The sequence below is a fragment of the Scomber japonicus genome, chromosome 1 (genome assembly GCF_027409825.1).
Source record: "Scomber japonicus isolate fScoJap1 chromosome 1, fScoJap1.pri, whole genome shotgun sequence".
Lineage (NCBI taxonomy): Eukaryota > Metazoa > Chordata > Actinopteri > Scombriformes > Scombridae > Scomber > Scomber japonicus.
This window is the reverse complement of record NC_070578.1, coordinates 1,360,033-1,432,121: the sequence shown is the minus strand read 5'-3', so window position 1 is coordinate 1,432,121 and position 72,089 is coordinate 1,360,033.

Below are 72,089 nucleotides of genomic sequence, written 5' to 3'. Positions count from 1 at the left end.
TTAATGAATTGATGGGTACATTTTCCAATGAGACTGAAGCAAAAGTCAGAGGAGCAACATGAGAGATCAGACTGGTAGGTAGTGAACTCTGAGACATAGACATACTTTATTCATCCCCATTGGATAGGTAAAGGGGAAATGTATAGTAAAAATAGAATCATAGTATAATATGTGGTTGGGTGTTTATCCATCAGCTTTTCAACTGAATTAAACCACATATGGTGCCCATTTCTTGCTGCCCCCTCCTTTTTTATTCTGATCACTGAACAGGTCTGACACTACACAGTAAGTACCTAAATGCATTCTGAAGAGGGTATAGACAGAAATCTAAAGAGTATGGAGATTTGCTCTGCCAGAGGAAATATTACTGTGCTGCAGCAACTGTACTAATCATAACATTGTACATTACTCAGTAGGTTCAGCTCATTTTCTCATTCCATCTCTGAAAACTGTTTACAACCCGCTCATGGAACGCAATCACAACAGTAGAGAAACAAAGGAGCAGAGCTGATCCTCTGTTAAATGTTGATGACAATAAAAGTGCAGCCAGCTGTGGTCAGCGACTCAGCTGACAGGATTGTTCTTGATTGTTTACACATCTGCTGAGCTTTAACTCATGTGTCTTGAGACTCACGATCAGGTTTAATACCAGTAACGAACTAATGACAAACATCCTTCAAATGGAAGATGGAAATAATGGTGTCTTTAAGGTTGAATTCATTTATCATTTACCACCCACTCTTCAACCAATGAGACACTATGGAGAAGTTTCACTTGTTAAGCATCTTTTTGGTGCATTGTAGCTTATTTGTGATGTTGGGTCTTTTTAAAAAGAGCCTCTAATCTATTCTTTCTCATGTATTCAGGGGAGACCTGTCATCACATCTGTTTTATTTCCATTATCTGTGTTTTATGCTGTTGTTATTTTATTTATTTATTCAACCAGTAAAGTCTCTTTAAGGTTAAAAATCTTTTTACAGCCTTTATGTATCTGCAAAGCAAAAATCAAAATCTATAACATCTGTATCTGATGATCCATATGCTACAAGTTACATAACTTTTCATAGCAGTCTGGCAGGCCAACAATGGAAAAAACTTTTGTCCAAATGTTTTAATTTAGACGAACCACATCTTAAAAGTACATTTAAAACATCATTTTGAAGCAGTGATGAAGCATCACACTTCAATAAAGTTGTGAAACTCACAGGATAAATTTTAAAAAAGAAAAAAAACACTTATTACCTATTAAGAATCATTCACAAACAACTCAGGATCCCACAGTTCCCATGATGCAACCAGTAGAATCTTTCTGTTAACGCCCTTTCTTCTTTCAAAATTCACACCCCTCACTCCTAAGCCTCTCCTGAATCCAAATGTCCACCCTCCACACCATGACTGTTCATTGTCATCACATCAAATCTGTGAGAGTGCTGAGCAAAGGGATGAAATGTGAGATAAGACTTCAGACCTAAAGAGCTTCCGTGGAGATTAATTGAAATTGTAACTATAATTCTGCTTTACACAGTTTAAGTGAGATTTCCCTATTTATGAACTGCTAAACACTTCTATATTCACATTAAACACTTAATTGTGGACCTTCACTTTCTGAACAGGGGAAAACCTTCCTTTGTCCACCTAGTTTAGCAGAGTACAACAGGTAAATACACATAATTATGTCTATGAATGTCCTGTGTACATCATACATCACTATCAATTAACAAAACTAGTGATTATTGTTTTGTTTTTTTTCTTTTAGGCTACATTGCCACTTCCATATTGCTGTGTATTATGGTAAATTTTCTGAGTGAAGTCTGGTGAAGTCTGCACTCCAAGCAGAAGTCTGCAGAAAGTCTGCTTGAGGCCCCTTGTGGCCTTGGTGAATTATGAATTTGGACAGTTCTCTACAAGTGCAGTGAAGTCCAGACATTTGGCTTCAGCATCTCTGTCATAAACTGGTCTTCAAGTCCAAGTCTAACCCTGAAGATGTCATGCTCATGTCATCAGGATTTTTTTTCTCAGACAAAAAAAAAAAAGAGTCAAAAAACGTAACTCTGTGCATTCAATTGGTGGATTTCTCTTTTAATAATTGGTCTGAAATTCCTGGGAGTCACACTGTCAAACCAGCTGACATGTACCAACCATGCCTCACAGCTGGTTCAAAAAAGCTCAACAAAGACTTTTATTCCTGCGGAAACTGAAACAGGCAAAACACTACTTTTCAACTTCTACAGAAGCACCATCGAGTCCATCCTGACAGACAGCGCCACAGTATGGTATGCCACAGCTGCAGAACATCACAACCTTCGTTGTGTTGAAGCTCCCTGGACTGGACACCATCTACATCAACAAACTCAAAAAGAAAGCCACCAGTATCCTCAAGGACATCACCATCAGCCATTCTATGTTTGAACTGCTACCATCCATTAGATGTGTAGATTTATTATCAACATACATGACAGCTTGCTATTGTCAACTAATTGCATTTCGCTCTGGATAATGTGGAAAACACAATGATACACACTCACAGATCAAAGAGAAATCAGTAGGAACTATAAGCAACTACTTCACATTCAACAGCCGAGGCTTCAGAATCAAACACATGGGAATCTTTGTGTGTACATGTGTGAGTGCTGAAGACTTGACATCATCTTGCTGTGTGGAGGAGAGAAGAATAACTCATGTGCCTTATTATCCAGGCGTGGGTGATGAGGTGTGCAGGCGAGGTCAAAGAGTCTGACTGAGGAGGAGGAGGATGGGGGGGGGGGTGAAGGGAGGGTAACCCTGTCTTTGGGAGGATTAATGTGAGAGAAGGGTCACTGCTGTGGGGTCACTGGGCTGGAAAGTGTTTGGAGACAGAAAGTGTAGAGTGAGTGAAACACTGTGTCGCCTAACCGGACACTGACACAGGTTATGGTGAAGTTTCTTAAAGTATAGCTCAGCCATTCTGTCATAGTCCATCATAATACTTACATCCTCTAGGTATATTAAAAGAGTCATTGATTGCTGTAATCATTTATGTTCATACTGGCTGGGAAGTAATTGCACCCTGGTGTGATTACACTGTAAAACATCTACAGACCTTGTCTATGCTGACTGTGCAATGAAAGCAGCACATCAGCTTTAGTTTTGCAATATAGTAGAAGTGTTCATCCTCAATACTGCTGAGTGGTAATTTATGCTTTGGCAGCACTCACATACATAATCACTGTATATTTGCAGGTATTGTAAGTCAGAGGAAAACAGACTTATACACATCATTCTGCCAGGTCTCCAGGTGTTTGCTTGGAGTCATTCTTTTCTACACAGCTGGCAAGGATTGAATGTTAGACACAAATTATGCTCATGCAAGAACATGTCAGTGTTTTTATCCTGAATCTATTATTTGCTTCTGATTTTTTTCAGTGAGGGTTGCTCATACAAGTGTTTCATGTCAGATTCAGCCAACTGCAAAAACTGTATTAAGAACTGGAACTGGAACTGGATACCACATTACAATACATCCTATTTATTCCTGAATTTAAGTTGCTCAATGACACGTGCCAGAAAAAATACTTTATTCTTCTGACTAGGGCTGGTATTGGTACATAATGCCTTTAAGGTAAATAAATTGATACAAAGTAGTTTGGAAATGTCTACCATCAGATGATCCCTGCAATCCATCCTTTTTACACCCAGAGCTAGAAAATATGATTATTGTATGGACTTGCTCACAGTCAAGCGTTCTTCATAAATATCAATAATGTGAAGACTTTCAAAATGCATTTGTGTGAAAATCAAAACATTTAGATGTGGAGGAGTTGTGGAATCTATTCACATTATGGGCAACAAATGAAGTACTCAATTGGTATCAGTATCACTTTAAGGGTACTTGGATTGGTACTGATATTGTCATTTTTAAACCATACCCAGTCCTACTTCTAACCATAAAAATTCCCTAGATATTGTGCCCATATTTTTGTCCATAGAGCCTGTTCATTAGAGTCCAGCTGAGCTAGGTTTGTGCCGCTTAGAAAAATGCATTTATTGTTTTACAGCTGCCGCTTTTCTAATGAATGTTTATGAGAAAAATGCATTGGCGCCACTACACTATGTGTCATGTGATGACCCCAGACATTCTAATTACCCAGAAAGTCTTCAATCATTCATCATTTGTATTGTTCTTAATAATCTGGATTTATTTATGATTACTGAGACTTGGCTGGCACCGGGGGACACTGTTCCCCTGATTTAAGCCACAACCCCTGATTCTGAATATTCGCACACTAATAGGTCTAGTTCATGAGTTAGGTCTTAAGTGTGATCCTGTTACTTTTGGTAATGCTTCTTAATCACTGGCCTAGCCTCATTACAATACATCTTAATTTATAGGCCTCCTAAATCTGTTATTTTTCATTAGTTTTCTGAGCTTTTATCTATTGCTATAACTAAATATAACAGGGTGCTTATTGGTGATATTAATATCTATGTATGTCATCCTCTCCATTCCATTGTCTTTTTTTTTTTTTTTTTTTTTAGATCTTATAGACTGTTAACTTTATTCAATCTGTTAAAGGGCACATACTCTAAAGGTCGGACATTAGATTTGGTTCTCTCAGTTAGTATCTTTCTTGCATGTCTTAATTTGATGGATATGCTTTTAACTGACCACAAAGCTGTTGTTTTAAATGTTTCACTACAGCTTTAGTCCTAGTTTTCACCCTGTTACACATTCTCAACACTGGTTCTGTGCCTAAATCCTGTAACTTAATTATTTATATCAATTAATTGAACCATCAGTGCCTATCCATCCTATGTACCTGTTTTAATCTGGGAAACAATAATCAAATCACCTCTCCTGGTTGAACGATGACCCTTGAGCACTAAAAAGACAATAGAAAATCTGAATATCATTGGAAGCTGAAGAAGTCTAAAATAGCACATAAAACACCCTTAAAACCATAAGATGATAGACTTGGCAACAATGTAGTGAATGGACACAGGGAGTGATAGTTGTCTCCTACATGCAATGCCGGTTGTCCTTTGGTGAATGTGTTGCTGCATCGTGTTGTTTCGCAATAAAAGCCCTTCGACTGCAGTACATAAAGGAGCGAGAGCCTGATCATCACTGCTTACAGCTTTAATCTTATTTGCCCTATTACTATAATTTATTTACCCCCTTCCCTTGTGAGCACAATTGTTATGACTGTTTAAATGGTTGCATAACTGTGGAAAATTTCAATAAAACAGTAAAGAACAATTATAATAAGAAAGATAAGTGAAAGTGAAGCAGTATGGGGCAGGTCTGTGTCTCTGTGGATAGAGCTGAAAACAAACACTCCTCGTCCCTTTCATTTGATCCTGCTTTAACTGCATACTATACACTGTAAAAAGACAAAAACACACACATCTGCGGGGAATTGATAATATTCAACGTTAGCTTTGAGGTCTTTAATGAGATTAGGTGGCATTAATCATTGAGCTGATACCTCACTCATCACTCTAATTTAGGAAGCCGTCATTTTAAAAGGATGAACCTTCTGCTCAAACAGATATATTTTGACTGTGAGGCTTTGACTTTAAGCTTGTCATGCTGGAACAGTGAGGACTTGGCAGCTGCCATAAACTCTTTCAGGGCCTTAATCCATATTACAGTTGGTTGGTGTTCTCCTTCCCACCCCACATCTCCTGCCTCCATGATCAGACTGCATGACACAAACACAGAGAGGAGGATTCAATCACATTCTGATTACAATGCATCCTGAGAGCATTTAAAGCTAAATGAACATGTTTCCCCCTATCCAGCTAACATATCCAGACACAGACCACATGTTATAGCCAGATATGTATATACTGTATATATATGTATATTGGTAGGATAAAGAAGGAAACTGAAGCTTATAGATAAAGGCACAAAGTCCAAACAGAAAAATAAAAGAGAATCCGCAGGTAAACAGGAACAGTTAGTGCTATTACCATTTTGAGGTGTTAATCATGTGTGGATAATCTATTAGTAATGGTAAATGGACTATACTTATATGGCACTTTTCTAGTCTTTTTGACCACTCAAAGCACTTCACCCATTCACACACATTCATACACTGATGACAGGAGCTACCATCAGGAGGAAACTAACATTCACACACATTCATACACTGTTGGCGCAGCAACAGGAGCAATTTGGGGTTAAGTATCTTGCCCAAGAACACATTGACATGTGGATTGGAGGAGCCGGGAATCAAACCACCGATCTTCTGATGAGTGGATGACCGCGCTACCTCCTGAGCCACAGCCATCCTGTCAATATGCAACACAACAGACATCTGCCATCATGTATAACGCCAAATAAAATTATTTAAAAATGTATCTTTTTCTGTCACTTTCTGTGCTCTTATTCAAAGCTTGTTTTCTTTGTTGCTTGTGTTATTTTTCTAAATGTGCTAAAACATCTTCTATGTTGCATCATATATATATTGTTCTGTCCCACTGTCAACCCATAGTTGTGTTTTCTGTGTTCCATGTGACACAAACAATAAAAACACACAAACACAGACAGCCTCGTTTTCTGTGATGAGGACGAATCAATTAGTCAAGAGTGTTCAGACGTGTATGTGACCTCAGACCTGTCCTCCTCTTCCTCCTCCTCCTCTCAGAGAGCAGTGGAAGGATGAGAGACAGAGTTCACTGGGAGTTCACTGGCACTCGCCTCCATCTCTCTCATCTCTCTTTCATCATGTCTTCACAGTGAGGCAGTTGCAGTAAATGCAGTCTGTTTGAACATGCCTGCTTGTATAATGAGAGCTTTTATGCTTGCTGTTCAGTATAAATATGCAATCACATAAATATACGAGTGGTCGATTAGTACATCCAAATACATCCATTCTGTCTGTCAGTCAGCTGTTGCTCTGCCAGATGTAACAGTCTCTCCTAATTCTTGACAATAGAAGAAAAAAAGGACATTTTGATGACTTTATTTACTCTTCCACGAAATGTAATATATTCAAAAGGTGTAAACATGACTGCAGGCGGACAAGGTGTTTAGAATATATGAGAGGAATGTACGAGCTGCAGTCATCAATGCATAGCACGACTTATAGTAAGCTCTCTCCTGACATCTAGTGGTAATGTTGGAATGTAACATTTGCAAAGAGCATCAATTTCACATGTAGAGCAATGCTGGAGAGACCAATTATATATTAGAATGAACGGTAAAACACAAACACCTTGATATCTTTTCAATCATTAAGAAGCAGCATAAATGTTATGTTCCATAAATTCTACTTTTATAAAGTTTATACATTTTTTACATTATCTAAAAGAAAATAATTCTACTTGATGTTTTTAACTGAGGTTGTAAGTGATGGTGACTTACTGAGGTGCATTATATTGAAAGGTGTTCCCGTTATTTTGCTCCCCTCATGTATGTTAATGGAGTGGACAAAATATTAGGAACACCATTCAATATAATGCACCCTAATACACCACAATCACCCACTATGACCTCAGTAATACACATAAAGCAGAATTGTCACCTTTCTGACAACGTTAACAAAAACTGAAAATGTATAAGCTTCAGTGAGTGTATATATATTAGATGTTGCTATAATAATGGCTTAAATCACCACCAAAATAATAATTCTACAAACAAATGAGAGACATTTTAAATGACATTCAAATGAAAAGAACATAGATCACATAGTTTCCTCCTCTGGCTCTTTGTTACTTTTAAGATTGATTTAAAAAATATTGCTCTTGGCATACAATGCAGAGATAAGTGGAGCTCAAAGACAATTTGAAGCTGGTGTAACCTCAGGAAATCAAGCCAGCTGTAGCACGAGACTCCTATAGAATCAGTTCCACTGCCCCTTCCGTCTAACTCTCCCCTCACCTGTACTGATGTCTGCTGTTGTGTTTTACAGCGTTGTACATGACAAACAATGACTTCATATCAAACAGGAATAATGCCACTCTCTCTAGCCTCCTGCCCAGATGACAGGCAGATTTAAAAAGTCCTGGGTTCCAGCGACCATTGCCCTTTTAAATAATGGATGATTTTTAGTCTTTTTAAGCCATTTTAAGGTGGATTGCTCACACTGTGGTTTCTTTAACTCTTGTTTTTACTAGTTATTGTTATTCTCTATTGTACTTTTGTGGATTGTTTATTTTTAAATTGTAACTGTAATTGCTATTGTCATTTCTATTGTTTTGCTGCTGGCTGCACCACAAATTGCCCCTCGGGGACAATAAAGACATCTTGTACTTGAACTCCTGTGAACTGAGGTCCAAATCATAAATTGAGCTACAAGCATGTGAAATGATTATACTGAGGGGAACATTTCTTACTCTTTCTGGACAGACAGTTTCAAATGTATTTATTAGGATTGAGATATTGAGATGCACCATCTCCTTTTTAAAGTGGTTCCAAAATAACAACACCTACATAACAACAGAGGAGTGACAATGACAAACAGACCAACAAACTACACAAACAAAAAAGTACAGTCATTGAAAATATTACAACCACAGAATGGTCACAGTGGTCAGTAACAGATGAACAGTGGCTCGTTTCACCAACTAGAACCGTAGATGTAAGCAGTAGATCTGAATGATTCATATGAAAGTAAGAGGTCAGTGTCTACTTAAACAATGGAAATGGTGATATGGATCTGATGTTAAGAGGTCAATTATTCCAGTCTGATGGTGCTTTGAACCTGAATGCTGTTTTGCCAATCGATTTCTTAATGTGAGGAACAGAGCAGTGAAGCTGAGTCGAGTATCTAACCTGATAATATGAAGTGAATACTACAAAATAGTGTTTAAAGTAAACAAAAAAAGTTCCACTAATAATCAAGATAATTGCAAAATCAGAATAAAAATGCCTCATGTAACCAAAACAGTTGGAGTGAAAGAATGTTTAATCATAGTGTCACGTTAGCAGCTGTGAATGTAGCAGTGCAGTGTGTGTACAGTGCTTATCAGTGAATAAAAACTACAACTCTACAAGACCAAAGACAAGCTCCTGTGTCCTGCTCACCACCTGCTGATTAAAATTAAGTTATCCCCGAAGTTAACAGAGATGAGTTAGCCTAGCTCCTCCCTGAGGTACTACCTTACCGTGGTGGAGGGGTTTGCGTGTCCCAATGACCCCAGGAGCTCAGTTGTCGGGGGCTTTATGCGCCTGGTAGGGTCTCCCATGGCAAACAGGTCCAGGGGGAGGGGCCAGACAAAAGGTAGCTCAGAAAACCCCAATGACGAGCAACATAATTGGTATTTTGTGTCCCTTGCCCAGACACGGGTCACCGCCCCCCCCCCCCCCCCGAGCCAGGCCTGGGGGTGGGGCTCGGAGGCGATAGCCTGGTGGCCGGGCCTTCACCCATGGGGCCCGGCCGGGCCAAACACTCCCTCTGGGGATTCCCTCGTTCTGCTGGGGGACTTCAACGCCTATGTTGGTAGCGACAGTGAGACCTGGAAGGGTGTGATTGGGAGGAACGCCCCCCCCCCGATCTGAACCCGAGTGTGGTTCTGTTATTGGACTTCTGTGCTCATCACAGGTTGTCCATAACGAACACCATGTTCAAGCATAAGGGTGTCCATATGTGGCACCAGGACACCCTAGGCCGCAGTTCGATGATTGACTTTGTAGTCGTGTCGTCGGACTTGCGGCCGCATGTCTTGGACACTCGGGTGAAGAGAGGGGCGGAGCTGTCAATTGATCACCACCTGGTGGTGAGTTGGCTCCGATGGTGGGGGAGGATGCCAGTCAGACCTGGCAGGCCTGGCAGGAGGGGGAAGCAGTGCGCCGTAAACACTGTGTACGGTGGGGACGGTGCACTGCTGACCTCGACTCTGGTCATTGTGGATCGGTGGAAGGAATACTTTGAAGACCTCCTCAATCCCACCGACACGCCTTCCGGTAAGGAAGCAGGGCCGGGGGACTCGGGTGTGGCCTCTCCTATCTCTGGGGTGGAGGTCGCTGAGGTGGTTAAAAAGCTCCTCGGTGGGTGGGCCCCGGGGGTGGATGAGATCCGCCCCGAGTTCCTCAAGGCCCTGGTTGTTGTGGGGCTGTCATGGTTGACACGACTCTGCAGCATCGCGTGGACATCGGGGGCAGTGCCTATTGGATTGGCAGACTGGGGTGGTGGTCCCTCTTTTTAAGAAGGGGGACCGGAGGGTGTGTTCCAATTACAGGGGAATCACACTCCTCAGCCTCCCTGGTAAGGTCTATTCGGGGGTGCTGGAGAGGAGGGTCCGTCGGATAGTCGAACCTCGGATTCAGGAGGAGCAGTGTGGTTTTCGTCCGGGCCGTGGAACAGTGGACCAGCTCTATACCCTCTGCAGGATCCTTGAGGGTGCATGGGAGTTTGCCCAACCAGTCCACATGTGTTTTGTGGACTTGGAGAAGGCATTCGACCGTGTCCCTCGGGGAATCCTGTGGGGGGTTCTCCGGGAGTACAGGGTATCGGACCCCCTGATAAGGGCCGTCCGTTCCCTGTATGACCGGTGTCAGAGTTTGGTCCGCATTGCCGGCAATAAGTCGGACTTGTTCCCGGTGAGGGTTGGACTCCGCCAGGGCTGCCCTTTGTCACCGATCCTGTTCATAATTTTTATGGACAGGATTTCTAGGCGCAGCCAGGGTGTGGAGGGGGTCCGGTTTGGTGACCTCAGGATCGGGTCACTGCTTTTTGCAGATGATGTGGTCCTGTTGGCTTCATCAGACCGTGACCTCCAGCTCTCACTGGATCGGTTCGCAGCCGAGTGTGAAGCGGCCGGGATGAGAATCAGCACCTCCAAATCCAGGGCCTTGGTCCTCAACCGGAAAAGGGTGGAGTGCACTCTTCGGGTCGGGGATGAGATTCTGCCTCAAGTGGAGGAGTTCAAGTACCTCGGGGTCTTGTTCACGAGTGAGGGAAGGATGGAGCGGGAGATCGACAGGCGGATCGGTGCGATGTCTGCAGTAATGCGGACTCTGCACAGATCTCCCTTAGAGATAGGGTGAGAAGCTCAGTTATCCGGAGGGAGCTCGGAGTAGACCCGCTGCTCCTCCGCGTCAAGAATTTATGAGGGCATTTCAATGTGTTCTTGCAAGAAACGATGACTGTGCTCCAGATCATTATAATTGTGTTTGCACACTGTCTTCAGCATAGAGAACACAGGTTTTCATTTCAATGAAACACTGCTGCAGGACGGCTGAATCCTGCATCACAAATGAGTGGATAGTCGTCAAGTCAGGAGCTCCCGTGGATGAAGTGATAAAACTTTGAAAAGCCATAATTCAAACGCACAACCTGAGAGGGGATGAGTACCAGAAGGGAACCTACTAAAAAAGAAACGGAGAAGAAGCAAAGAGAGCGGGAAAAAATGGGAGATAGAAAGGGAGACGACAGGTCAGATGCCGCTGGAGACGACATGCTAACTAGCATTAAGACTGGTTTTGACAACGTGTCTAAGCAGATTGAGACCAATAGAGAGGAAACCCTTAAAGAAATGAAGGACATTCGAAAGGGGATTCAGAATCTGGGAAATACCCTGACACAAGACCTAGCCACTTTTAAGGAGGAGATGGGCAACAAGGTCAAGGCCATTGACCAAGGCATGGAAGCTCAGAGCAGAGATATTACAGACATGCAAGAGCGCCTGCTGGAAACGGAGGAGTGGAATGCAGATCTTAAGGGGATTCTCGCCTCTTCCCTCAAGCAGCAAAGGAGGCTACAGGAGAAAGTCACTGACTTAGAAGGGAGATCGAGAAGGAATAACATTCAAGTCTGGGGGGTACCAGAAGGCACAGAGAAGAACTCAGTACCCGTTTTATGGAGCGCTTGATTCGCGAGGAGCTTAAGCTCGGAGAGGATGTCAGCTTGCAAATACAGTGCGCTCACAGAGTGCTGGCACCGCAACCTGCTCCAGACAAGAATCCCCGAGCTATTATTGTTAACTTCCTGCAGTTCCAAACCAAGGAGGACATCCTCAAAAAGGCCTGGCTGACAAAAATCGAGATTGAGGGGTAGAGAGTGACGTTCGACCACAACTATCCAGCGGAGGTGGCTGCAAAACGCCGGAGTTACGCTGGACTGAAGAGAGTACTGAAAGGAGAAGTAATTAGGTTTCAGTCACCTCTAACATCATTGAGAGTCCATTGGCAAGGAGGCGTCCAGACATACGGCAGTCCACAAGAAGCTGCGCAGGCAATGGAGAAGAAGGGGTTGAAGCGAGGCCGGCTCTACGCAGGGGCAAGAGGGAGCAGGGCCCCCTTAAATAAATGTCTTGCCCCCTCAAATCAAAATTTTGGAAGTTGAGAAAGCACATTTTAATATACTCACAAAATTAATATACATTACAAGTTGACAAAATAATGTGCATTAGCGGAAAAATCAGCCGAAAAAGGGACACACACGATAGCCTACAGCAGGGGTGGCCAACCAGTCTGAGCCTAAGAGCCACATTTTTTTACTGTGTTACGCAAAGAGCCACATCATACACATGGGCACACATGAACATCACCTCATCCCTTCCTCACACACACACACAGACCTCTGCTTAGCCAGATTTATTGTAAATGTCACACACCAACATGATAATGATAGAATTTGACTTCTACAGACCACGGGCCAGTCATTTTCAACAATGAACATTGTGTGCACTGTCTCACACACACAAACTCTCAGTTCAACCAAGTCCACAAACAAAAATATAATAATTAAAATATATTTTTTTCTCTTACTATGTATGTTGCTTAGTGGGACTTCCTGGGCATTCCTTGCCTTGAACAATCCTCTTCAAATCTGGCTTGTATTCAGTTGTTGCCACTCGAAGCAATTCTTTCACATGGGTGTCAGTCAGAACAGATCGATGCTTTGATTTCACGTGTTTCAGGGTAGAAAACACAGACTCACAGATGTATGTTGACCCAAATATTGACAGTATCTTAAGCGCAGCCCGTTTGACATTGGGGTATTTTTCCACTGGCACACTTTTCCAGAACTCAATGGCCCCTTCCCTTAAAGCAGGTTTCAGTTGGTCCTCCTCACAAAGATCGATAATCTCCAACTCAGCCGCAGCCTCATCTGTGACTAGCGGGGCTTTCAAACAGTGCGTCTCCACATTAAATGGGTCAACGAGGAATGCAATCTGTGGCCTTTTCATTTGTAGATCACGGAACCGGGTCACAAAGCTTTCATGCAGGTTTTCAACCAGTGTTGCATATCTAGCTCTTTTCTTATTCAGGGCGACGCTGGTGACTTGCCCGCTGGCTTTTAGCAGAGTGGGAAAATGCGTTAAATCTCCCTTTTTAATATGCGCCTTGAACAGCATCAGTTTGTTGACAAACGCAAACACACTTTGCACCAGGTCAGGCAGCATTTTAAACTTACCCTGCAGGGTCAGGTTCAGTCTGTCCAAGTGACACAGCATGTCGACCAAAAAGGCCAAATCCATAATCCACTCGTGGTCCGAGAGCTCGGGATAGTCCTTGTCCTTCTCTTCCATGAACAGTTTCACGGCATCCAAAAGCTCAAAGAAGCGAGAAAGTACCTTGCCTTTTGATAGCCACCTCACAGTGCAGTGCAGCGACAGGTCACCTGAAAGCCCTTGGTCCAGCTCAGCGATGAGATTCTTGAATTGCCTGTGGTTAAACGCATGTGTACGGATGTAGTTGACGATTTCCATCACAGGCTTCATGACGTTGTCTAAATTCAATGATTTAGACACGAGTTGCTCCCTGTGGATGATGCAGTGGAAATTCCAAAACTCGGGAAATGTTTGGTCAGCTTTGCACAGCCCCACAAGCCCGTTCACAGATCCGATCATGGCTGGCGCTCCATCCGTGGCTATTGCAGTTAGTTTCTGTATGGGCAGATTTGCTTTCGCAAATACAGCCATCATTGTTTCTTTCACATCTATGCCACGGGTTCTGTCTTTTAATGGCACAATATCAAGGAGTTCTTCTTTGATCACACAATCGTTTGACACAGATCGTGCAAATATTGCCAATTGAGGCTTGTCTTGTATGTCACAACTCTCATCCAATGCGACACTAAAATACTCACATGCTTGAAGGTCAGAGTGCAACTGTGATTCAATAGTCGTGTTAATGTCCGATATTCTGTGTTCAACAGTGTGGTGGGACAGCTGGACTTCTGATACCATTCGTTTTAGCTTGTCGTTTTCAGGAGACAAGATTTCAACAACATCACTGAGGCATTTTTTAACGAACTCCCCTTCATTGTATGGCTTTTTAGCCCGTGCAATGTTCCAAGCCAGTTGATACGATGCAAGCGTTACGGTCTCTGAGGACTTCGTAAATTTGTGGAAAAACTGTTTCTGCTTTTGTGCCTGGCTTTTCAAAGTGACCAACTTGTGTTTGCGAAGTTCAGTTCCTTTTGGAAATTCCTGGTCGATGTTAGCATGGAGTGAGCTGAAATGGCGCTGAAGATTTGATGCTTTGAAATGCGCTAATGACGCCTGGCATATAAGGCAGAATGGCTTGCCATTACGCTCAACAAAAAAATATAAACTCTCCCATTCTGTGTTCATCTTCATATTTTCGTTTAGCTGTGCATTTTTTCCCTGCCATTTTGAAGGCGAACTTGACACAAATTGTTTACTCAAAAGATCTTGTCCCTACTGGGAAACTTTGCGGTATTTTCATCTAACGCACATGCGCGTTTGGCAAAAGTACCGTATTGAACTCAAGCGAAGCGAACACGCCCCTCCCTGAGCTACTACCTTACCGTGGTGGAGGGGTTTGCGTGTCCCAATGACCCCAGGAGCTCAGTTGTATGGCAAACAGGTCCCGGGGGAGGGGCCAGACAAAAGGTAGCTCAGAAAACCCCAATGACGAGTACGACAGATGGTTTTTCGTGTCCCTTGCCCGGACGCGGGTCACCGGGGCCCCCCCCTGGAGCCAGGCCTGGGGGTGGGGCTCGGAGGCGAGCGCCTGGTGGCCGGGCCTTCACCCATGGGGACCGGCCGGGCACAGCCCGAAAAAGGGACATGGGACCCCTCTCCCACAGACCCACCACCAGTGAGAGGGGCCAAAGGGGTCGGGTGCGTAGTGAGCTGGGCGGCAGCCGAAGGCGGGGACCTTGGCGGTCTGATCCTCGGCTGCAGAAGCTGGCTCTAGGGATGTGGAACGTCACCTCTCTGGTGGGGAAGGAGCCTGAGCTGGTGCGTGAGGTTGAGAAGTTCCGGCTAGATATAGTCGGCCTCACCTCGACGCACAGCAAGGGCTCTGGAACCAGTCTCCTCGAGAGGGGTTGGACTCTCGTCCACTCTGGAGTTGCCACTGGTGTCAGGCGCCGGGCGGGGGTGGCAATACTTATTGCCCCCCGGCTTGGTGCCTGTATGTTGGAGTTTACCCCGGTAGACGAGAGGGTGGCCTCCCTCCGCCTTCGGTTGGGGGGACGGATCCTGACTGTTGTTTGTGCCTATGGTCCGAACAGCAGCTCAGAGTATCCAGCCTTTTTGGACTCCTTGGAGGGGGTGCTGGAAAACACTCCCCCTGGGGATTCCCTCGTTCTGCTGGGGGACTTCAACGCCCATGTTGGTAGCGACAGTGAGACCTGGAAGGGTGTGATTGGGAGGAACAGCCCCCCCGATCTGAACCCGAGCGGTGTTCTGTTATTGGACTTCTGTGCTCGTCACAGATTGTCCATAACGAACACCATGTTCAAGCATAAGGGTGTCCATATGTGCACTTGGCACCAGGACACCCTAGGCCGCAGTTCGATGATTGACTTTGTAGTCATGTCGTCGGACTTGCGGCCGCATGTCTTGAACACTCGGGTGAAGAGAGGGGCGGAGCTGTCAACTGATCACCACCTGGTGGTGAGTTGGCTCCGATGGTGGGGGAGGATGCCGGTCAGACCTGGCAGGCCCAAACGCATTGTGAGGGTCTGCTGGGAACGTCTGGCAGAGTCTCCTGTCAGAGAGAGTTTCAACTCACACCTCCGGGAGAGCTTCAACCATGTACCGGGGGAGGCGGGGGACATTGAGTCCGAGTGGGCCATGTTCCGTGCCTCCATTGTTAAGGCGGCTGACCGGAGCTGTGGCCGCAAGGTGGTCGGTGCCTGTCGGGGCGGCAATCCCCGAACCCGCTGGTGGACACCGGCGGTGAGGGATGCCGTCAAGCTGAAGAAGGAGTCCTATAGGTCCTTTTTGGCCTGTAGGACTCCGGAGGCAGCAGACAGGTACCGGCAGACCAAGCGGAGCGCAGCTAGGGCGGTCGCTGAGGCAAAAACCCGGACATGGGAGGAGTTCGGTGAGGCCATGGAAAAAGACTTCCGGACGGCTTCGAAGAGATTCTGGACCACCATCCGGCGTCTCAGGAGGGGGAAGCAGTGCGCCGTAAACACTGTGTACGGTGGGGACGGTGCGCTGTTGACCTCGACTCGGGACGTTGTGGATCGGTGGAAGGAATACTTCGAAGACCTCCTCAATCCTACCAACACGCCTTCCGGTAAGGAAGCAGGGCCGGGGGACTCGGGTGTGGGCTCTCCTATCTCTGGGGCTGAGGTTGCCGAGGTGGTTAAAAAGCTCCTCGGTGGCAGGGCCCGGGGGTGGATGAGATCCGGCCCGAGTTCCTCAAGGCCCTGGATGTTGTGGGGCTGTCATGGTTGACACGACTCTGCAGCATCGCGTGGACATCGGGGGCAGTGCCTCTGGATTGGCAGACTGGGGTGGTGGTCCCCCTTTTTAAGAAGGGGGACCGGAGGGTGTGTTCCAATTACAGGGGAATCACACTCCTCAGCCTCCCTGGTAAGGTCTATTCGGGGGTGCTGGAGAGGAGGGTCCGTCGGATAGTCGAATCTCGGATTCAGGAGCAGGAGCAGTGTGGTTTTCGTCCGGGCCGTGGAACAGTGGACCAGCTCTACACCCTCTGCAGGATCTTTGAGGGTGCATGGGAGTTTGCCCAACCAGTCCACATGTGTTTTGTGGACTTGGAGAAGGCATTCGACCGTGTCCCTCGGGGGATCCTGTGGGGGGTTCTCCGGGAGTATGGGGTATCGGACTCCCTGATAAGGGCCGTCCGTTCCCTGTATGACCGGTGTCAGAGCTTGGTCCACATTTCCGGCAATAAGTCGGACTTGTTTCCAGTGAGGGTTGGACTCCGCCAGGGCTGCCCTTTGTCACCGATCCTGTTCATAATTTTTATGAACAGGATTTCTATGCGCAGCCAGGGTGTAGAGGGGGTCCGGTTTGGTGACCTCAGGATTGGGTCACTGCTTTTTGCAGATGATGTGGTCCTGTTGGCTTCATCAGACCGTGACCTCCAACTCTCACTGGATCGGTTCGCAGCCAAGTGTGAAGCGGCCGGGATGAGAATCAGCACCTCCAAATCCGAGGCCATGGTCCTCAACCGGAAAAGGGTGGAGTGCACTCTTCGGGTCGGGGATGAGATTCTGCCTCAAGTGGAGGAGTTCAAGTACCTCGGGGTCTTGTTCACGAGTGAGGGAAGGATGGAACGGGAGATCGACAGGCGGATCGGTGCGGCGTCTGCAGTAATGCGGACTCTGCACAGATCCGTCGTGGTGAAGAGAGAGCTGAGCCGAAAGGCGAAGCTCTCGATTTACCAGTCGATCTTCGTTCCTACCCTCACCTATGGTCATGAGCTTTGGGTAGTGACCGAAAGAACAAGATCGCGGGTACAAGCGGCCGAAATGAGCTTCCTCCGTAGGGTGGCTGGGCTCTCCCTTAGAGATAGGGTGAGAAGCTCAGCTATCCGGAGGGAGCTCGGAGTAGACCCGCTGCTCCTCCACGTCGAGAGGAGCCAGATGAGGTGGTTCGGGCATCTAATCAGGATGCCTCCCGGACGCCTCCCTGGTGAGGTGTTCAGGGCACGTCCCACCGGTAGGAGACCCCGGGGAAGACCCAGGACACGCTGGAAAGACTATGTCTCTCGGCTGGCCTGGGAACGCCTCGGGATCCCCCGGGAAGAGCTGGACGAAGTGGCTGGGGAGAGGGAAGTCTGGGCTTCCCTGCTTAGGCTGCTGCCCCCGCGACCCGACCCCGGATAAGCGGCAAGAAGATGGATGGATGGACGAAGCGAACACGCATATTAAAAAAACACAAACCCAAACTTCGATATGAACGTTAGAGCCGCATGAAACCAGGCAAAGAGCCGCATGCGGCTCGGGAGCCGCGGGTTGGCCAGACCTGATCTAAATACTCTAAGTTAATACAACTATGATGTAATATTCCTCATAGTAACAGTTACTGAGTGACAGATACTGTCAGACACCTTCAGCTGTGGATACTCCTCTATGTTTTCTTCAGGTCCCGAGCACACACAAACACTAAGTCTGAAAAAGCTAAAGACATTTACAAAGACATCACAATACAGCATGCCTAACAATCCGTGTATTATTCATTCTTTCCATTTTCAATTGGCAATCAAAAATCAAATAATGAAAAACTGAGTTTTTTGTTGTTTATTATAACACCAAAAACAAAAAAATGCCTGGTTTTTCATATTTCAATTTTAGGCTCAGATCAAAAATACAAAATGGAAAAACGGGCAACAGGACTGAATTTGATTTTAATATTTAATTGGTCGGGTTTACGTGACGTTTGCTAAAGAGTGTTAGCAAACAACAAACATTAGCTTGCTGGAGGATCGAAGCCAGATAGCTCCCGACAGAATTACCCACAAAGTTATATTTGTAGCCATACTTAGTTTATTGAAACGGGACTAGTCGATGAACACCTCGGGCCAAGAAAAGCCGAAAAACAAGACCGCAAAGATGCCGGTTCAGGAAAATGAAACCTGGCTGCCCAAACTCCTCCACATGGAAACCAAGAAAGGCAGGATCCGGCTGGACAGGTGTCACAGAGGTCTCGGTCGACCTAAACCCGGCGTGCCGCGCGTAGTCATCATGAAGCTTCACTACCCGGCGGATAAAATGAAGATACTAGCGCTTGTTGCAAAACAGAGGCTCGAATACAAAGGGACCAGGATCTCCATTTGTCAAGACATCCCGCAAAATGCCCTGCAACAACGGAGGAGCTTCAACGAGGTGTGCCAAAAGCTGATCTCCAAGAACGTCAGGTTCAGGATGCAATACGCGGCGACACTCCGCTTTACCTTCATCAACAAGGACTTCTCTGACACAGATGAGGAGGCTGCACATGTTATCGGGGCAATGGATACGGTTCCGTGAGTACTGTGAAGAGTTACAACAGCATACGCTGATGGGGATGTTTTGATGCATAAATAACTTTTACGCACCAGTGAGTTTAATGTAGGTGCGTTGTTAATTGAGTTTATATACCGCCCGTGCGCACAGCGCCCCATGGGCTGCTACACACAAGCTGATTTTACAGTGTACTGGCTACACACAAGATGACTGTACTGTGGGGGTTCGAGTCGGGAGCGATTGGGTGTCATGACAGCTGCATTTCACGGAAAGCAACTGTGGATCATGGTCAAGTGCGCTCACAACGCGCTTTGTTTCCTTCCAGCTCCAAGGGACCCTTTGTTTTGTTTCCCAGAGAGGACAGTTCATGAGTCCAAAGGGACGTGTTCGTTTCAGCGGAGTGTGTTTAAGGACAAGTACATGTTCTTAATACTTGGATTGTTTAAGGATAAGTTTAAAGGGAGTGAGTTAGGTCTGCAAACCTTTTCCAATTTTTTTCTCCTTTTTGTTTTTTTTATTTCAGGGTTTTTTTTTCTTTTGTGCCCCTGTACTACCTATTTTACAAGTATTGCTTTAATGCTAGATGCATTGTCAGTCATTTATCTGAGTGGAGCAATGAATACCACTAAGTATGTTTCATTTAACATAAAGGGAATAAACAATGCAGTTAAACGTAAGAAACTATTATGCTGGTTAAAAAAAGAAAAAGCTAACATAGTCTTGTTACAAGAAACCCATTTGGATGACAATGAACATGAAAAACTTAAGAGAGAATGGGTAGGACAAATGTATTATTCTTCATTTTCTACAAGTAAGACAGTGGTAGCCATCTTAATGAATAAAAATACTCCATTTACTTTAGAAAAGTGTGTTAAAGATTGTCAAGGTCGATATGTGATTATTACAGGATTTTTGCATGGGGAACATATAATGATTGGATGTGTATACGCTCCAAATCTATACCAAGAAGAACTTTACTCTAAATTAGAGGCTGATGCCTCTGAAATGTCTGCAACTTTCAGTAGTGACTTTAACTGTGTTATGAATCCTGAGGTAGACCAAAGCCACTTGACTAAAGGCACATCTAAAATGAGGGAGGCCACTAGAGAACTCTCTTTTAGCAACTTCTAGCGACTTTTAGGACAACATAGCTACTTTACTTACCGAGGAGTTGGCAACACTGACTCTGATATCTACTTATTTTGACTATAGTCAAACTCAGATGGATGGATTGTCACATATGTCAAGTTTAGTCAGAAAAATAATTAAATCATTTCAAATGTTTGGATGTGTTGATTGTGCTAGAACAAATTGACCTGGGAAGAAAATCATATTTTTGACATAAAAATAAAGTGGGTCAATTCGACCCACACTGCAAAAACTCAAAATCTTACCAAGAATATTTGTCTTATTTCGAGTAACTTGCAAAAAACTTGCTCCATGGACAGATTTTGTACTTAGTGAAAATTTGATTTGCTTGAAACAAGTGAAAATTGTCTAAAAACTAGTTACCGTAAATTCCGGACTACAGAGCGCACCTGATTAAAAGCCGCATGCTCTAATTTTAGAAAGAAAATCAATTTTGTACTCGTACAAGCCGCAGGTGTCCCACGTTGTAATATGAGATATTAGCTGGTGTGTCCATCGGTGATTGCACGCAACCCCCCCCCCCCCTCCCGCGGCTACTCTGACTACACACTGTTCATTTAGAGCGCACTAGGCAATCGTACCGTGCACGTTTGCCCCCTAAAGTCCAGATTATTTGGCTAGTGTGAGTGCAAGTGTACCCTGCTTGAGGGAAAGGAAGCCAATTTTCCAGGGAATCCCGGGAAATCGACGATTTTTCAAAAGGCAACACTAGCTGAGCCCTGGTCATTTCAAGCAACACTAAATGCAACATGGAGACATTATGCATATGGGTTCCCAATCCGACCATTTTTTTGTGTATTATTTTATCATTATTAAGGCAAAAGAACTCAATTTATGTCCATCAACATTATAATGAATAGGCTATGGGCTTAATATTAGTTTGCATCCAGCGTGCTGCGTGGACTTCATTACATCTGCTGCACCGCTGCTACCACAATTATGAAATGGTAAGTTTATTGTCTGTGACTGTGACCCTCATTAAAGTAATATTTTACAAATCTGCATTATATAAACTAACGAAATTCGTTAAAGTAAGTCATTTGGCGACTTCTAAGTCATTAAACTAAGTCTTACTTTTACTGGAGTAATCTACCTCATTCGCACCTGTCATCGTACATGCTTTTCTTCGAGTATTTTCCATGTTGATGAGAGTGAGTACAAATGACTGATTTACAATAATAAAGTGCGCCTGATTTATCACACAATTTCATTGGACCTCTGTGAACTACTCATCAATTTTATTGGTCTACTGTTACTAGGCAAAATGTTTTGGGCGCCACGAAAAAAAACATGCATTAGCCGCACTGTAGTAAAAGCCGCAGTGTTCAAAGTGTGGGAAAAAAGTAGCGGCTTATAGTCCGGAATTTACGGTACTTTTTAGATGATGATTATTTTAAGTACCACAACACAAAACTTCAACAAGCAGTATTGCTGTATTTATTTGTTTTAGTGTCATGGAGTAACAGTATGAACGTATGAAAGAGGTAATGAATCAAACAAAAGTGAATATTAGTGAATGTTTAAACATAGACCACAGGAGGGTTAACTAAACTTTTCATTGTAATGAACTCATCCAAAGCTTCCTGTTACAACCCAGCTCGTTAAAGGAAATGTAACATAAAAACCAGATGTTAAAGGTTTAAACAAAATTATTTATTAACCAAGGATTACAAGAATAAAACAAAGGCCGGTTGATGCTGCTCAAATAAACAAAGATATAGAACCAAAAGAGGACTCCAAAACCACAGCTAACAACAAAACAGAAAGGAAACCTACCAAAACCTCTATTAATAGTTTTTACCAAAATATAAAAAAAGGTGAGCAGCACCCCTACTCCTATTGAGCTAATACAAAATAAACAACACACACACCCCATACACACTTCTACAGGGCCATAACACTTCCAAACACATGTTGTCCTCGGTCAGTGGCAGAGATGAATTCTTGGCAGAGTTTTTTCCTGTCCAAGGCATCAATCCTTTCCTGGTGTATGTGACAAACTGCCACATTGTTCAGGCGTGTCTGCTTCATGCAATTACGAAGCCAGGTCTTTAACCTCCTCAGTGCGCTGAAACTCCTCTCAGCTTCAGCAGACGATGTTGGAACAGCCTCACAAGTACCTCCACCTGATCAAAAAGACCCCTGACTTCAGGCAGCATACCTCTCAGGATGTCTGCAGCTTCTGTGCTTGATGTGTAGGTGTTCTTTGACTTGAACATGGCTAACTGCACATCCAACATCCTCCTGTTGATCTCTGGATACTGGTCCACAATGGCATCCGTTTTTCCAGTTATAAGCACATTCTCCAACTTCTGAAGAACTTCAAGGCTTTTTTGATGAAATCGCTCTCTGAATTGCACATCTGCTGTGTCAAGTATCTTGAAGAACTCCCCTCTAAAGTAATCAACAGAAGCTGCTGGGGCATGTGCTACAGCTTCACCAGCTAGCCGTTTTGGTGGCCTTCGGATACGGGGCATTTCAACTGGGTTGATGTTTAGAGAGGTGACCAGCTCTGTTGCACTGTCAAAGATCTGTTGGAATCTTTCCTCTGTTCTTTTCTGTTGCAGAGCTGTCTTGACATAATCTACTGCAGCCTGCATGCCTGCAACTGTGATGGTTCGCTTATGTAAGGACTTGTTGAGGCATTCCATTTCCTCAAGAACTTCCAAAGCAAGATGAATCCCAGCACTGTGTTCCCTTTCTGGAATCTGTCAAGAAGACCATTTGCCTTCATAGCTGTTTCGGAGCCACCCTTTGCAGCCATCTCCTCCAAACTGAGTAGCACTGCCTCATATTGTTTTAGGACTGAAAGGACTGCTGTGACCCGCACAGTCCACCGTGTAGGACACAGTGGTTTCAGTGTGGTGAAAGATCCATGTTCAGAGGTGGCAATGTTACGGAAGATGGTCTTGAACTTTCCTGAAAGTCCAAACAGATGCCCCAATTCATGGACCCACTGCAGCGCATCACGGACTACAGATGATGCTGTACAAGTTGCCTGTGTTATCAAGTTATCACAGTGAGGACCACAGTGTACGAACAGTGCCAGTGGCTGTGCTTGTGTGACATAGGCCTGTGCACCAGCATACTTTCCGGACATATTTGCTGCCTCGTCATATGTCTGTCCCCGGAGCCCATCGAGAGACAAATTAAGACGAAGCAGCACATATTTGGCTACATTTGCCAAGTTTTGTCCTGTTGTAAGCGACACTTCATACAAACCAACAAATTCCTCATGAGGAATGAGGTTGTGGTCAACGTAGCGAAGACAGATTGATTCCTGTTCGGTCCCACTAACGTCCTGTGTTCCATCAATAATGATGGAGTATTGTAACTGTGGTTGTGTTCTAATTTCAGTGGCTATATATTTGATGATGGAGTTTGCCATTATGTTCAACATCTCATTTTGTATTTTAGGGCTTGTGTAATCATGAGCACGTGAATTAAGCTATTCAAATAGCATGGGCTCATCATCTGATCTCAACTTGAGTAACTGAGAAAGATTTCCTTCCTCTGACTCATTGCCTCTGAGAACCAGACCTTGTCTCCCTAGGAATCAGACACAGCTCATGATCTTCATCAAGCATGACCTTGCTCTTTGCTGTGATGCTGCCAATGCACTAGAAAGCTGACAATTTATTGGATTAGCTTTTTGACAATGTGTAGTAACTGCAAGCTTATGAGACTTGCTTTTTGTATGATCTGTAAATTTCTCCACAGCCTTTTTCCAATTTCTGAACCCAGCAGAGACAAATGCTGTATCAGTGTTTTTCGCCAGTGAAGACTTCTCAAGTTGAAATGCTTTTACACAGTAAAAGCACAGGACTCCATTCACACTATGACAATAGTGAATCCAAGGGAATTCTTTAAACTATTTCTCTTGGAGATGTAGAGTTTTGTGCGATTTCCTTTGGATTGGGCTGATATGGCTCCGTTATCTGATCATGCCCTGCTCTTCTATCTTGTGCTCCTTTATTGCCTGAGCATCCGCTGACCCCTTGCTGCTGCTGATCCAGCTAAGATGAACATAACAAAAGGTGTAATATCTATTAACCATTTATAATTTCATTAATTACAATAATGACAAAAATATTTCGCCAAATAACCTAGTTTATGCCACTCCTTCCGTACTGTGAGTTCCTGACCCTGTTCATGAACTCACTGCTTAGTACTATTTCTTACCACAATATACACTTGACCACACATGATGAGACCTCTTAGTATACCAGCCTTAGTATACAGTAAACCTGTACAAAATAATTAGCTATATTTACTCTTATTATCACATTGTTACAAGTCAATGCTTCACCTGTGAGTCTCCTGCCTCTCTACCAGCATCTCCTCCTCCTGCACCTCTACCTGGCCAGTTTGCGTTTGTCACCTGATCAAATACAATGATGCATCGTGTATGACTTTGAAAGCTCTGATTTCAAAGCCACATGGGTAAACCATTGTTATACAGATCATCATCACCCTACCATTTATCACAATGCTTAATCTCAAGACTAACATATCTTTATTCTTTTAATCTCACCTGTGAGCCACCAGCCTCTCCTCCTCCATCTCCTCCAGCCTCTCCTGCTCTACCTCCTCCATCTCCTCCAGCCTCTCCTCCTCCATCTCCTCTAGCCTCTCCTCCTCCAGCCTCTCCTGCTCTACCTCCTCCAGCCTCTCCTCCTCCATCTCCTCCAGCCTCTCCTTCTCTACCTCCTCCAGCCTCTCCTCCTCCATCTCCTCCAGCCTCTCCTGCTCTACCTCCTCCAGCCTCTCCTCCTCCATCTCCTCCAGCCTCTGCTGCTCTACCTCCTCCAGCCTCTCCTCCTCCATCTCCTCCAGCCTCTCCTCCTCCATCTCCTCCAGCCTCTGCTGCTCTACCTCCTCCAGCCTCTCCTCCTCCATCTCCTCCAGCCTCTGCCCTGTTCTCCCATCCCGGAAACCCGACCTGCCTTTGGCTTCGACTCTGATCTGTCTTCTGCCCCGGTAATTTCGACCTGCCTTCTGCTTGACTCTTTTGACTTGGCTTTGCCCTGAACTGTGCCGCTGCCTCGTTTTCACCTGCTGTTGTTGTGTGTGTGTGTTTTCCCCAGGACCTCCCGGATTCTCCAGCTCCAGGATTTGCTTCCCCGGGGAGGCACACACACAGCACCTTGGGCACACCGGAACCCTGAATACTTCTCCTTCCCACTCCCCTTCCCTAATTCAATAAATACCCTTCTGGGTTCGAACGCACTTGGTTCCTCCGTCTCGTACTTGACAAAAACAGACTTACTATGAGGGAGGATCTAAAGTCATGGCTAGACGCATTAGGAAACAACAAGCAATAACTAATATACATAAAATAAGGGATGTTGCGACTAATAAAATTCTATATGAACCAGAAGAAATAGAAAAGGTATTTGAGAAATATTACTATAACTTATATTCACAACCTACTTCTGTAGGTGAAGAACATCTGACAGAGATTCTAGACAACTTGGATTTGCCAACAATAGGTGCAAAACAGAATGCAATATTGACTTCAGAGATTACAGTAGAAGAGATTAAAGAGGCAATTGGTCGGGCAAAATCAGGAAAGTCACCAGGAGCTGAAAGAATGGGAGCTTCCTTCTATAAAACATTCAAGGAAGAGTTAATCCCACTACTCCAGGACTCATTTAATTATAGTCTCAGATCAGGCAAGATCCCTCCCTCATGGAAGGAAGCCATTATTTCCATTATTCCAAAGGAAGGTAAAGACAAAGAATACTGCTGTAACTACAGACCTATATCGCTTTTAAATGTGGATTATAAACTTTACACCTCAATTATAGCTAAAAGATTGGAGACATTTATGCGGGATTTGATTGACGAGGACCAGACTGGTTTTGTTAAAGAAAGACAAACACAAGATAACATAAGCAGGAGTTTACATGTTATAGAAAATATACAAAGCAAGGGGGAAAGTGCAGTCTTGGTAAACATAGATGCTGAAAAGGCGTTATATCAGGAACCTATGGCAAGGATTAGAATAAATGGTAGTTTGACAAAAAGTTTCACTCTGGAAAGGGGGACAAGACAGGGGTGCAGCCTCTCTCCGAGTCTATTTGCGTTATTTATCGAACTGCTAGCCCAAATGATCAGGCAGGAGGAAGAAATTAAAGGGGTGGAAATAGGAAGGCAGGAACATAAGATAGGATTATTTGCGGATGATATATTGATTTTTTTAAAGCAACCCAATGAAAGTTTCCCAAAACTCATTAGGCTACTGGAGAATTATGGAAAATATTCAGGTTACAAAATTAATGTTACAAAAACACAGATCTTGTCAATAAACTACTCCCCGGCCCAAGAGATAAAGGATACATATAAACTCAATTGGAATGCCAAATCAATAAAATACTTGGGGGTAAATGTTACAAAAGGAATAGACAAACTATATGATGCAAATTACACTAAAATAAGTCAAGAAATTCGGAGAGACTTGGAGAGATGGTCTGCTATTTTTTTTGACCTCAGCTCAAGGATAGAAATAATTAAGATAAATGTCTTACTGAGACTCTTATACTTATTTCAGTCTCTGCCAGTAAAGATTCCACCGAAGCAGTTTACTGAATGGGGCAGGTGGATATCAAGGTTTATATGGGGAAGAAAGAAACCTAGGACCAGGTACAAAACTCTGCAGCTCCCCAAAGATAAGGGAGGAATGGCTCTGCCAAACCTTGAGGACTACTTCTATGCCGCACAAATCAGACCCTTGATTTGTTGGTGTGACAATGAGTATTTTTCAAGATGGAAAAGTATAGAAATGGAGCAGGCGGGCGTTGAAGTACGAAACTTGATAGCATATAAAGGCCTACTAGGAAAAATAGGTAACCAATTGAATGTAATAACCAAAAATACAATTGAAATATGGAATACCGTTGTTGAAAGGTATAAACTAGAGAAAGAGGTAAAGAATTTGAGCTGGTTTGCATTCGACGATAGGTTTAAGCCGGGGATAAATGACAAAGGGTTTAAACAATGGGGAAAAAAGGGATCACAGCAATATGTACAATGGTTGGATGATGAGTATCTTGTTAAAGTATTGCGGTCAGCTAGTAAAAAAACAATTACCAGAATGTGTTACAAAGTAGACCCCCCGACGGAGGAGCAGTGGATGTGCACTGTGGAAGAGATTTTTGTAATGGAGAAAATCACACTGAGACTACAAGAGACACAATTTGAGGATAAATGTGAAAAATGGACTGATTACAGAAGACGAGAAGAGGACACCACCATTGCCACTGAACAATAAGGACATTGATATAAGGATGAGTGTTTAACTATGTATGTATGATGTGCCCTGACACTGTAATTGTTGAAAGAAAATTTGAATAAAAAAACAAGTTACAAAAAAAAAAAAAAACTTATTAGGCTGATATATTTCTCAGTTGACGTTCTTCTTTTTCTCACCAGCCCAGATGAGTCCATACCAGCTCTAATGTCTGTCATTCAGACCTTTGGATCTTTCTCTGGATACAAGATTAATTTTAGTAAGTCAATGGCCATGCCTGTCGGATATGGTCATAATGTACCAAACATACCAAACTTTCCATTTCTTTGGTCTGCTTCAGGATTCTCACACTTAGGCATTTTAGTTGTCCAAAATATTAATAGTTTATTGAGACAAAATTTTAACTCTGTACATAAAGATATCAAGAACGATCTCGCCAGGTGGATGGATTTGCCAATTACCTGGATGGGCAGGATTCATTTAATAAAAATGAACGTTTTATCTCATGCAGATGTTGCCCCTGTATATTTCTAGAAAGGTAGCAAGAGAGGTTGAAAGAGACTTCTCCACGTTCATTTGGCAAAAGAAAAAAACCAGGTTAAGTATGAAAACTTTACAGCTCCCAAGAGACAGTGGAGGTTTAGCATTTCCTAATATCATATTATATAATTGGGCCTGTCATAGCAGATTCATTTATGACTGGGTTCACTGCTATTTAAAGAGAAAAGAGGACCCACTTGAAGCTTGGGCTTGTGCTCCTTTTAGATTATTAGGAGAGCTCACTTGCAAAAAAACTGCCCTGACCAAAGTAAGGGACAATCCAATTCTTCAGGGCTCTATTAAGATCTGGCATGACATGCATGGGTTTGTGGGTAGAAAGGGTGCCTTTTCTTATCTGACCCCACTTTTGGGTAACAAGGACCTCATACCTGGTATTGAAAATGTTGCATTTCGTTCTTCGGCGGGAAAGGGGAGTAAGAGTGATTGGAGATTTGTTTGATGATAATAATGTCCTCATGTCATTCTCACAAGCACAAAACAGATTTGGACTCCCACAAAAAGACTTTTTTTCCTATCTTCAAGTCCGTCACTTTATTAATACAAATCTCAACCCAACCCAAACAGAAACACTAAAAGGACCAATTGACAAGTTTATAATTAATTTTACATTGAATAAAGGTCTTATCACGTATTTTTATAATAGACTTCAGAGCTGTAACCAACATAGTGTTGAGGGGCTTATTAAGCGATGGGAGGAGGATCTTCAAAGGGTATATGATGAAGATGCTTGGGACGGATGTATTCGGACAGCTCACTCTCTGTTCCTTAGCAATGAATTTAAAGAAATACAATATAAAATACTTCATAGACAGCATATGACACCTCATGTTATGAACAAAATTGATCCTAATAGATCACCCTTGTGCTTGAAATGTAAATTGACAAGTGGGACATATATACACTGTTTCTGGAACTGTCCAAAAATATCAAGGTTCTGGTCATGTGCATCTAAGGAAGTGACAGCAATTTTCAGACACAAGATTTGTAAAGATCCAGATCCAATTCCTATTGGGGTTGCCACCCTTGAATAGAGGTTTGGATGTGAAAAGATTGAAATTACTCAGTAAACTTTTGTTTTTGGCTAGGAAATGTATATTATTTAATTGGATCAGCGAAAAAAACTCACTGTAACTCAGTGGTACAAAGACATTTTTAGAGTTTTTCCTATGGAGAGACTAAGTGCCAAATTAAAAGGAAATGACAACACTTTTAGGGACATATGGCAACCCTTAATAGATTACCTGCCTAGGGATCTAAGTGAAATTATACAGAGGGAAATACTGGCTTGGAAGGTTCCAAAGTGAATCAACCAGTAATAAGAAATACTTGTTAATAGATAGAAGGACACACATATTTTCATTTGCCGATAAGTTGTTGTTTTTTAAAAAAAAAAAAAATGTATTATTATTATTATTTGCCTTTAACATTTTATATTTTCTTTCTTTTCTTTCTTCTTACTTTTTACTTTACTTGAATCTTTTCCTCTTGCTTAGACCTCTATTGAATGTTGTATGTTTATATGTATTGTTGTGTTATAGTTTTGAAAATAAAATAAAGTATGATTATTAAAAAAATAATAATAATTAGCTTGCTAGCTGCCACGGTCGATGGATCAGGACCAGATAAGCCAGTCAGACCTATCAGCCACGGTATTGTTTCGAGGATCAAAGCGTGTGACTCTAAAGGAGGAGCTGAGAATGTGAATGCAAATCATATCATAATCTTACACCATAAATGATATTGAAAATATTGAAATTTAATGAAAAAATCTCAATCGACGTGAATATTAAGTTACTTTGAAAGAAGAAAAACTATAATATATATTAAAATGTTCTTGCATTGAAAGCGGAAGTGGACGTATAGCTTACCCTACCTCAAATCGGGCAGCGACTCAGATCAGGTAGTGACAAACGCATGTCACTACCTGATCTGAGTCGCTGCCCGATGTGAGTCTGACATGTGCAGTAGTGTCCGCCATCATCCGCCATCTTGGACGGTTATGTACGGCAACTCCGCTTGGAAGAAACGCCGCCAGACTCAAAACGCGATACGCGAAATAAATCAATCATATAAATATATAAATATAAATAAAATGAATCGATTGTATAAATATATAAATATAAATATTTTGGTTATAAATAGTTGTCAGAGGTTAAGAGTAAGTATATATATCATGGAAATATCTGGAAATCAGACATGGAAATAAAATAATACAAAATAATAGTAATAATAATTATATCTATCTATCCACTATCTTATCTATCTATCTATGTTTTTATTGATATATTTATATTATATTATTATTTTATATATATATATATATATATATATATATATATATATATAGATACATGATAAGACAGTGTGTGTATATATAGTGTGTATACACACTATCTATTATATATATATATATAAAATAGATAGATACACTGTGTATCTATCTTTTTTATTTATATATTTATATTATATTTTATTATATATGTATATGTATATATAGATATATTGTACTATAAACATATTATATATTCATTCAATTGAGAATGGTTGATGTGCACTCTTTTATACTTTTTTAAAGAGACAGGTATCACCCTTTCTAGTTCTGTCCCAGCCCCTCCACTCCCTTCCTCTTTTATTTCTCCAAACCGTTTCCTGTACTGTGAAAAAACAAAGTATTTACCCGACTCAATCGCGATTCGTGAGAAATATGAACTTTTGAGTGCTTTTTACATCTCTAAGGTTATAGTTTATTTTGTATTTTAAATATTGTTTTGTCAGTTGCAGCACTGTGAGAAGTATGGAAGCGTAACTGCAACTTTATTCAAATGGAAATGCATTTTGCAAATTGGCAATTCAATCTTAAATTTTGTAATGCAATTTTAAAATGTATTTGGCAATTCACAATTCAATATGCAAAGTAATAATGCAATCTTCAATACAGTTTTAATTATCTCAATGAACATTAGGAATTAAAATTAAATGATGTGAATTACATATCAACATGGTATTCTTGCACCTTTATTCAAATGGCAATTCACTTGCAAATTGAATTGTGAATTGTCAAATACATTTTAAAACTGGTACACATTTTATAATTGGTACAAATGCATTTTAAAATTGCATTACAAAATTGAAGATTGAATTGCCATTTTGCAAAATGCATTTCCATTTGAATAAAGGTGCAGATATGCTTCTATAGAGAAGAGTTATTTCTGTGTTTCCTCATGTTTTATGTGTATAATGTTAATCTAACAGCAGTAGTAGTGTTGTGTAGTTACTGCAGGACTCCAGCAGAGGGAGTGTAGAGCTGTCAGTATTAGTATTAGTGTATTAATACTTTCCCGGTTACATACAGATGTACGAACTTGTGTTGAACTTCTATTGTTTCTATACTTTGTGCAGACTCGCATCCAACTACTGAAACGTCTTTGAAATACATCTATCCAACCTATAACAGTAGTTTGTCCAAGTGGTTTCCTGTAAGTTGCTGTCCAAGATGGTGGACGCTACTGCGCATGTCAGACTCAAATCGGGTAGCAACAACGCGTCCCAATTCTAAGACTCCTTCAAATGCATGGAAGTTGGTTTTTATGTACAAAGAAAAGCTTCTACATCAATGTTAATATATTTCTAGTATTGTCCGCTTCCTGTTTGAAATCTGAGATTAACAGTTTTAACTAACCATCCTCTTAAACTTCTATCAGGAAGGCCTCTGGAGGGCAAAAAGCCGGTTCCAAGATGGCGGAACAACAACATAAAGCTGTCAATTTACAAAGGGGTTCAAGGCACGAATATTTAGAACACCTTTCCAACGAAGAAAAGGCAAGATACATGTTTAATGTGCAAGTTTTGGGCACTTGCGACCCATACACCGCACCCGCCGCTGTATTTCTGCCGTTGAAAACATCCAAGTCCCTGCCAGACCTCCAATTCGGGGATGTATACATTTATCTGGTCGAGAATCCCTCCCCTTATCCAGCCGCGAGGATGAAAGCTTTCAAAAGTACGGACAGCTACAAGTATTTCCAATCTGGATGGATAAACAATGCTGCCGTTCGGGAGGTGAAGGAGAAGAAAGTCTTCATTATCAAAGCAAAGGTGAGTGCTAATTAGCGTTAGCTAACGTTGATCTTGTTAGTGTCAGTTCACTTTTTCAGTCAGCATTCTAGGGCAGTAGTGACAATGCATGAATATTTTGGTTAGGTTGACACAGTCCCTTATAACATAAATCTAATCAAAACTTTCTCCCTCCCAAATGTAAGGTAAACCATTCCTACAGGTTAAATGACTCCCAGTTGACAGCTTGGGTTGCTGTGGAGAAAGAGGGATTGGTGCGATTTGGCCACTGTACATGTATGGCCGGTTTAGGGGAAGTGTGTTCACATGTAGGTGCCATACTCTACGCTTTGCTAGCAGCTGTGAACAAACTGAGTGGCACTGCATGCACTGATAAGGCCTGTAGCTGGAACGAGCCTAGTATGGCAGCCATAAGGACAGTAGGGTATGCAGAAGGGAGCCAGATAGCTTTCACAAAGGCCCACAGAAAGAGATCTGCGTGTGCAACTGAACATCCCAGCACCCTTAAGCTAAATGTACAAGCCCCAGCACAGGTCACTGTCACACCAAGAACTGCAGGCAAAGAGTGATGAGGTGTTTACAGGGTTAAGCATAACAGGAGAACAGGTACAATTTTACATCAGTCAGTGAATGTGATTGAAGATATGGATGTCAGGAATGTCTCAGGCAGTAACTATGATAGTTCAAGTGCAGAAAACGTTCTCCACAGAATTCAATAGTCACTTTTTTCTAATATTTTTGTCAATAAAAGTTAATACATCACTGTTTAGATGTCACATATCACTAACTTGCCAGTCTACCTTGCTACCTTTTTCAATTGTAGTGCCATGTCATAGAAAGTGAGACAAGACCACAGGCAAAATGTGCCATGTGGTTTGACCAGAAGGCAGGAAGGGTGACTGCATCAAACATCCCAGCAGCCTGCCACACGGACCCAGACAAACCAGCTGTCTCCCTGCTGAAGAAACTGTGCTATTCAGTGGCCTACAAGGACCCAAACAACAACACACCACTCTCTCTCAGGTATTCATATACCCTTAACACTGGATAAAAGCAACACACAAATAGGGCAAAAGCAACCCCAAAAGTGCTGGTGAGGGAAAGCACGACAACTGGCAGTAAAGTTTTTAATACAGCCTTAGTCATCTTTCACAACATTGTAGGCTTATAAAAAAACACAACACATTAAATCTTAATGCAATTTGAAACGCAAGTGGTCTGCATGTAGATTTAAAATGTTTTTTTTATAAGCTCACAATGTTGTGAAAGATGACTAAGGCTGTATTAAAAACTTTACTGCCAGTTGTCGTGCTTTCCCTCACCAGCACTTTTATGATTAACATTTACTTACCTTATCACCTTGCTGGTAAAACACAAATGAACAAGATAAATAACACATCATTTAGAATGACATTTTAGATGGGGCACTGAACACGAGGGAAAGGCAGTTGAGGAGTACACCAAAATGATGGAGAGCCACCACACCAACCTCACTATCAGGATGGGAGGCCTGGTCATCAACCCTCAATATCCATGGTTAGGGGCATCCCCAGACGGCATATTAACATGTGACTGCCATGAAATGGGTGTGGTGGAAGTAAAGGCACCCAGCAGTCTGTGGTGGAGAAAAGTAAACAGGACAGCAGGTTCAGGTGTGTGTGTATATATATATATCTATATATATATATATATATATAGATAGATATATATATAGATAGTACAGTTTTGTATATAGATGTATATAGTAATAATTAATATTACATTTCAAGGATTTTTCAATCACTTTACAAAAACTAATTATTTATTATTATTACAATTTAAGGACCAATCATTCATAAAAAATATTTTGTAAAAAGGTAATAACACACTAAAATATTAAAAGAATGAATTCATCTTTGTCACTGTCCTTATTTCATTGATGGAAATAACAGTTATTAACAGTTTTTTCTCATGTTCAACCCAAAGGAATCAAATTTGTCAGTGCACAGCACACCCAGACTATTTTATCTAGAGGTGTAAGACCTTCAGGATGCTCAGCTTCACACATTTGAATTCCAATTGTACTTTGAAGTATGGTGTACCGATTCCTTGCCTCACCGATAACTCTTTCCACATGTATCCTAACTGATGCAAGTCCTCGTGTGGACTCTGATTCCACTGGACCCAACTGCTTTTAGCCTCTAGTGAAAGCTGGGATCTTAAGCTCAGCATTGTACAGACCAACTGAATCTGCCACATCAAACCCTCCATCAGCTAGTATGACATCACCTGGGTTGAGGTGATCCAAAAATCCACTTCTTTCAGTCAAGTGTTTGTCTGATGTTCTCCCACCCCATCCTTTTGATATAAAATAAACTGTTCCCTGTGGTGTAATGCCAATTAGATATTTCATGGTATGGTGATGTTTGTATTTTGAGTGTCTGTGCTCGTGCTCTTAGGTCTCTAGGCCTTTCAATAAAAATTTCAACTTTGATGGTTGCCATTCTTTGTCCTCCCCAGGGACGGAGGCACGTCTCAAGGCACATATCCACTATCCCCTCCTCTCTGGGTTTTCTTTCTCAGACGGGATTCTGTAAAAGTACAACCCAGGCTTGTCTCCTCGTCGATTTGTGCAGCCAATTGCACAGCAACTACCCGGCATTTTGGCAAAAGTTAAGCCAAAGCTAGTAAAAAAAAAAGTAGCTGGCGGGCAGTGGACAGGCAGTTGAAGTAGTGTCTTTTGCCCTCCAGGTGGCATGACGTCACGTGAAAACTATGAATTGGGACACAGCTTCAGTCTCTCTCGCCTGTGTATAGAGAATGTGAAGTTACGTCACGCCCCTTTGCATTATGGGGCGTCGGCGCCATCATTGGAGGATCGCGGTTCTAAACACATTCCCATCGACTTGTCTCCCTAAAAAATCCTCAAAGTCGCTTAAACGTAATCATGGTGGGACAGTACTGCTGCGTAAAAAAAATGCCACAGTAGATCACATGATAGATCTGGCAAAAAACTGGACAATGGCGTTCGCTTTTTCTCCTTTCCCAAGTGGAAAAAAAACAAAGGACCACAAGTTGAGGAGCTGACCAAAAGACAGCGAATGGCGTGGACAGCAGCTGTAAGGAGAAAAGATGTCACATTTACCAACATCCCTGAACATATAAGAGTGTGTTCTCTTCATTTTCAGTGAGGTGAGTTCTGCTCTGCTTTTGCTGGTACAATCTGGTGTATAACTTTGGCCTAAAATGTGTGTGTTTTGACGCCTACGTTACCTATGTTCCCCGGGTCCTATGTTCCCCGATCACGGCTAACTCGGTTGCTAGCTCGGCGGCTAACTCATCTGCTAACTCGGCTGCTAACTCAGCTAACTGGCTAACTGTAGATGGGATCAACCCTATGTTCCCCGGTCACATACAAAGCGGGGAACATAGGACCCAGGGAACACAGGGATGATCCCCTACGTTAAGGTGACCAGATTTCTGAAATGAAAATCGGGGACATTTTCAATGCAGCGGTGAAAAATCATTACATTTTATCATTATGAAATGAAAAATGGGGACAAGTACTTTTTCATGTCTTTTAACCAGCTTTTATTACACAGTCAGTAGATATTGTACAGTTAGTATCGGACTGAGTTGAAGCCTTCACAGGTAGAGGTGTGGTTACAGAAACTGCACATGGTCGGCATTGCCTGTGTTTGATGGTGGGACCCAGTGTGATATCTTTTGGGGCCCAAAATCCCTGGTGGCGCCCCTGCAAAAGGTTAATAAATCAAAATGTCAGCACTCACAAATATCATGTGTCAGTAGTGAACAGCAGTGTCAAAAACACAAATATAGAATAATACATGAAAAAAAACATCTCTCTTCCAAATTTAAGAGTCATGTGCAAAGACAGCTGCCAGACCAGTAGCTAGTAAATATCATTAAGATGTAATTTAATAATAATTACCAAGTCAAAACATATAAAAAAGATGTAAGTGGATCACATAATGTGTGCCACTGGAAACAAATGGGTGACATCACCAACCATCCATCCACTGAGGAAGACAACAATATCTTAGTCTTGTTAGCCTGAGTTATGATAGGTAGATAGATAGGTGACATTACCATGATCCCCTCATTCATCCACCTCCGCCTCAGGAGCCTGGATAGAATAAGAGCAGAGGAGAACATGAGAAAAATTGCAAGAACAGAGCCAATCAGCAAGGCTAAACATCAACAAAATGCTACTGTATTAAAATCAAAGCCTACATTTATAAAGTGCACCCACAAAAGTCACTCATCAGGGGGACAGTTCCAGTATAGAAATTGGGCTCATATATTATCTGTTTCTCCTTCTATCTCCTCTCCGCTCTCACTTTGTCTCTCTGTCTCTCACTCTTCCTCATTCCCTCTTTCTCTCCCTCCCTCTCCTTACCTGATTTGCATATTTCTCAGAAGAATGTATTTTCTTCTGGATGGCTCTGTCTTTGGCCAGCATCTCCATAAACTTATCACAAGGGAGGTTGATGTTTGTGTTTACAATAAGAATGGCCTTGATGGAAGGAACAGTGAACCTATTTCTGCTGTCTGTCCATATGTCATTCATTTGAGAGAACACCCTCTCTACTGGTGCATTACTGCCAGGTAAGCACATGACAACAGACACTAATCTTGCCAGGTTAGTGTGCGGGATGTCATTTTCTTTGAAATGAGTAAAGACTGTGCTCCATCTCTGACTGAGTGGTGTCTCAAGTTCTCTCCATTTCACGAGTGATTCCCCCTTTAGGAATTCTTGCAGGGCAGAAACTTCATCAAACAAATCATCTTCTTTGATTTTCACATTGGGGCACTTTTCCTGCAGTGTGGCTGTTGCCTTCTGGATCTCTTCGCGCAGGGGTTTGTTTTTTAAAAGGAGACAGTGCAAGTCATTTAAATTGTCTGTATGCTTTCCCCAAGCTTGCAAGTAGTTCACAGCCGTTGTGAAGAAAGATTGAGTTGTTTTGAGAAAGTTTTCTCTTTCAATTGCTGCATTTTCCACAAGCTCCCCCAGCAGTCCTCTGGCCAGTACTGGAATGAAGATGTCATCACATCTTGCTGTCAATTTTACCTCCACCTGTCTCAGGATTGCAGCTGACTCCACAGCACAGCGGTCCTGGCCTTCAAGCTTCTTGATTGTTTCACTAAATATGGCCAGATTTCCATGGGCGAAGGCAAGCCACAGTTCAGTCAGTGGATCTTCAAACATTCTTCGCAAGACAACAGGGCATTTCTCTTCAGAAAGAAAAAAGGCTTTAAGTGGTGCATACATTTTAAGCACTCTTTCTAGAGCAGGGAGCATGGACAGCCAGTGAACGTTGCTGTGTCCTAAGATGTTCTGATACTCTTGGCCAACAAATTCACAAAAGCTCTTTAATCTTTCCACCCTAACAGTGTAAATATGAAAATATCCAAATATTTTTGTGAGCAGGTACTCTACATCAATGGGAAGGGTGTCCATAGCTGTTTTGGTTGCATTATGGATGATGTGGGCAGGACAACCCAGGCCAATCACCTCCCGCTGCAGTGCATTTTTCACTTTGGTGTGGACATTGACTCTCCCCACCCTATTCAGCCCGCCAAAGTTGGTGTTTGTATTGTCAGCAGAGAATGCCACTACTTTATTTTCCAGTGAGAATTTTTCAATCACTGCCATGATCTCAGCTGCAAGTTCCTCTACCTTTTCTCCTTTAAGTTGAACAAAATCAAGTAATTTAGTTTCTATGGACATGCTGCCATCATTAGCTTTGCAATATCTGACCATTAATGGCAGCAGCTTCACATGTCCATGATTGGATGAATCAATGGACAGGGAAACAAATTCAACCTGCACTAGATCCTGTCTTACCATACTGGTTGCCCATGGTGCGAAGATATTATTTACTATGGCTTCACCTTTGGTCCGGGCACATGAAAACTTTGGCTCATAAAGCTTCTTTGTCAGTTGTGCTGTGCAGTCCATAGAACGGTAACTATGATTATGTTTCATAGTGTGATACGCCAAGATACCCTCCTGCACAGCTAACTCGAACTCCTTTTGGGAAGGCTCTGTCTTCTTATAAAATGTGGTGATAGAGGGCGTAACAGCATTGGCAGTCAGACCTTTTTTATGTTTTTTTTGTCTGCTGATGCTCCACCACAGAATATCTCCCCCCACTGGCAATTGAAAAAGAAGACTGGCAAAGGGTGCAGTGGACCACTGTATCATCTTGGCCTGGGCGACAGGGGCGTATAAATGGAAACTCTTGCTGGATTTTTTCAATAAAATGGCATTTGCGCTTCTTTGAAAGAGCCATCTTCTCCTCTACTCTTCTTGTCTCTCGTCTCTTTTCTCCTTCAATGCTTTTCTTTTCTTCACCCTTCTTTCTCCTCTCCTTAGCTTCACTCTGTTGTTTACTTCATTATTTCTGCCTTTCCACACTGTTCTCCTGCTCTTTTCTCCTTCACTCTGTTGTTTACTTCTTTATTTCTGCCTTTCCACACTGTTCTCCTGCTCTTTTCTCCTTCACTCTGTTGTTTACTTCCTTATTTCTGCCTTTCCACACTGTTCTGCTGCTCTTTTCCTCTTTTCTCCTTCACTCTGTTGTTTACTTCTTTATTTCTGCCTTTCCACACTGTTCTCCTGCTCTTCTCCTCTGCTCTCTTTACTATCAGTTTCTCCTATACTTGTCTTCTTCCCAATCTACAACAGAGCAACATAGAGATAATATTGTAATATCATTGTAATCTAATATAACAAGTTACACCTTTACTAACATACAAAACAGTGACTCAGGGCATCAGCTAATCAGATGGCCTGCATTTATAGCTACTACAGTCATTGGTTACCCACACAGCACTGTATTCCCACACAACTATCAACCATTGACTTATTATTAATTTATTTATTATTTGAACAGTCCTACTAGAGTCCTAGGTCCCTATGCCTACGGGAAAATAATATGCTACCAAAGCAGTCTTCCACCTCCCTCTCTTCCAAAACAGAGCCACATACAATGTCGTCACCTGGTAATCTCATGCTAACGTTAACGTTACAGCTTCACTAATGACAGATATGAAAACAGCGTCATAATGTTAACGTTCATTCACTGACTTTTATAACGTTTCGTTAGGTCTTCAGTTCAGATAAACAATCACACTTACTTTAACGTTACATCACTTCACAAACACAGCCAAGTCTACTGCCAGTTCACATAAAATAATGATAAGTTCATACACAACATACCATTTATCGCTGCCGTTGGTCTTCTTTTCTCTCCTTTTTGCCGCCTCTAGATTGTAGCTGTTGACGCTGCTGCATCTGGTCGTACGTCCTGATAACGTCTGTACGTCATACGACGTCTCCTCTGGCGATGCGTTTAATGTCTACCGTAATAACTGGTGTTTGAGTCTGTGTGCATTTTCCCCCATTCAGTGTCAAAATCGGGGACAGGTTTGACCGGGGACAGGTCACCCAAAACGGGGACTGTCCCCGGAAATCGGGGACGTCTGGTCACGCTACCCTACGTTACTCAGTGTTCTCCTAGGTTATGTTCCAAATTGTCTTTAGTCTTTGTTTCTATCTTAATGCTTGTGAACTCATGTTAGTATTTGCATTATTGGGTATAATTTACACAATTTCTGTATTCACAGGACAACCAGCATATGAAATGTTGGAAACTCATCATGATTGGACGCCGTCTTTGCTCTTGGGGCACAACGAGGTGAAAGTTCCTGACAAAGACAGATTTGCACGTCACTTGAAGAGACATAAAAACCAAGCTGAGAAGACGGGGGAAAGGGCAGGGGACAAAGTGGACAGAATAGAGGAGATCTCGCTAGAAGAGGAGGGGATGGTACAGCTTCAAGTGGAGGACAGTCATCACCAAGGAAAAGACAACACACAAGAAGAAGAGGACAAGGCACAACAGGAAGCAGGCACAGTGCTACATCCTGATGACCAGTGTGAAGAGGAGTGTGCGCAGTCCAGAGCTACGATGTCTAGCGGTGAAATTCAAATCGCATTTAGTCCCTTTAATGTTTTGTTGTCCCATGTAACCCCCTTTCTGCCACAGGGAACAAGAAAGCTTACTCCATTTCAAATGATACTGGTCACTCTCATGTGAGATTGGATCTGCCATTGCAGCACATCGGTCACCTATTTGATGTGCACAGAGGAACAGTGAGTGCTGCATTTCACAAAACTCGTAATGTTCTGAATGCACGCCTGGCTCCAATAGTGCATTGGCCTGACAGAGACAGTTTACAAGTCGGTATGCCACACCAGTTTAGTGAGACATTTGGGAATCGCGTAGCTGCCATTATTGACTGTTTTGGAGTGTTCATTAAAAGACCATCAAACCTTCAGGCAAGGGCACAAACATTTTCACATTACAAGCACAGCCACACACTTAAATACCTCATTGGTATAACTCCTCAAGGAGTAATTTCATTCATTTCCAAAGGGTGGGGTGGACGCACAAGTGACAAAAGAATAACAGAGAGTGTGGGAATGGTGTGTGCTGAAGTAAAAACACCAGCATTCACAAAGGGTCAACGACAGTTGGACGCAAAGGATGTGGAAGAGACAAGATCTCTCGCGGCACACCTGAGGATCCACGTGGAAAGAGTCATTGTAGTTGTACGAAACAAATACAAGATACTGTCCTCAAAAATCCCAATCAACATGGTATTGCCGTGTGAAGGCGAGAATGTAACATGGTTGGACAAGATTGTTGTGGTTTGTTGTGCACTCACAAACATGTCTTCAAGCGTTGTACTGTGATGTGAGATGATGATGGTGCTGGTCCCTGAGGCCCCAGCATTCTCCTCCCATGACCTCTGTCACCTTCACTGGGGAGATATTCTCCAGGTGAGCAAAGCTCACAATGGAAATGGGAAGGACTGGCTCAACTATGTGTGGTCTGAGAATTCATTTCAGGAATGGGCCCAGAAAATAGAGGGGTTGATCTTAATGTAATTTTACCCTCTGAGTATTAATTAATGTGTGCTGCAAAATATGTTGCATTTAATGATCCTCTGTTTTTGTGTTTTCAGTGTTCAGACTATTTTCAGTCTTCCAGCTTTCTGCTAAAGAATTACATGTCAATCAACTATGAAACATTGAAGCTTTAGCAAAGGAACTTTGTCCTGCAGTATTTTAAAAGCTTTAACAGCTATGCATTTTTTCTGTCCATCACAAATCTGTCATTAGTTTAGAAGACACATATTTTTGATGAATGATTGATCACAATTGTAATTGCTCTTTTTGTAACCTCTTTCTCAAGGCAGCAAATTTACAACATAATAAAGACCGTATAAAGGCGTTCAAATGTGTCTTTCTTTAAATGGTTCCTACAGAAAGGTAATCATCCCTTTACTGAATGCAGCATTTAACACACACCATTTAAATAACAAGTATTGACGATAGCAGCATGTCCAGAAAAAATTTGTATTTTAATATTTTTTAAAACAGTGAAAATATAAAATATAATAAAATGAATAATAATAATAAATAAAAGGTAACACTTTACAATAAGGGTCCCTTAATTAACGTTAGTTAGTGCATTATTAAGCATTAATTAACTGTTTAGTAATACATGAACAATCATTATTATGTATTACTTAGCATTAGGTAACACATTAGCTAATGCATTAGTAAGCACTTAATGTTTACTACTCAAAGTTAATTAATGAATTATTAAGCATTAATAAAAGTATTATTATTGTTAAGTGTTACCTAAATGAAATAATAAAATATTCTTCTGGAGGTAGTGCAAGAGTAAATCAGGGTCTTGAATCCAATCCTTGCTTGTCAAAACGTATGGATCAACACTGTTAATAATTTGTAGTTTCTCTGTGTACCTTTGCTTCGCGTTTAATTTGAGTTTGTCACGGTAGGGTCCTCCTTCGTTTTCCTTCCCCTTCTCCATTTCTTTTAGTTCGTCTTCCCCATCTCCTTTTTTTTCTCTTTTTCTTCTAGCTCGTTTTCCCCACTTCTGTTTACATTTGCGTTCCTCCAAAGATGGCGCCGACACCGAAAATGCAATGGTCGTGACGTCAGCTTCACATTCTCTATAAGCATTTCCTCTCGGCTTTTATCCAGTCTGGCGCCTCATAGGTATGGTTTAACAATGGCGGAGGGACAGGCGGAGACCCGAGGGAGGGACCGACGGAGACCCGGCAGAGAACCAGAGAGTGAAGGCGGACGGTGCTCTGCCGGACAGATGAGTAACATCAGCTCTGCTTCACATAAACTGAAATGTTACCTGCTGACATTCAGCTCACTGTCTAGTTAGTCAGGACATGTTGTGTTGTGATGTTAGCTGTAAAGTAGCAGAGTTGTTGCTACAGCTGTTTGACGCTCTGCATTTTAGCTTAACAGCTAACGTTAGCAGCGCGCTACTTTACAGCTAACATCACAACACATATCCTGACTAACTAGACTAGGGGTCGGCAACCCAAAATGTTCAAAGCGCCATATTGGTCCAAAAAAACAAAAAACAAATCTGTCTGGAGCCGCAAAAAATTAAAAGCCTTATAAAAGCCTTATATGAAGGCAACACAGGCTGTAAGTGTATATTAGCTATATTAGCCTACTATCAAAATGACTAAGTAGGCTACAAATACATAATGAGCATTCATGATTAAATGTTTTTCCCTGCAGCGCATCCTGGAGAGAATGACACACCACGTGACTACTCCGCTGTACGATATTTGGTGCTTTAACTTCCATTACAATATTAACCACGCTGTTCCGTCTACGGAACGGGACGGATGTTAGGAGGTAGCCACAAGTTCTTCTGAATGTTATAAACACCAACCCTTAAACATATATATTCATGCCGTACATCGTTGGAAAGCTTAGATTGTCCTGATTCATTCAAGACCACTCACGACTTATATGGTTGCTCACAGCCGTAATAGTATTAGCGATTAGCTCGGCTAGCCCCTGAGCTAAGTAAGAAAAGCTATAATGCCTACATACCTTCAAAGTCTTCCCTTTATCCACAACGTTCATCTTATGACTCAGCACTTTCTGTACAGCTCGCCAAGTATCCATTCTTGTGAAATATGAAATCCGTTTCCATAAAACCGAAATACTTTCCTCAATATGTCCATGTATTTAGTCCAACACGTAACGTAATAACACAAATAACAAACCATATACGGTCCATTTACGTCATTTCCTGACCTGCACGTCCATCTCAGAGTACACGTGACTAGATGTGCTTCTGACGACACCACACACAAGCCAATCAGTGTTTAGGATTAGGCAGTACATGTCTCCAAAGCCAATGAGGACATGTGGCCGACGACAATGATGACATGGCTTTGATTGACTGCTGTTCTAGCCTATGGAAATATTCGGTGAAATGAAGTTGATAACCTTTTAGCCAATAGTCAGAGGTTTCCAACGGTGTATGACACTAAGCTATTAAGTTTGTCTGTCCATAAACAAACTCCAAGCGTAACCGGCGTGCGCCCTGTGCGTAAAAGAGTTGAACCATATATCATTACGCACTCGGCATTTTGGTACACGGTTGGTTCTTCTTCGACTTAACATATGACTTATACCAAAATAAACAGATAGATAGATAGATAAATATGGCCAAACAAAAAAATATGGTTATATGTAATAATAATAATAATAATAATATTAATAATAATAATAATATGGCGTCAGCTTTCATTAGAGACCAAGATTTTGATTGTAGGCAAAGGGGATGTGAAGTTATAGGTGTTTGATTGTGGTTATACAGCCTTTCCGTAGGATGTTGGACCTGGTGATCAGGTCAGCCATCTTGCTCCCTGCCTTCCCTTCAGCCTCCTCAGCCAGCCTGTCTGCATCCCTAACCAGACCCTCAGACACGTCCTGTATGCGTCTCCTCTTCACCCTCAGCTCCTGAAGACAGCCCTCTGCCTCCTTCCTCTTGAGAGCCTGGTCTTTTGCCTCCTTATCCTTTCTTTTAGTCTCAAGATGAGTATGATACCTTGTTCTTGCTCTTGCTACACTTTCCAGTAGTGGTTTACTGAGTGGAACCTGGGTATCGGGTTAGGAAAAGAGAACCAGAGTCAGTGACAAACTTAAGAGACCAACTATGTTGATTCTATCAACTTTTAAGTAAACAGCATATTACTAGTCCAGACAGGGATCATCTTACCTTGGTAACACCTCCATGTTGTATGATGTAGTCACACACCAGTCTCCGTGTGACCACAGTGTCCTCCTCCAAGTTATCTGACTCCACCTCAACCGAGAATCCACGTTCAACCGTAGCTTGACCATGGGCGAGGATGAGCAGCTTCTCTGGATACGGCTCCATGGCACTGCTCAGGAAGATGTCCAGCCTCTTCTGCATGGGAGGAAAGGAGAGGAAGTCCTCACTCCGGCTCTCCAAGGACAGGAGACTGTCAAACTGCTGGAGTATGACATCCCCTATGACAAAACAGATGAGAAAAAATAGAGAAAAAACATTGATAACTCATTGGGCATTACCAGCAAATCAGATTGAGTATAAATTCATGTGTAGCCTATAATTTGCTTCTATTATGCAGAAGTATCAGTTAGCTGTTTGTCCTGGAGAAACCTCTGAACCAGCCCTTTCATGTGATTCCTGCATCTTTCTGGTTCTCTGTACATTACTGACGGATCCAGGCACACTATCTGCCTAACAGTCAGATACTTGAGGGGGCTCTTGTCCTGCACTTTCCTGATGATGTTACACAGTCCCTGCATGCACTCTCTCTTGAACTCTAGCACCCTGAGCTCTGCACCTTTGATGCTCTAGAGAGAGAGAAATTAGCCATGAATATAGAACATGTCATCAATAACCTGGTTCAGCCTAACCATTTGTAAAATGATCTTTTGAAAACATCACACTACCTTAAGGACTGACTCTGCACCTAGACCAATGCTGATGTCTTGTGGGCTGAGCCAGATGGTCTTGTCTGTGACATCCAGTTTGGTCAGCTGCAGGGCAGTGATATCGTGGAGGACTTCTCTCTTTATGAAGCGTCTGAGTAGACTCTGTAAACAGATAAACTCAAAAATGTCTGGTGTGGCCCATTAATCACCAACATCAAATTGTCTGATGATGATGAACAATATAGCCACTATTTTTTACACATCCTAACCACAAACCGCATATTGTATAAATGTATCAATTGAGCCCAATCAGTAGTTATTATAATGTTAAGTAAATTATTACCATCATCAACTCAGTCAGGTCCTTGGGGAGGAATGGGAGCACATGCTCATCTGTCTGATATTTTTTCAGGAAGGGAGTGAAGGTCCTGGCAAGTGCTGCATAGAACTGCAATTTGGCCAAGATGAGTGGATCCTTTATGACTGCTACAACTGTGTCATAAGATGCTGAGAAAGAGACAGACAGAACATTTAAACTTAGCCATACATTACAAAAACTATGACAAGACCACACCACCACCAGGGTTAGGACACAGTCACATACTCATATATTCACAGCATTTAAGAAGGGCCTACCTGTTCCAGGGTTCGAGAGTCTCTTTGTTTTCACAGCTTCCATGTACAGGAGAAGTGATAGCCAGACTGCCAGGGCTCTCTCCACAACCGGAAGGTTTTCTACCCAACAATGGGCAGAGAAAGACAGGGGGAACACACTGGACTTGGTTACAGTGATCCTCTCTCCTGGCAGGCACATTGTGAAACAATGTGTGCATTGCTCTCAGCAACTTGTCCAGCTGCCATTACAAACTTGATATTAGAAACCAAATTCTCTATAGCAATGCTCTGTAGCACTTTGAAATTGTTTATTTAATGTAAAGTGCAGTACAAATAAAACACATTTTTATAATTACTAATGGATCACATACACACTCACCCACACACAGTACTAACATTATAAACTCCTCACCTCTGTACTGCTCAGCTTGATCTTTTTGGAAAAGGTCAAAGAGCTTCCAGTTCACATTGGGCCCATCCATTGAAATGGACACCAAGTCCCTCAGGTTCAGTTTGTCCATACATTCCTGAAAAAAAGGGCTGCATTTGATTACTCAAGATAAGAGGACTAGATGAGCAGTACATATTGTTAGACACACTCACACTCACACACACACACACACTATAATGCACAGTTGTGTACTTGGGTCAGTGATGTTTTAGAATTTCAAACATGACACATCTGTTCACCTGTGCATCTGTGCTATGAAAAAGACCTAGCCTACAGACGATCATTTAAGCAATGCATTCTACTTGTATTAACAACATTCTTTCCTTAAGTGATTAGAATTTTTATAGTGATTGTTTTTCATGTATGTCATATGTTTGTCGCTTTGGATAAAAGCGTCTGCCAAGTACAGTACATAAACATAAACACATAAACATAAAATATAAACATTGATAAGGGAAGTACCTAATGTATCATGTGACATTGCTTTTACAGGGCGGTGTATGCCCAAAAAATGATATCAATAAATTGAGAAACATTTAGAGTAAAAAAGGTTATGCTTACTTTGAGATGTGACAGCAGGTATTGGGCAGTGGAATGTCCCATAAACTGGGAGCCCAGATATCTGGACTGAACCCGTCCCTCGTCCCAGAAGCGAACATGCACATCCAGCTGTTTGTTTTTTGTCGTTTCGTTGAGGCTCTCATCGAACATAAGAACGAACGGTGATTTGTTTACTTTGGACACCAGTTCTTCTTTAATATACACAGCTAAACCAAACTTGGCTATGTACGCCGTTTTGTCGGGAACACAAGTAATTGTGGCAGCGATGTCGGAATCGGGGAATATGCATTTGAACAACTCTGAAATACCCTCGTTTCCATTATATGAATGGTGTTTGGCGATTGTGTTAAGGGTCACACCTCAGCTTTCATGGTTGGTGTGGACCCAAAAGCTGTTCGCAGATCTACTCTAGTTGCGGTGACGGTCGTAACTGGAGGGGCTGAAGCGCTAGCAGTTGGCTGGTTAACGTTATCTGCTAGCTCAGATACATTAACCGCTAACTGGCTAGCGTTGGCCGGTTGAAACACCCCAGCGATGGAAGGAGTTTGATCTTTCGCTTTCATATTATTCATGTGCTTGGATGACTTGGCGTGAGACTCCAAAGCCTTCACGCCCATGGTACCAACCTGAATCCTCTTTTTGCACACTGTGCAAAAAGCCTCGTATACATTATTGTCCACTGGTTTTAACCAGTGACAAAATGATTCTTTCTCGCGCCACGCTTCATTAAATTTACATTTCCCCATAATCCCAGCAAGAAATGGGTAGCAAGGAAACGCAAACAAATGTTAAAAAACAACATAACGGCGTAAGTTAAACTTTCTTGTTTTCTGCTCAGATTTGCTTTGATTTTTCATGCTTCGGCTTGGCTTGTTGCTGTGGTCTGTGTCTGTAGTGCTGTAGCAATGTGACGTGCTCGGAACCGGGGCAGAGCGGTAGGGGCAGCGTTGCGTTCTCAATGATTGGTTCCGCCACTCTTCATTTAGGCTACGTTATTTAGGCTTATCAAAAATAATAGTAGTTGACAAATGTAACGTTTGAGGAGAATGCGATACGGAGAAGTTATATACTGTTCAAATTTTAAGACCCAGATATCAAAATTCAAGACTTTTTCAAGTCTTTTCAAAGTATTATTTCCAAATTCATAAATTCAATGCTTTGAAGACTTTTTAAGACCCCGCGGGAACCCTGTGTAAAACTCTCCTGTTTCTCTCTATCTGCTCCCTCTCGTCTCTGACTAGCTCCGCAACCACTGTGCTGTCCTGGCTGATGCGAAACTTGGTCATCAGAAATGTTTTCTCTGTCTGTCGATGTGCAAGAGACTTCTCATGTAGCTCGATTTTTTCAATCCCTTTTTTAAAATTTGAGACACCGAGTTTAGGGTCCACCCACTGCCGCCTTGTGCTGTTATTTTTACCCCCTAACATCCAGCAACAAAAGCAAAAGAGGCGATTGCATTTTGGCGAATATATCAACCATTGTCTGTCCACTGAACATGACTGACCTATAGTGCGCTTATACCACACTGGACTGAAGCGTCTTTTATCTTCATCATATGGGAAACTGTGGCTGTCTTTCAGCCCTGGCTGACATGGGCCGTGCTCCATCAGTGCTCTGATCAGCTGAGGTGTGAGAGGTTTCTCCTTGAAAAAGAAGGGATCCGTTGGGTACTGATCCTCAACGTTAAGTAGAAAATCAACAGATGAGGGCCCTGCAGTGCTATCTGAAACCGAGGCACATCGGAAGAATTTGGTGTGAGGACACAAGCGGCCATAACATTCTTCCTCTGCTCTTGCTCTTTGCGCTTTAGCGCACCCGACTTGTGTTTCTTCATTTTTTAAACAAAGTAAACAGACAACATGCGCACGCACCTGCTGCACATCAATGTCAAATGCATATACACAGGCAGACATTTAGAGAGAGATTTTTACTCTTGCTCCAATATGGCCTTAAAAAAAAATATATATATATATATACATATATATATGTATATATAAATGTATATGCGCTACAGCTAGTGGAGCCGTCTACAGGTGAGTAGAAGGGACAAAAAGGCTTGCAAAATTAAAATTAAAAAAAAATAACGCGTTATGTATTGCATTAATCTAATCGCGATTAACGCGTCAACGCTGACAGCCCTAATATATATTTACATATCTTTTTTTTGGGGGGGGGGGTCTGGCGATGGGCCCTTTTGCAATCGTGGGCCCGGGGCAGCCTCCCCCTCGCCGGCTCCGCCATTGGCTGCAGCTGATGAGACTGCTCAAGGTCCAGGTCCTGAATTATCTCCTGAAATGAGAAAAGTGTTAACATTTCATTAGTGTTCATAAGTCAGATTTTATTGTGATCAGATGCAGTTTTCACATTATATGTAGAGGCCAGTGTCAGTTCAGAGGTAATGCTGTTACACTGATGTAATCTGACCTTATTTAACAGGATAGGGGTATTTATGGAGGGAATTTATTAAATAATACAAGTAAGTAAAGCAACATACTTACTTAGCTGTAAGTCTGTGAGCCTGCAGCGTCTGCTCAGCTGTAGCTCTCCTGGTTTCAGGCTCATTGAACTAGTTGAACTCTGACCTCTGCCCCTTCCTCCTCCGCCAGGAACAGATCTACACCATGATAGTAATGACACATAAATAACATCATATTACCTGTAAACTTGGTATAAATATGTTATTTACTACAGGAGACATATGACTTTATTTCCCTGTAAATAACACTCCACTGTGTGACGTTACTCCTCCCGTCTATCTGCTCTTTTCTCTTCTTACATCATAACAGGATGAAACTAACTGATATTAATAATATTAATAATATCAGAGTAGGCTGCTGTATGAAGCTTTCTTCCTAGATCTTTCAATATTCTCAATAAACTGCTAACGTGACTATCACTGATGAAAGAATAGAGGTTAGTTACTGTGAACTTAGTAACGATAGCAACAATGCTAACATAATTTATACATAGACTAAATTACTCCTCTGCTTTAACTTTGGCTTTAATAAGTATTTGGTCTCAACACCAAGGTAACTTACCATCCGCAGCAGACGCTTCAGACTCCGCCATGTTGGTCAGCTTGTGCAGTGGTTACGTCTGTTACCATGACAATGTGCGTTCATGAACTTCGGGGGTTGTGAAAGAAGAATGTATGTATGTGACAGTGAAAATATGTGTATGTGTAAGGAGAATGTATGTGGGTCAAAGACGAGACGTTCAAATTTAGTGTCTCGAGCGTGTAGGTGGTTGTGTGGTTAGAGCGCATGCCATATACGCAGCTGACCCCGGTTCGAATCCCGATCGGAGGTCCTTTGCTGCATGTCACCCCCCCTCTCTCTCCCATGTTTCCTGTCGATTTGCTGATGAATAAAGGCATCTATGCCAATAAAATCTTTTTTTTTTAAATGTAGTGTCTCAAGGCCATTAGCCACTTAACACACGCCCCTGTTTTTTATGCTGTTAGCCTAAACGACATGCCCAAGTTGTGAGCAGCACAGATCCCACATAGTTTGAGACTCAGAGATGTGTCTGGTATCATTGGAAAGGAAACACTCTCAGGATTCTTGTAAAAGTGTCTGTGTGATTCTGTGACTTACTGACAAAGAGTGGCAGAGGTTACAATGATGGGGTTGTTTACTCGCCCATAGGTTTGCCTTTACAATGACATGTGTACAGACATTCAGGGACCTCTCAGCAGGATATAGACACAATGAGGCCACAGCCACATGTCTTGGCTTCATGCAGTCCAAATTTGGAGTCAAAAGACCAAAAGATGGGTTAGTTATTTTTCAACAGGTATGTCCATGCGTTTTCCTCAGGTCCTTTTTGGAGACTCCAAATGGACACTTGGTTACCATGGTTACCAAAGCTGTATAACCACAATCAAACACCTATAACTTCACATCCCCTTTGCCTACAATCAAAATCTTGGTTTCTAATGAAAGCTGACACCATATTATTATTATTATTAATATTATTATTATTACATATAACTATATTTTTTTGTTTGGCCATATTTATCTATCTATCTATCTTTTTATTTTGGTATAAGTCATATGTCAAGTTGAAGAAGAACCAACCGTGTACCAAAATGCCGAGTGCGTAATGATAAATGGTTCAACTCTTTTACGCACCGGGCGCACGCCGGTTACGCTTGGAGTTTGTTTATGGACAGACAAACTTAATAGCTTAGTGTCATACACCGTTGGAAACCTCTGACTATTGGCTAAAAGGTTATCAACTTCATTTCACCGAATATTTCCATAGGCTGGAACAGCAGTCAATCAAACCATGTCGTCATTGTTGTCGGTCACATGTCCTCATTGGCTTTGGAGACATGTACTGCCTAATCCTAAACACCGATTGGCTTTTGTGTGGTGTCGTCAGAAGCAGGAGAGGCTCACGGTCGTAAACATCTAGTCACGTGTACTCTGAGATGGACGTGCAGGTCAGGAAATGACGTAAACGGACCGTATATGGTTTGTTGTTTGTGTTATTACGTTACGTGTTGGACTAAATACATGTTGACATATTGAGGAAAGTATTTTAGTTTTATGGAAACGGATTTCATATTTCAGCAGAATGGATACTTGGCGAGCTGTACAGAAAGTGCTGAGTCATAAGATGATCGTTGTGGATAAAGGGAAGACTTTGAAGGTATGTAGCATTATAGCTTTTCTTACTTAGCTCAGGGGCTAGCCGAGCTAATCGCTAATACTATTACGGCTGTGAGCAACCATATAAGTTGTGAGTGGTCTTGAATGAATCAGGACAATCTAAGCTTTCCAACGATGTACGGCATGAATATATATGTTTAAGGGTTGGTGTTTATAACATTCAGAAGAACTTGTGGCTACCTCCTAACATCCGGTCCGTCCCGTAGACGGAACAGCGTGCGTTAAGTGGTTAATTGTAAATAAAAACATAAATATGATAATAAATCACTTAACTGATACTCTTTTTTCACCCAGAAATATCTGTGTGTCAAAGTATTAAATTAAGGGAGTTATTGAGCTTTAAAGTGTCAAAATGTCATTCAGTGTAACCTTCCCAAGTTAAATTCTAATGACAAAAATGTTTTTAAAATGTAAAAAAAATCATCCTAAAATATAAATTAACACCCATGGCATAATTTTGTAAGTGTTTGCAACAATATATAGAATAATGGGCAACTTATTTTATATTTAAAATATTTTAAAATGTGAATAACTTTTGTCCCAAAATGTGTGGATCATCAATGTCATTCAGTGTAACAATGGGTAAAAAGCCATTTTAAAGCATACCACATGATGCTGATCATGTGACAGTGTGTGACATCATGAAAAGGACCCCCTGAAGACCCTCTGCCCATGTGGTGAGGTGAGTACATCTTCAAGAATTTCACATACATACTTTTAATTTTATTATTTTTAAAAAAGCTATATTAGATATGGTAATTAATGATAATGTTTATAACTCAAGGTCATAACTTTATATAGGTGGCCAACGAACTGCCTGATAAATGTAAAAAAAAAAAAAAAAAAGGATTTGTAAAAGATCTGTCCTTCAGTGTAACGCTTGTCATTCAGTGCGACGAATCCTCCATTTTTACACCACAATGTTAGTAGCATTTATATCCAATGTTTTCACTAGGTGATTACATTTAATCATGTAATTCATATTTATTTGTTGTATTATTAATGGATATTTATATTTTTAAGTGTTTTATGGCATTTTAGTGATTTTCAAGGCACATTATCTGTATTCTATAGATGGCATTGTCTAGTAAGGAGAGGACTGCACGAATCAGTGCAGATCCAGTTGCTAGGGATGTGAGACTAGCAAGAAGAAGAGCAAGGTATTGTATTTATATTCTTAGGCAGCTGATAGTTACAGAATAGAATACTATAGGATATGAAGTTGGGTGGATAACTCTTAACATCAAGTTGTTACTGGATCCATGTGTCATTCCACCGGCCTGCACTGATGGAATATATGTTAATGTAATATTTCATAAATACACAGAAACACTACAGAATAATGCAACTTCAAATTTGGCTGCAGGCTCAAATTATTTAAAATTAGGAATGAAATAATGTGTTTTAGAGAGAAAGGGACAGGGAGTTGTTTTTACTTCTAAACATTGATTAAGCATAGTCATTGTAAAGTCTACTATTGACTAATTGTGTGTATAACTTTTAAAAAAAAAATTATTTAGCTATCAGAGCAGAAAAATGGGTCACAATCCAGATCATTTACCCATCCACGAACTGAAAAAAGCGGATGCAGAAAAAAAGAGGACACAGTGGAGACTAAATCAACGAAAGCGCTGTGATAAAAAATACAACAACTGCACTGCAAAAAAGGGGGGTCTAAAAACAAGATAAAAACACTAAATCTGAGGGAAAATGTACTCAAAACAAGTGAAATTATCTGTCCATGCAGCAAGATAATTTCACTTGACAAGATTTCTTAAATTAAGATTGTTAAATCTAGAAATAAGCATGTCTACAGAGGTGTTTGGAAGGCTTAAAATAAGCCAAACATGCTGGTTTTAAGATGAGATTACTTAAAAAGTAACTTTTTACAGCCTCAAAACAAGTGAAATATACTAAATATAAGCATAAAATGCTTGTTTTTAAGATTAGATTACTTAAAAAGTAACTTTTACAGCCTAGAAATAAGTGAAACATACTAAATTTAAGCATAAAATGCTGGTTTTAAAATGAGATTACTTAAAAAAGTAACTTTTTACAGCCTCAAAATAAGTGAAATATACTAAATATAAGCAATTACAAACAAAATCTTTCTTACTTTTAGCAAATTTAGCTGAAGATTAGTTAAGAAAAATATTAAATTTAGAGAAAAATACTATACTATTAGTGAAGAATGACTAAGCTCTGTCTTAATCCAAGCAGGTTTATCTTGAAAATTAATTAAACTAAGATAGATTTGCAAATTCAAATAACAACCAAGCAGTTCAATGAATTAATAAATCAAATGACACAAAAGATTTACACAACTTACATTTTTAATTCAAATTAAACAGATTTGCTAGTTCAGACAACTCAACTGAAACAGGGGTGCGGCCGCGACCGTAGCGTCTTTTTTTCTTTCACTTAACTTGAAATTTTAAGGCAGCCCTTTCGCTCATATTTTTAAGTTGAAACCATTAGTTACATTTTACAGTGCAGGCCTCGATGAGGTAAAACAATTCAAGCAAATAATTAAGTGACACTGTAATCAACTTGTGGAATACACAAAACCATTGTAAGGCATGGGTAACAATAACAAGAACAACTGACATGACAAAATACTGCTTGACATTCAGCTACTTGTCAATGAATGATTTCCAATCAGCCATTGCTTTCTTATATGCACTAGTGGCATCTTGATCGTGGATTGTGTCACCAATGACCTCTGTTTGAATAACAGAGAGGAGCGTTGCAACACATTTAGGGTATGTTAAATGCAACGTGTAGTAGTATGCCAATAGCACCAACATCCCTTCTGAGAAATCTTCCTGTGGAAGGGTGGTCACAGGTACATTACCAACAGCCACGATGGTGGTTGATCCATCAAAAAGCAGAACTGGGGAGGAGAGAGGACGCTTCTCCAGATACAGGGTGGGGTCTTCGCCTGACTGGAACAGAAAAAAAAGAACAATGCGTAGAGAGTGAGAAGACATAAAAATGTATTGAAAGTGTATGATCATTTTTAAAATGAATATCAGGTTGCAACCAATGACTTGAGCACTCTTAAATTTAAATTCACGTTTAAAAACTCACACTCATTATTATCAGATGAATTGCTTTACAATAGTGTAGGGGGGAACATGTTAAACTGATGTAGGAATTTAGGATTGATTAATACCTGATACAAGCTGATGCAAGGTGCTAATGTTTCATCAGTGAATGAATGAATGAATGAATGAAATAATTAAAGGTTTTGCAAAACATTTTTTGTTATTTCCTTCTGTCAACACCATTTGAGGGACACTAGAGGCACTTCTGTTTTCCCCTTTTGACATAAATTAGGTCATATCTATAACTGTGAACTTAGGTGTATTGTTACTAAATGTGAACAAGCACAATAATGTGAGAAAATAAAGGCACTTCAAAGAGGACAGTAAGGAATCAACACAAACATTTCTCACCTTCAGGATATGAAGAAGTGCCTCACAGCTATTCCCAAGCTTCTTTGGTGGTGAAGTTGGTGAGGGGAAGAGGGATGGGAGTGCATTGAAGAGGGCGAGTGTGAAATCCACTAAAGAATATAAGAATGAACAGAATGGTCTGACTGTTGTACAAATACCAGTACATATACATATTGTATGGAACAGCAACTTACCACTGCGGACATCCAAAGGGAAAGGGGGTTTCAGGACTTTCTTCCACACACCGTAGAACTGCACCTTGGCACAGAATTCTGCCCATCTTCCTTTTACTTCCTCAATGTATCTGCTGTTGGTGCCACCTACTATGCGCCGCAGCTCATCCATTGCCTAAAACAGCATTGTGCACAGTTCAACAGTTAACAATGCATTGAAATTCAGTACACAGATGGATACACAGTAACTCAAGTACAACAAACCAACATACATTTCGAACATCTTTGAAGCATGGATATGCCTCAAAAATGTTTGCAGGTCGGTCCTCTTCCTTTGTAACATCTGCATCAATGAAAGCCCGTCTGGCCTCAAACTCAAGGTCCAAAATTTGAGCAACATCATTTTGATTGGGTTTTGCATTGGGCTTATTGTACATGTTGCCCAATGTTCTGTAGTGCCTAGACTGCATCTTCAGACTGTCCTGGCCCACTGAAATGACAAAAAACCAAGCCGAGACATTTCAATGTTAACACTTTAACAACAACACAGGGGAAATAAAGCGTGGTTAAAATACAATGCACTATTTTTTGGGAAACTTTAATCCAATTTCATGGATGACAGGCTGAGAGGTGTGCTGAGGTGGGCTTACCAAAAACATCCTTTGCAGGCGTGGTTGGTGATGCAGACGTGGCTGGTGACGCAGACGTGGTTGGTGAAGCAATCACAGTCGTGGGTGTGGAGCATGAGGCTGACTCGGATGGCAGCAGTGATGTTTTGGTGCCACTCTTTGGCTTCTTTCGCACAGAGGGGAGTGGCAGTGGGGATGCTTTTTTTTTTTTAGAAATAATGAAAAAATTCTCAATACAATTATATGACAGGGCAAAATAGGCATATATAAACACAGTGCATGTCTAGCCATGAACTCTGGTTCAACAAATGTGGACAACTATAGTTTCATTACATGATTAAACATTTTTAGTCATAAACAAATTTGTATGACAGCCACCCTTTCATTTTTTTCCCACAATTTGCATACCTGCAGAGTTGTCCTCGCTGATGTCATCATTGCTCTCAAGAAGTATGGTATTATCACTCGAGAAGCTTGTGTCTGTCCAATCTGTCTCCATGTCCTGGTTGTCTGCGCTGAAGAGAGCTGTCTTGGCCGCTCCTCTTTGTGGTACGGAGCCCTGCCTCTTCCTTGGAGATCTCATATTCTGGAGTCGCTTGTACATTTTGGTGTAGATGGTCAGCTGTGGTGAAAGAATGTTAGATAAATTGTTTGTCTTGTTGCTGACCTGTCCACAGTTTTGGTTGAGAAAAATGAAAAATATTACTTACATATGGCATATTTGTGTCAGCATCACGTAACATAGGATAATAGTCGACAATATTCTGTGACATGGCTCTCATTTCCAGTTTGGAGGGATATCTTGTTTGTTTACCCATGGGACTAGCACGCAGGATTGCAACCATGCTAGTGATTGTGTTCCTTACAAGTCTGCAACATAGCTCCTTTGACATCTTGTAGTTCTTTTCCTTTCCATTGCAGAGCAATGCAAAGTACTGACTACGCACCATGTCTAACTCTGAATCTGTGTACACCACATACTCTGGAGAGTCTGGCATTTTCATTGTTTTCTCAGCAGATATGGGGGCGGAGGCTTGCGGCTGGCATGGTGGCATGGAGCTAGTTGAGGGCATAATCCCGCTTCCACTGCAAGTGCTGGCATCTTGGTCCGTGGTATTTTCACACTATTAGGATTATGTAGGATGAAAACAAAATGCATTAGGACCATTAAAATATGGTACAATTTAATTTTAATAACTATTATTTATTCCAATTTGTGTTTACATTTTGATTGATGAACTCCCAAAGTTTCTTTCTTCTGAGAAAATTCCCAGGACCAGGAAAAAGATCCTTCAGGTCATCCCGGCTAAGGCCTTTCAAAGCCTCCTCATCAACACCGGCAGCTGTAATATGACAAATAAATATCTTAAGATGGGGAAATATCTGTGCTATGAAGCCTCCTTAAAGTCAGCGAAAATAATCATAAGCCTATCTCACAAAGATGCCAGCCCCAAATAAAATCAAGGGTAAAAATGTTAAAGTCTGGACTTTAAACATTGGGCTACCTTTATGCCATAAGTTCAGTGTTGGTCATATTTTTTTATTTATTTACATTAACTAATTTAATTAATTCATTTAAATTATTAATCAGCACATTTGAGCTGCAACTGTGGCTATTACTCAAAAATTCAGATAATGAATAGCAAATGTACTAATTTGGTTTTCTTTAGCTATCAGCTTTTATTATTATTCCTACAAACTATATGCCAAAAGCACCTATACATCAAATATAAACTTTATTTGTGACTTACCCTCCAAGACCGATACAGTGGCATCGTCAAAAATATCCATTCTGGCTCCCCGATGAATTAGGCCTAACAGGTGATAGGCTACCTAGCAAAAACACAGCCAAACAGAGCTCGTTAGTTAGCATGCAAAAGTGCACATGAGCTAACACCACCTAGCTTGCTAAGCAAGTACCCCGGTGAAAAACAATTGAAACGGTAACCGTCACAGCAACAATCTGCTCTAAAATATGATTTTGGCGACTAATAGTAGTGAACATTTGGAACAAATACAACACAAGTACTTGGAACCAAACTCTTGAGCTCTTTAATCACAAGGAGCTGTGGATTAAAGAAACTATTAGTGAACTAAGGACAATTCATTGGATGTTTTTCGGCTTCCATAATGGACTATTTCTGTTGATTTTTCTTATTTGATTTATTCATTTTATTTTTTATTTTCCATTCTTTTCAAAAGAATTACAGTACTGTGTATTACTGTATATACGGTTTGAGGCAATAAATTGTCACTGTTCAACCATACCTAAATTCACTCCCTGAATCATTTAAGACAGCCGCTCATCGGACCTAGATAGATGTTAGTGTCTTATTATTACCTTTGATTGACACTGAGGACGCTACATATATATCTATATCTATCTATATATATATCTATATCTATATATATATATATACATATACATATATATATATATCTATATATATATCTACATATATATATATATATATAATAACTGCGTGTCGTTGTTGATCCCGGGAATCTGTGTCCACCAAAAGAGGCAGTTTAAAATCCGTCTAACTAACCTGACCCAGGCAGAACAAACGTCAATCATTTCATTGGATCATTTGCTAGTGACGATAGAGTCTGTGGGCCACGCCATAGGTCCACACGCTAGGTAGAGGCCACTGATTGGCTGAGGTTACGGCTTCAGCTGGCATCCTCACCATGGCAACCGTCACTAGGCGTCATTGGTTAGGCTAATCTAGCCACTTCTCCTATCGTCCAAAACTGCCCCCCTTATAAACAGATTTCTCACAATCAAAAGCGAAATAATTAAAGCCAATTATCATAACGTTTAGCCATCGTTTTGTTGAGGTATCAAAGACACTTTCGTGTGGTTGTGTTGGCAAATGTCGAAGATAGAAATAAAATCGAATCAACTGTTCTCTTTGATGAAGCTAAACAAAACATCACACAGGAGCCGTCTTACTGATGGACACCTTCACTTAATCCTGAGGATTTCCTCAGCTCAGAGCCTGACCCCGAACATTGATGAACTTGTTCAAAAGATGAGACACCACCAAGTGTCAGGCTCAGCCTCAGACAAGTGAGCATCACAGAGCAGTAACATATTTTCAGTTTTTAATTCAGTTACATTTTTACATTTGTTTCTACAAGACCTGATTTTTCTTTGAAGGAAGTATTGTTTTGTCCGTGTGCCATAGATTTTTGTATTTTATTTTATTTTATTATATTTTATTTATTTATATTTATTTTTCAGTTGAATGGACTCAGGGAAAATTGCAGATAAGAGCCATAAGAAAGAATACAACTAATTTGATTTATTTTTTTCATTTTCTCATTTTACTATTTGAAAGCAGTGATTGGTAGGATCATAGAGCAGCACAGGACACGTTTTAAAGGACATTTACTTGTTTGCTGTTTGCCTGTTAAAAATGTTCTCCTTTTTAAGTTACTGACAGAGCCACAACAAAATATTGCTTTATTCATTTAATGTACAGGACATGTGATTTTTCTTTGAGGGAAGTTCGTTTTTGTTCTGGTTGTTGTTTTGTTGTTTTGTTTTGCTGTTGCAATAATTTCAATATGTTTTAATAAAAGTTGAGCCAGTCCGGCCCTCGGCTTGTAGCAAATTTGTTTTTTTGGCCCTCTGGGGGGTAGCTAACTAGCTAACCGATGTAGTTAAACCTAGAAAACAGGCCAGTAATTCCCCGTGTCTTAGCTTACACATGAACAACACATGGACATATTATATATTACATATAGTATAAGGCAGATAGGAACTTTACACGATAGATGAAATTGGATATAATTAACTTTAATGTTACTCACCGTATCGTGTTCTAACGGCTTAATGTCTTGACGGTTGGTGTTCTGGCGCCTGTGGCTTTGCGCGTCCGTGACGGGTGCGTGTGCGCTCAGACGTGTGCGTGTGCGCTCAGACGCGGGCGCGTCTTGTTCCACATATACTTTTCTGCTTTGCGCGCCTGTGAACGGAAAGAAAAATGCCAAAACACATTGAAGAAGAGCTTCTTTGTTTGTTATACTAGGGCTGCACTAAACATGAAGCTAAATCTGACAAGCTGCTTTCAGACGCCAACAGGACGTGTAGAATGGCAAGACATTGTAAGGAGGGGTCTTTTAAACAGTTGAATTTAAAAAATATTCATTTATTTAAGGTTTTTTGTGTGATTTATGTTATGTTTTTTGCATATAACTGTAAATATAAAACATATAACTGTAAATATACATATAACTGTAAATAACATAACTGTAAATATAAAACATATAACTGTAAATATACATATAACTGTAAATAACATAACTGTAAATATAAAACATATAACTGTAAATATACATATAACTGTAAATAACATAACTGTAAATAAAAAACATATAACTGTAAATATACATATAACTGTAAATAACATAACTGTAAATAAAAAACATAACTGTAAATATACATATAAATAACATAACGTAAATATAAAACTGTTCTTTGAAAATGAATTTTGTTATTAACTTAACTGTCTATTCTTTATTCTGGTCGAACATTTTCATCTGTTTCTGATGGAGCAACTGATATATCTCCATCATCTGCGCCTCCAAGCGTTCCCGATTTGGGAGGCTGGCCAACATGTCAGCAACCATTGTTGCAAAACTATGCCCAGGCTTTTCTCTCTCTCTCCCGCTCTCTCTCTCTCTCTCTCTCTCTGTCTCTCTCTCTCTGTCAATGTTCTCTAACCCGTCGCCTTCTTCATCATCTTCTGCCTAATACAAACACGAAATTGAACAGCATTTATTTATTTAGGTTATGTATTATCCTGTATTTAACAAGGTTACTTATTTATTTAGGATACTATCCTAAAAGAACGGGAAAAATATAATTTATCATTCACGCTGGCAGCCGCGGCGCCAGCACAGCTGCTGTACAAACTTAGTTACTGAATGTTTTAAATCATCAAATGACTTACTATAACGAATTTCGTTAGTTTATATCATTAAGATTTGTAAAAAAAAAAAACTTTTATGAGGGTCACAGTCACAGACAACAAAATTGGCATTTTATAATTGTGATAGCAGCGGTGCAGCAGATGTAAGGAGTTCCTCGAAGGCGTCCATGTTTGTTTGCTCACGCATGCGCAGTCGGTGATTTAAAAGGGCGCTCCTCTGTGCGCGCGGTCAGAAAAGTCCAGAGGGTACGAGGTTGTCTCTTGGTGCAGGAACCTCTGGGGAAAGTTACAAAATTACCCTCAAATAACGTTACAATTATCATGTTATTAGAACGTTTTAGGAATGTTATATGAAAACCGTCATTTATAGAACTTTCTCAGAACGTTGTGGGAAGGTTACCCAAAATTCTACCAAATGGGAACTTTAGGGGAACATTCTAAAAATTACTTTATAAAAACGTTATTTCATCTGGTTATTAGAACGTTTGGGGAATGTTACGTTAGACACTAACATTTATACAACGTTCTTAAAACGTTCTTTAGGGAATGTTCAATAGAAAACTTGTTGGGAACGTTTTGGGAAGGTCACCGGAACGTTATGTGTTTGCTGGGCCCTCCCCCTCCCCCATCCACCTCAGGGTCATCAGCCAGCGACAACAATATCGCCGCGCAAACCTGGCGCCAACGGTGCATTACTACAGACGGTTCGGCATCATGGCAGCATGGAGGTGTATGATTTGTTTCGTCTTTGTTGCTCTAAGTCTTAAAGTCCTACTAAGCCACATTAATGCAAGCCACAGTCGCAGCCCGGATTTTTGGGTTTACTGTGGTATTGATGGATGTGAACAGGACTTTAGAGTTTTCAACTCCTTCTTTCGCCACATTAAACGGACGCACCTTCAGTATTTTCGGACTGGAAGCCCACCAAGTGGATGGAGTACGACGCCTTCTTCTCGCTCTTTGGGACGGGAAACATTTGGTGGGTCCGTTTTTGCCAGCTGTAGCACCCCTGCAGCGGACAGCACTGTGGCTGTCCCACCTGGTGCCTCTCTACCTGAACCGTCACAGCAGCCTGACGCTGTCGGCCGCCTTGAATCCGTAAGTTTCCACAGTTCCATTCGTTTTGACCTCTGAGGGCCTATCTCGCCAATTAATTTGCTCTCTGTGTGATGCTGACTTGTGTAAAGTGTTTTGTTTTGTTTTATTTTATTTTATTTCCCACATACAATGGTGTATTCAAAGCCTGGCTTCCTTGAATCCATACCGGGAATGCACGCATTAATCAGGAGTAGGCTATATGACCTTCTTTTTACAGTCTATATGACACACTTTCTCTTTCATATACAGTAATTGTCTTCAGTGAATTCTAAGTTACCTCCGTAACACGACGTTATTCACGTGAAACGCACATAATTGAACGAACTTCACACTTACCTTGGGAAGAGACGATAGAGCTGCTCAGGTCCAAGACCAGTGAGGCAAATGTGGGATTAAAATTATTTTTTCCCCTCTCGTGCGTCCTGTTCCTCATCAATTAGTCCGTATTATGGCACGCTTTTCTCCATAAGGAGAAATGGGACAAAATGTTTTCAACTACTGTAACGTTATACAGAGGGCAATAATTGGAAACATTTTCTCATAGACTGTATTATTTACGTGCTTTAGTTCATTTAGTTTTTAGTTGTAAACAAAGTAGTACCCAGTAAAGTTAAGGTTACCTCGGTAATTAGAGCTGGGTACTTACTTGCTGAATAATAACACTGCTGTCTGAGTCAATTTTACACACTCATTGTTTGTTGTAGTCTAATTTATAATCTTGAAAAAGAAAAAAAAAACACTTCACTGTAAGAAAAACAAAAAAACAACAACAATTCAAATCAACCCTGATTGTGTCTATCTACTCTTACTTTTATCACTTTCTGAAGGAGCAGGCTGTTGCTGTGACATCCAGAGCCAGACCTGATATTGCTAGATCTGCAGCGGCATTCGCCATCAGTGTCCGGGAACAGTGCCACTTGTCACAGGTAAATTTGTCTTGATGGACAAATGCTTTAATGGTACTATTGATATCGTATAATAATTCCTTGATACAATGTTTATAAAAAAATATAATTACTGTAATAATTCCTTTCTATATTTCAATGTTAACTATGGGCCTGTTAGCAATAATTATATGAGGGGAATATATGTATATGTATATATATATATTTTTTTATATATATATATATATATATATATATATATATATATATATATATATATATATATATATATTTTCACAGAGAACTGTCAACAGCGTCATCTCGGGGGTGCAACAGTACCAAGCTGCTCTCCTTGACACACTAAGGGAGAGAATCAGAAGGGTGTTTGAAGAGAATCCAGAGACAACTGCTCAGCTCCAAGATGAGGCTTTGGCTACTTTTGATACATTCACGGATCCTTTCTCAACCACAGCATATGGACAGAATAAAACTATCCGGGAACTATTCAATCCAGTCAACCCAGAGGAAGTTGTGATGTCCCAGAAGATTTGTTGGGTAAAGCGTGGTCCTTCAAGGGTCATGGCCTTAAGAAACAAAAGTTTTTACTATGTGCCACTCATTCAAAGTCTCAAGCAGTTACTGACCAATTCTAGAATCTTCACAATGTTGACCACTGTACCACAAAGAAGTAGAGAGGGATTCTTGTATGATTTTACTGATGGAGCCCTTTTTACATCCCACCCCTTATATTCTCAAAGGCCAAATGCATTGCAAATACTATTGTACACCGATGAAATTGAAATATGTAACCCTTTAGGCCCCCATGCCTCTGCAAATAAATTATTGATGTTTTATTACACTTTAGGGAATATTGATCCAAAATTTAGGTCCAAGTTGGCTGCTATAAGACTCCTTGCTATTGCCAAGGCAAATGATATTTCTCAATGCGGTGTTGATGTTATATTAAAAAGAATCCTAAATATCTGACACTTCTTTACAATGGTGTTAGGATTGAAACCCCAAATGGTGAAATTGAGTTGTTTGGTGCGGTGATAGCCTTATGTGGAGATACACTTGCCCAACATGACCTTGCTGGGTTTAAACAAGGTGTTGGTTTTGCTTATAGCAAATGTAGACATTGTGAATGCTCCTTTGATGATATGCAAAGTATTTTTGAGGAGAATAAGTTTGCTGAAAGAACTTTGGAAAAACACATCAGGCAATGTCTTGAAATAGACAAAGCAAGCACAGAAACATTGAAAGCATCCCTCAAAACCACTTACGGGATTAACAGAAGAAGCAGGCTAGTTGATTTTCCAGCATTTGACCTGATCAAACAAACTCCACAGGATATAATGCATGTAATTTTTGAAGGTGTTGCACCAATGGAAATAAAGCTTGTGTTAAAAAACCTGATTCTGTCAGGACAGATAGAATTAGATGAGATTAACTCAGCTATTATAACTTTTCCTTACTCACCTCTAGATATACGATATAAGCCATGTCCTATTAGTGTCAGCACTTTAGCTGCTAATGACAATAAAATAAAACAGTCATGTGGACAAATGTTAATACTTTTGAAAATACTACCTTTCATTTTGAATGATATGGACAGTGAGTATGTCAAATTTATTCTCAAATTAATTCAGATTGTTCAAATTATCCTTGCTCCTGTTATTTCATTAGAAACTGTATTGCGGCTCAGGCACATGATTGAGCAACATCTGCATCAGTTCAAAGAACTTTTTTCTGAATCCAATGTCATTCCCAAGCAGCATTACATGCTCCATCTACCTAGCCAAATCATATCTTTTGGTCCTTTAGTAAGAAGTATGTGTATGCGATTTGAAGCTAAGCATAGCTATTTTAAGCAGTGGGCTTCCAAGTTAAATTTCAAAAATGTATGTAAATCGCTTGCAAACCATAATCAGTTCCTTGAATGTTGTCAAAATGAAATAGGCACTGAGCATCCAATTTTTGCTAGTGAAAGAGAATCAGGGCCTGTCTCAGCTGTCAAAAATGTTGATTATGTTAAAAGAAAAGTCAAAGATTTTTTAGGCATAGAGGTCATGCAATCTGTTGTCTCTGTGAAATGGTACATCCTCAATGGAAATAAGTACATAAGTGGGAAATCTATGATTATTGTAGATGTAGATGGTGCTTTCCCAGTGTTCGGACTGATAAAAGATATCTTTGTGATAGATTCCTCTTTAGTTGCTTTTGAGTACCAACGTTATGAAACACTGAATCTGAATCCAGAGTCGCTGGCATATGAGGTGGCAGTTCCCAATGTTGCCCAGGCTACAGAATTTGTAAAAGAACTAATTGACTGCATTTCCTATTTCCCAGTTAGTTTCAAAGACAATACCTTTGTTCCAATAAAATACAGTCTTTGTGACATTATTGCCCACAGACAATAATCTGGAGGAACAATAAGTACTGTATGTATGGGTGTATCATACCATACACATCATGTATTGTGTTGGGTGAACCCAGTTTGCCTGTTTTCTGTTTGCTTTGCCAGTTTTGTGAACATCATCAGCTTGAAGTCAGAGAAATAAACTCTGTTTTTCAGATGCTTTTTGTGTGTGTGTCTTGAATCAAGCAAGTTGAGTTTGTTACTGAATCTTAAAACAAGATTTATTTGAGGAGACTTTGGGTAAAAGATGTAATATATCTTATTTTAACAGTTATTTACCTCATTTTAAGATTCCCTGCCTATTTGAGACAAAAAAGACAAGGTTTGCTTGATATAAGATTGTAGTGTAAAGTTGAACACTTAAAATAAGAAATTAACTCTTAAAACAAGACAAATTATCTAACACTTCTAAATCTAAGTTTTTTTTTCTTGGTAAGAACCAAATAATTTGCAGTGTGAACATGGTAATGAACTTAACACAACACCTGAATCAGAAGGAAATTCTTTTGAGCAGCCCCCTGAACAAAACATTCAAGTTGAACCTTTGCCTCCAGAGCTGGAGCAATCATCTGAGTCATTAACTCCAGAAGAGCAGTCCTCTCAATCACTGGAGCTACCACTTGCTTCCTCCACACCACAGAAAGTGAAAAATGTAAGAAAACGTTGCAAACAACTGCTAAAGGATAAGCGACAACTGAAGAGGAGAATTCGACTCCTGCAAATGAGACTTTAACAATCACAACAACAAAAAAACACATTCCAAAAGGCCATGGTAAGGTCAAGAAAATCAAAAAGCAACCTAAGAGAAAGCAACAGGCCAAGAGGGCGGAAGAAAAAGTCATGGGAGAGGAAAAAACTAGTCATTAAATTTATACTAGAAATGAAAATAGTCGCCTTCTCTCAGGAAAAAAGGACACCGTCACAAAGAAAAAGGAGAAGGTTCAGAGGCGCGTGCTCCTGAAATCTCTGAAAGAACTCCACGCGCAGTTCAATACAGAGATGGATGAAGCACTTTCTCTGTCATACAGACAGTTTTGGCGTCTGAGGCCTTTTTACATTACAGAGCCAAAAAAACACGACCGCAACACCTGTGCATGTCTCGATCATGAAAATGTTAAACTTCTTATTGAGAAATTGCACCAAAGTAGGTTGCTTAAAACAACAAGCATTTCTGAGCTATCTTGCATTGTATGTGATGACAAGAACAAGAAATGCATGTACCGTGTCTGTGCAAAGTGTTGTTATGATGAAATAGAGCTGACTCTACCTGAAGAGAATTCATCAGTTTCATGGCAGCAGTGGCAGAGGGAGAAGTCAAGCAATGGTGAAAAGTCATTTACAAATTTTGTGAAAAAAACACAAACATGGCTAAAATCTTCAATGAGAAACTGGATGCTCTTGCAAGACACCAGTTTAATTGGCTACATCAGGTGGAGCAGTGTCGAAAATTAAAAGACACGCTTAAAGAAAATGAAATAGTGATTCACATGGACTTTTCTGAAAATTATGCATGTCAGCTGCACACAGAGGTCCAGGCTTTTCATTTTGGTGGAAGCCGTAAGCAAGCCACAATACATACAAGTGTTGTGTATACATTACAGGAATGCCAGTCCTATGCCTCCATTTCAGAGTCCCTCCGGCACGATGAGCGCGCTGTGTGGGCTCATTTGAGGCCAGTCTTAGAGGACATAAAAGGAAAAAAGCCATCCCTGACCACACTGCCATTTCTCATGGGTTTCAAGGAGGTCATGTGGAATTTTTCAGAAAAATCCCATGGAAAAGGGGAACCAGATGGGGTTGGTGGTTCTGTGAAACGTTGCGCCAGATGAGTTTGTCAAAAAGGGCGGTGACCTCCAGAGCCCAAAGGAGCTTTTCACCATGCTGGAGAAAATCCAGTCCAATGTGAAGTACTGCTGGATTTCTGAGGATGACATGAACCATTTTGATGAAGCGGCTCCAAATGAGGTGCCAGCAATCAAAGGAACCTTAAAAATCCACCAAATCATTGCAAAGGAACCTGGAAAGATCCACCACCGAGAGCTGTCCTGCTTTTGCTTCCGAGCAGGCATTGCCTGTGAGTGTGATGGTCCAACAGAGGTGAACTTTCAGAACCAAAATACAGAAACAGAAAAAGAAGGAAGCATGTCCACAGTAGCTGTGTCCCAATTCAGAGGCTGCATCCTTCAAAGTACGCATTTACAGGCCGATTACGTCACAGTGCCGCGCGAAGGCTGTCCCAATTCAAAGACTCCTTCAAATGCAGCCGTCAAATGCAGCCTTCTTTTCCCTCTTTTTCGAGGATGCATCGCTACTATCCTTCGCGGCCTCCCAGATCCCAAGATCCTTTGCGCGGCGCTGTTCAGTGCCGCGAAAACACAACAATGGCGACACCAACAGGTGAAGACTTTTCATTCAAGTGTATGTATTGGTTTGTTTTATTTAATTATTTTTACTTATTACTACTTATACTTTTATACTTTTACTAATTACTTATATTTTATTACTTGACTTATATCTTATGTTATATATGTTATACTTCATTATTATCATTATTATGATCATTTTTTGCTATATTAGAACCCTTTTGTCTGTTGACATAGTAAAAAAAAATGTTTTTTTTGTTTTACATTTTAATGTTTTACATTACATTTTGTGTTTTGTTTTAGGGAGGAAGGACCAAACGGAGCTCCTTATTAAAATAAGGAGTCAAAATGACCACCTTTTTACAGGGGCCAAAAACTCCGCCACAGCGGGATGGAGGTAAGGCTGATGTCCATTTTTGTAAATCTTTGCATCCCTGTGTTAATGTGATCTTGTGTTTACCTTTTCTCTTGCTTCCCTCTGTGTTTAGAGCAAACTGGAAAAGATGGGCCTGGAGGGGAAGGTCCAGCCCTACCAGGCCAAAAAGAAGTGGGATAATTAAAAAAAATATAAATAAAGTAGGTAGCCTACAGGTTTGGATTAGTTTTACCCGTGCAAGTTACTAAATACTTTGCTGAAAATTGCTGACGTGATTGATTTCCACTGCCTCAGGATTGCAAATATCCAGTGACAGGGGAGGGGGTGAGTGGGAAGCCCACTGCTGGTACTTGGCCCTGGTTTGTCCTCATGGATGAGGTACTGGGGCAGAGGCCTTCCATTGCCCCCCCTGTCCTCATTGCCTCCATCCGTGAGGACACACCAGGGCCAAGTGCCGCAGTGGGTGAGCAGGAGGATGATGATGATGAGGAGGAGGAGAGCCAGCCAGGGCCGAGCAGGAAGAGGAGGAGGGAGGATGACCTCCTCGATCTAATAAAGGAGGACATGAGGCAGCAGAAGGAGGCAGGGGAGAGGAGAGAGCAGGAGAGCAAGGAGCGAATGGAGAGACTCTTCTCTCTCCTCGAGAGAATGATTGAAAAATGTTTAAAAAATTGTTTATATTTACTGTTTAATTTAGTTAATTTATGAATTTTTTGCAGATTATTATTAGAAAATTATGTACAATTATTATAAAAAAAATTCTTTTATTATCAAGGGATGAAATATAACTACGGTCTTAACATTTAACTATTTACAAAATTACATCAGAAATAACAACTTACAGATTATTATTATTTTATTATTATTACAATTTCCTAATTATTTACAGTAATAGGCTGAGCAGGACTCCCTGCCAGTGCTGCTGGGCTGGATGGGATGCCACAATAAAGACCTTCTGTGGTCAGTGGGACATCATCTGGGCTGGTATTCAGGGTGTTTGGGGGTCTGGTCTCCACTGTCCACCACATCGTCCATCAAGTGGGTTTGCAGGGCTGAATTGATCGACGGCTGCCATGTCACTAAGAATTGTAATCTAATAATATAATGATAATAATAATAAGAATTTTTTTAAAAATGTATTACAACAAACAAAACTATCTACAAAACACTTTAAATAGGAATAATGGCTTTAAAATGATGTTACTTGCCAACTAAAGATAGTCGTGGTCTGGTATAACCTCCTCCAGGGCAGACACCTCCGCAGACAGCTGGTCCCGCCACAGAGCACCACTGGCGGCCTCCAGTCCGTTCTCCCCCTCATCCTCCTCCATGGCGTCCTGCAGCTCATCCTCTGGGGGCATGATGTCACCCACCCCCAGGCAAATGTTGTGCAGGACGGCACATGCTGTTATGACCTGCAATGTAAAAAAACGTATTCATTAATTGTGATTCACTTCAGTAGCCTACTCAAAGGTAAAGTAGAATCCTGTTGTGTGATGACGTACCTGAGGCACAAAGGTGTGGTGCACCTCCAGCGCTTTAAGGAAGATGGCCCGGAACCTGGTCTTCATCATTCCAAAGGCACGCTTGATGATAGAGCGTGCCCTGGAATGATGGCCATTAAAGTGCTGGGGTCCCACACCTTGCAGTGGTCGCTTGTAGGGAGTGATGAGGGGGAGTGGATGCTGGAGGGTAAACCGCCTGTGTGTACAGTGGGCTGTGCCGGAGTACTCTGGAGTCGTGCACCGACCCCGGCCAGCCCACGTACACGTCCACAAAGCGGCCCTGATGGTCGCAAACTGCCTGCAGGATAATTGAAGCAAACCGTTTCCTGTTCTTGTAGCAGCGACCATCAGGGCCGCTTGGTGGCTTGATCCTGACATGGCAGCCGTCCATCGCTCTAGCAGCCTTTAAAAAAGCTCTGTCTTGCCAGCCCTGCAAACCCATGAGTTACTGCTGCCAGGTCTTCAGCGGTCTTTGGGAGGTAGATGACCTTGTGGCGAATGGCCACCACCTCCCCAGTAACTCGGTGGACGATACGGTGGACACCGGAACGAGGCATCCCAAATACCCTTGAGACCCTTGAGTATGATGCCCCACTCGCCAGCCAGAAGAGGAAAACCAAAGTCTCTATTGTGGCACCCAATCCATGTCTCTGATCCTGGTGGAGAAGGTTCAGCAGCACTGCCAGGGACTCTTTGCTCAGCCTGAAATCCTGCCTGGTGTCTCCCTGGTCCAAAAATCTGTCCAGGACAGGCACAGCCAGGTTGATCCTGCAGTACAGGGGTCTGGTCTGGATTGGGAAAGGAGGGGAAGAACAGGAGAAGAAAAATGCTTAATTAAACAATAGCTACATAATTCTAGTTAATAAGATAATTCCAGTTATAATTCCAGTAAAGTAATTCCAAGATAATTCTAGTTCATTTTAGAGCTTTGATAGATAATGCTTAACCTGTATATTGGTCCACTTATCAGTCTATCTAGGCTTCGCAATCTAGTTTTGATTCATGCCAAAATAATATTAAATTATGGTCAGGGTTCTTTAACTATTCATGAATTGTTCAGGTTATATGGCAGTATGTGCCTATCTACAGTTTATATGTCTAGCATTAACGTAATGTATGTTAATTACCCTAACTGTTAACTAGCTAATAATGATAATGATAACATCATGATAACATTACTGTGGGTTAAAATAACAGGTTTACCTCTCGGTCCCCGCTTAGCTGCATATATAAAACGCAGACGGAGCCGGCGGAGCTTCTCCTCTGCCTCCATTAAAAAGTTTATAAAAAATAAAATAAAACATTTTTCAACGTCCATCATCTTTTTCTTTCTTCGTTTTCTTCTTTCTGTTGTCGGCTTCTTTCTTGTGTGTTTTCCTTCTTTCTTCTTCTTTCTTATCTGTTTTCTTCTTTCTTGTGTGTTTTCCTTCTTTTCCTTCTTTCTTCTCTCTTATAATTGTGTCCGTTTTTTCACCATCTTTCGCTCGAGACGTCTTTCTCGTCTTATGGGAGGGAACAGCTGGTGACACAACCAGGAAATGCCTCGAAGGCTAGACCGTCTCATTTAACAACGGTTGATGCGTCCTTCGGAGGTTCCTCAGAAGGCTGCATCCTTCAAAGGCCGCAAAGGCCGCGTACTTCGAAGGATGCAGCCTCTGAATTGGGACACAGCTTGTGAATCCACCAGAGAACTTAGAAGGAAAGTTTGTCATAGTCAATTATAACAACCAACCATTTGTTGGTCATGTTCTGAAGGTTGTGGATGAGGAGATGGAAATCAGCTGCATGCAACAAGCAGCTATGACAAAGAATTCATTTGCTTGGCCTCAGGTGAAAGACATCATCTATTATTTCAAATCAGATGTCCAAGTAATAATCTCTGAGCCACAGCCAATAACAGCAAAACAAAGGAATTCAAAGCTTTGTGATTCTGACTGGGAAAAATGTACAGAACTAGCCAAAATGACACAGTAGTCTACAGAAAAACTACAAACCATCTTCACATGAAATAACACATTCAAGTTTACATTTATAGTCTGAAATGAAATGAACAAATACACAAACACATACATGCACACATACAAATGTGTTATTGAATAATCAGTTAATTTTAGGAATGTTCAAGAGTTCCATTTCATATTCAAAGAACAAATTCAATTCTGATTTTCAGAGAAATGTTTTGTTTTGTTGTTTGTTGATTATAAAAAAATATTTGTTATGCTTTCTCTCTCTTTATTGGATGTGATGTAATGCCATGATTAATATTCTATATGAGTGAAATTGCATGTTGAACAGTAAAAATCCATGTTCTTTATGTGTGCTGTGTATGGGTCATTTCTTTCTCTCTCTTGTATGGACGTGATCAAAGTTCAGCTAATCTGCACAATTTTAAACATCTTATCCAATTTTCTATACAGTTTTTTTTACCTAAAAATGAAAAAACACAAAATAGTAGTGCTGCTACTGATAATTACTCATAGGATCATTGTTCTTGTTACTAAATAAATCATTTAATCAATATATTGGGGCCGTCTTGATATAGTATGTGTCATTCAGTGTAACAAAATATTGTCATACAGTGTAACACCAGAATTTTATATTAAAATACATTCAATTGTTGTTTTTTTGACTCATGGAGACATAAACAATGCTCAAAAGATGAAGTATAAAGTATTTTTAAACATTTTTGCATTTTTTTTCATGCAAGGCAGTAAACATTGGTAAAAACACTCCAACAAATGTAGTGTTGTCCCAATGATGCATGAAATATGTGGTATTAGAAAAATAATGTCATTTTTTTCAAGGAAGTCATATTTATACAAAACATTAATATATAATCATGTGATTATGAGAAATGGACATAAAATTATTTAAAAAAACCAAACATTTAGCGTTACACTGAATGACATTTTACTAAGGTTAATTTATATGAATGACAATAAAAATAAATTA